Source organism: Ictidomys tridecemlineatus, chromosome 15, assembly GCF_052094955.1.
Source record: "Ictidomys tridecemlineatus isolate mIctTri1 chromosome 15, mIctTri1.hap1, whole genome shotgun sequence".
In the NCBI taxonomy this organism is placed as follows: Eukaryota; Metazoa; Chordata; class Mammalia; order Rodentia; family Sciuridae; genus Ictidomys; species Ictidomys tridecemlineatus.
This window is the reverse complement of record NC_135491.1, coordinates 3334644-3406732: the sequence shown is the minus strand read 5'-3', so window position 1 is coordinate 3406732 and position 72089 is coordinate 3334644. Positions and strand designations below refer to the sequence as shown.

General features: G+C 37.1%; 2 protein-coding genes across 2 annotated transcripts; both read left to right on the top strand.

Moving 5' to 3' along the window:
* Window positions 1-11881: 11881 nt before the first annotated feature.
* LOC101974365 (uncharacterized) lies at window positions 11882-22682 on the top strand. Its single transcript, XM_078033302.1, has 4 exons — window positions 11882-12023; window positions 20374-21800; window positions 21879-22183; window positions 22268-22682. Exons 1-4 carry the CDS (start codon window positions 11882-11884, stop codon window positions 22680-22682), a joined length of 2289 nt encoding a protein of 762 aa, XP_077889428.1.
* A 15010-nt stretch (window positions 22683-37692) lies between these two features.
* LOC144371092 (uncharacterized) lies at window positions 37693-64428 on the top strand. Its single transcript, XM_078033301.1, has 5 exons — window positions 37693-37756; window positions 43399-43421; window positions 43519-43662; window positions 48025-48165; window positions 63244-64428. Exons 1-5 carry the CDS (start codon window positions 37693-37695, stop codon window positions 64426-64428), a joined length of 1557 nt encoding a protein of 518 aa, XP_077889427.1.
* The last annotated feature ends 7661 nt before the right edge of the window (window positions 64429-72089 follow it).

Genomic DNA, 72089 nt, shown 5'->3' with positions numbered 1-72089 from the left:
CCTGTTGGATGAGATTTCTGCTAGCTGAGCAGTAATTTCCACCTGGTTTTAGAGAAACTCAAGAAGGACATTACTGAAGTAACAAAGCCTTTCTCACCTCCAACCAAAACACTGTCTCTCTTGGGGACTTCAGGACAAGGTCTTCCATTTATGACCCAGTTGTCATGGTTTCTTAGTCCTTTAGCTATTGCAAGAACAAAATAGTTGTGTGTAGGTAATTCATAAGCTATTTGACTTATGCGTTGTCTGGCTGGAGGGTCCCAATAGCATGGTATTGTGGTCCCAGTGTGGACTCCTCCCTTCTCCTCCTCCTTCTCTTCTGGCCCCCTCTGCTCTTCCTGTTTCCCCTTCTCTCTTCCTCTGCCTCACCATGCCTGCTCTGCTTTCTTTCCCCGGGTCCTTTACCCAGTTCTGCCCTTCCCTGCCATCTTACTTTTGTTGATGTACCTTCATTACAGCACCTTTGCATGCCTTGATGAAGGTACTATCATGGAAGGCCCTGTCTAGGGAGGGGCTGCTTCATTAGGTGAAATTCCTGAAAGTTCCTGAAAGATCAGGAACATCAGTTTTTAAGTGATAATATGGTATAAATTTGAGAGCACTGTGAATGCCAGACTGTACAGGTAAAACTGTCATCTGAGTCATCATGATTAATGCAGTCAGGGCAGTTTTATCCAGATTTGTTGGTATCAGAGATGAGCACTGGATTATTCCAAAGGACTGCTGTACCCCCTTGCCCGAGAGTCAGGACAAGCAGGTGTAACTCAGGGAGACACATTTTCATGGGAGGAGACTGATAGGTCACTGAGGACTGCTTGTGAGGTACAAACAGCAGCAGAGATATCTGTCACCTCTCATCTTAAAAGAAACTGCCATTATATGCCAAAGATAAACAGGAAAATTTATTTTTGGAAACCGAGGACAACAACCATGAAATGAACTGATCAAGTACTAGCCAAGAGTGTGTATATGTAGGATTTACATTTTACCAACTGAAGTGGCATCTTGTGTTTAGAATGTATCAGATTTCACCTTAACTAAAAATGAGTTGTGTTTTCACGACCCTCAATGAATTGTGCTCCTCCTATCTAGGCAAGCCTCTCTGACTCCTTTGTTGAATGGTATCTGTATAGCTTCAGGTGGACAGCACTGCAGCCATATTGGGTCAAAACCGCCATGACTGCTCCCTAGTGGTCCTATTTGACTTAACCAGTAACAAGGAACATATAGACTCAATGTGAAGGCTTTGAAAGTCTTTATTCCTTTTCTGGAACATCTGTAGTCAATCACACTTTTTGTATGTAGAAATAGGAGGGGACCCATCAGAAACTAGGCTTAGACATTGGGTCTGATGGTGGCACACAGGTCCCCATGTGGGAATCCATGCCGCAGTGCCTTCCCTTTCCTCTTCCTCCCCTGGCTCCACTTATTTACAATTCTATTTTTATCATGTTTCTATTATTTTAATTGGTGCATTTGACTTTATGTGAATCATGGGGTGTTTGTAAATGATTCATTGGGTTGGTCCATGGGCATGGCACCACTTGGTAGATGTGCTTTCCCAGGACTTGAGTGGATTATAAAATACATATACAAAAATTAGTATCACTTCTGGTTTGTTTTTCATTTCTTTTTTTGGTTGATGGCCATTTCTGTCTAGGCAAGTCCTCTTATAAATTGTTTTATTTTCACCCTATGTCTATTAAAGTGTTTATATTCTCTTCTATCAGAGAAACTCTGTGATTTGCAGATATCATCTGAAATTTTTGTAATTCCATATCTCCTTTCAATATTTAAAATTTTACTTATGAATAAAACCACATAACAGAATATTTGCTATCTTAATTTTATTTTTATTGTCATTTCACTATGTAATTGATTAATCTATATTTGTATGTCTGAGAAAATATGTGATTTGAGGGTCTCCTTAAAACGTTTCATTATAATATGTCTCATAAGCATTTTTGAATTTTAACTGTGGCCAAAACCATATTCATACAATTTGTCATTTTAATTATCACACATCTTTTTTCAATAATGTCAAATACATTCAAATTCTTACCCAGCATATCTCTAAGTTTCTTATTCTCAAAATCAAAACAGAATACCCATGGAAACAAAACTGCTTAACTTTCTGTTCTGCTGTTACCTGACAAACACCCTTACTATTCTGTTCCACTGGGTTTCATTGCTTAAGATAGCCCACGTATGTGGACTCATTAGTACTTATTTTTGTGACAGACTCATTTTTCTTGGCATAATGATCTCAAGATATATCTCTATTGCAGATGTTACAAGATTCCTTGAATTGTTACAATTGAGTAGTCTTTATTGTTTGTGTATTGCAAATTGCCTTCAATTAGTGTTCAAGGAACTTTTGGGTTGTTTTCACCTATTGGCTTTTAAGAATATTGCTTTATTGAATGTGCATACACAAACATCATTTTTTCACTATGTCACTCTCTTTATATTTGTCTGCCTTTCTGACAGTATTAAATGGGTTTGGTTCCTGTAGTGTTAATATTTTGAAACTGGAATTGTGATGCCTCAAACTTTGATCCTTTTTTGAAAACTGTTGACCTCTTTGTGCTCCCTTGAGATACCACATGATTTTTTTTTATTGTTGGTCGTTCAAAACATTACACAGTTCTTAATACATCATATTTCACAGTTTGATTCAAGCGGGTTATGAACTCCCAACTTTACCCCATATACAGATTGCTGTATCACATCAGTTACCCTTCCATTGATTGATATATTGCCTTTCTAGTGTCTGATGTATTCTGCTGTCCGTCCTATTCTCTACTATCCCCCCTCCCCTCCCCTCCCCTCCCCTTTTCTCTCTCTACCCCTTCTACTGTAAATCATTTCTTCCATTTGTATTATCTTGTCTTACCCCTCCTTTCCTCTTATATATCATTTTGTATAACCCTGAGGATCGCCTTCCATTTTCATGTGATTTCCCTTCTCACTCCCTTTCCCTCTCACCTCTCATCCCTGTTTAATGTAAATCTTCTTCTCAAGCTCTTCGTCCCTACCCTGTCCTTGTTTACTCCCCTTATATCAAAGGGGTCATTTGGTATTTGTTTTTTAACGATTGACTAGCTTCACTTATCATAATCTGCTCTAATGCCATCCATTTCCCTCCAAATTCTATGATTTTGTCATTTTTTAATGCAGAGTAATACCACATTGTGTATAAATGCCACATTTTTTTTATCCATTCATCTATTGAAGGGCATCTAGGCTGATTCCACCATCTTGCTATCGTGAATTGGAGATACCACATGATTTTTATGTCACTTTTTCTATTTCTTCAATAATTGACATTTGGTAATTTTAAGTTGAAGGCAAGGATCATTTACTGTGTTACCCAAGTTACTTTGCCTGTTTATAACATGATTTTACTAATTATTTGTAAGCCCATAGTTGAGGCGTTCATCTCAGAAAAAAATATCCTTTTACAAGTATTACTGCTCCTTGACATTAAACCTGTTGTCCCATGGGCTGTGACGGAAGTGTGTCATGAGGTAGATGTTGTTTTCATACCTACAGACACATAAATTTTGCATCATGTATCAAAAAGCAATGATGAGTTTTAAGCCTTCTTATTTAAAAACTGCATTTTATAAAACCCTGGGTATCCTAGATAGTGAATCCTCTGGTAGAAGTGGACAAGGAAAATTGGAATGCATTTACCACTCTAGATGCCAGGAAGATGTTCTGTAAATTATGGGAGGTCAAAACATCAGCATTCACACGAGTGATAAAAGTTATAACCTTCAAAGTGGACTTTAGATACATACATACACAAACATACACATTTAAGGGCTTTTTATGAAATCACTAAGAAGAAAATCCTGTCATTTCTGCCACCATGGGTTAACTTGGAACACAAAATGTTTACTAGAACAGGCTAAGTACAAACAAACGTCACAAGACCTCATTTTTTATGTTGAAAAAAACAACACAGCCTTATAGAAGTAGACTGCAATGGTAGCTACCAGGAGCTGAAGGTTTGGGGAGAATTTTGGACAAAAGATTCAATGCCATCTTGAAGTAGGAATAAGTGAACCAGAAGTATTGTACTGTAGTTAACAATATGTTTTCTTTTCTTAACCTGCACAGAGGTTGCACGTTAAGTATTGGCACCAAGAAAATTCTAACCTTATGATGAAGTATGGATGTTAATTACATAGACTACTCACCCCCTGGAATAGTTGTGCTTTAAAACATTAATTTTTACCCTCAGTCAAAATATAAGTCACGAAGAGTCACTATTTTTAGAGCCATAATCTAAGGCCCTGCTTCATCTAGACAAGACAGGCATCAAACACCATGATGGATAATTTTTTTGCCTCTTAAACTTGTTTTCAGGATGTCATGCTAGAGTTTTGTTTGTTTGTCCACTTGAAAATTATTGCTATAATTTTTCTTAAGGTTGCATAAACTTCCCCACTGCATCAGTCTCTGTTACTGTAAGAATCAGTTTCCTTCAGTTTTAGGACCTGTCATTCAAATATACCACTCTTCCCTTAAGCACACCATGTTAGGGCAAGAATCTTCAGGGAACCTTCCAGAAAGCTCCACGTGCACACATGTTCCAATGTTCTGTGTCTCCTGAAGAACAGGGAATGAGTGGAAATGTTCTCCTAATTGTGCCATGCAGATCTTAGGAGGAGGAGGCTCTACTGTGGAAATGTCACGCTCTCCTTCCCTGTTCTACATGGCTTTTATTGATGCTGTTATCCACTGAAAACCTGTAATATCAGCTGTCCCTTTGAGTTTTCAAAAAGGAAATAATGCATATGTCCTTTTTTCTCCACATCTTCCATAGCATTTGGTAAATTTTCACTTATGTAGTAGTCATTCTACCATGTTAAATAGGGATACCAATTTAGTTGTGAGTTGAGTTTGAAATCCATTCTCTTGGCAGTTTGCAAGAAGGAAATGTACTGTTATAGTACAATATCTCTGTTGAACTTGTTCTTAGTTTCAAGGTGACATTGTGTATCCTTTTCCCAAAGATGTTGAGCTCTTTTTTTCCATAAATTTATTTGTAGCTTACTTCCTTTCATTTAAAAAAATGTCTATTCATACAATGGGATCATTTTAAACTAAATCTGAAGAGCTTTTTGTTCTTTATATATTTGGAAAATTAGTTCTGTATCACAAGAATAGCTAGCAATGACTTTTTTCTCTGTGTTTTCATCATTCCATGGATTTTTTCCTTTGCTGTGTAGACGCTCTCTGACTGCAATGGTTATAACTTTGGACAAATTTTGCTTTTGTGCCAGGGATGTTCTTGTAATATCTAGAAATAATCCCTGTGTGAGTAGTTTCATCACTTTCCTCCATGATTTCTTCTATTGCATTCAAATATTCTTGTCTTCCCTCCAGGTCTTGGACGTGCTTTGTCTCTATTTCTTTCTTTCATTTATTTATTGCAGCACTTGGGATTGGACCCAGGACTTGGAGCACACCAGACAAGCAGGCTCCTCAGAGCTCCCTCCCAGTTCTCTGATTCATTTGCAGTTGACTTTTGTACAGAATGAGGGACGAGCACCTTGTTTCCTGTCTCTAGATGGGATTATCCAGTGAACCAGTTGATAGAAAGTTTTTCTGTGCTTCAAAGATTGTTTTTGGAATCCTAGTGAGAAATCAACTGCCTGAAGACGTGTGGGTTTATTTTTGGATTATCTGTCACACTGGGCTATGATTTGTTTTTTGGCAATATTATGCTGAGTTTCAGGACTATTTTTTGTAATTTTGTGAAGTGTGATGTGAGTCTTTTTACTGGAAATTGTATTCAATCTAGATTGCTTTGTTTAGCGTGGCCAGTTCAACAGTGTTTTAAATCCATGAAGACAGGTTGCCTTTTGACATTTTAAACACTTTTTCAGTTTCTTTCTTCAGTGTTTTCTAATTTTCACTGTAGAGGTCTTTCAAAAAGGGAAGTATCATTTTTCCCTTTATTTTTCATAATCAAAGATTTTAGTATTTCCCTGTTGTTGAAAGATTAATATAAAATACTTGCAAATTATACAGAAAATCTAAACCTCATTATCACTAAACTTCATGCAATTGACACACAGAGAATTCTCAAAAAACACCTGCAGAATATTCCTTCCTTGGAAGTGTCAATGCACAAAGAACTAACCAAAAACATGAACAAATATTATAGTCTCTATTCTTACAGAATGTGATTTCTGACCAAAGTAAAATTGCTTTACAAAATAAGAATGAGATCTAAAAATAAAATGAAATTAAAAAATAATTTATACACTTCTAATTAACACAAAAAATTAGAGAAAAATTTGAAATTCAAAGTAAATAATGCAAAATATATTAAAATTTGGGAGACACAGATAAAGTATTTCTTTTTCTTTATTATTAATGCACTGTCATTAGACATAATAGTTGGGTTCATTTTGATATTATCATACATGGCTCTTGAGATGCTTATGAATGTAATATTTTTCTGATTTCATTTTTGTGTATATGAAAGCTATATCTTTTCATGTTAATTTTTATGTATTACTTTATTGAATTTAAAATTTCTAATAGACTTCTATCCAATTTCAGCATGAAATTTTATATATATATATATATATATATATATATACACACACTAGATAAATAGAGAGTATTTTCTCATGTGGAAGCTAAAGAGAAAAAAAGAAATGAGAAATCTCAAAATAAAATGAGGAACAGTAGAGAATAGACAGGGAATCAAGGCATAGGAAATAAGGGTGGGAAGAGGAAGCACAGGGAAAAATTGAAAAACAATCATGCTGTGTGTGTCTGTGAGCATACCGTAATGAAAGTGTATATTGCAGCAGAACTGTGGAGGACAGGGACCATGGGAAGGGGGTTCAACAGGGAAAGGAAGTGGTGGGGAAGATATTGAGACCCATTATGCCAGGCAGATACATGAATATGTCTGAAGAAGCCCCACTAGTACATATAATGATAATGCACCTAGCAAGACATACTAAATGAAGAAATGATAAGATTTAAGGAGACAGACATGCAAATTCCCTCGATATTGCTAACAAATGTGTATGCAAATCAAACATCAGACACTGCACCTCAGAAATTTGTACAACTATTGTGCCAAACAGAAAAATTTTGAAGTTAACAATTTTCACCTTTATTACTGTATCTTTTTATATTCAAGTTTAATTTTTGTTCAATATATTTTACAAATATCAATAATAGCATAATAAGAATCATAAGAATTACAGGAGAATTAGTACCCATATCTAAGTGTATTGTACTGATTAAATCAGAACATTTAGATTTCAGTAGAGTGCACTGAAACATCCTGTGTTCACACAGTTTCTGCTCAGAAAACATTGCATTCATGAATGTATATGTGATGCTTTCCCCCAAAAAAAACTTCCTCTGACAAAACTGCCATCTCCAGCATTTTGTGAACTTTTCATCCAAACAAAAAAATGAGGTATTTAGGATGGTGACTAGAGGTCTCCAACAGGAAACAGCAATGCATGTCTTTTACTTCAGAGGATATGTCTGGGGGAGATGGACGAGGTGGGCTGTGCCTGTTTCATCTAGCTTCCTGCTATTGACAATAAATCTAGTGGGTGCTAGAGCATCACTAACGTGGAACTTGTTATGAATACAGTTCACAGGCTTCATTCCAACCTGCAGAACCACAGTGTGGGAGAGAGGGCTGTGGGCATCACATGACTGACAGCACATGGAAGCCCTAGAGGCATGGCTTTCCTAAAGAGTCTCAACCAGGGCTCCCATCAAGATCCCTTGTCAGTGGCAGGAAATGCATTCAGCTGTCCCAGGACCACAGATTAGTCTACGATTCTGGGTAGAATCTTCAATATTGAGATAACTGTCAGGTAAAGGCAGAGAGAGGACAGGCAAAACCAGGAGGGAATCTGGCTACATTTGGGTGACGTGAGTCTAGCCTTCTTATGAAGAACAGTAAGAGGATGTGCTGTGCTTGGCTGTTTTGGGGGCAGGTCTGAACAGTGCAGAGCTCCAGTGTTACAGCAGATATTTTTTCTTTTGCAGGTAATAGAGTTCAGCTGAAGGCAGTAAGAAAAAACTCACTTTAGTTCACTAGAGGGGAACTCACAGGTGTGAGAACGGAGATGAGAGCAAAGCCTTTTCTGCTCAGTAATACCGTTTTAGGGTGGTGTGGTGGGAGCAGGTGTAGGTGGTTTGCAGATGCCTTTAAAAGATTCTAAAGAGGAAGGTGTGGTTTGACAAAGTAATCTTGCTAGAGGAGGAAACCCAGAGCAGGAGGAGGAAGAGGAAGAAATGTCAGCATCTCAGGTTAGTTGGTCCCAGGTCGGGGCCCTTTTTCAATTGTCCTGCTGTGCTGTTACATATATCCAGCTTTCTTAGCTGCTTCTGATATCCCTGCCTACTATCTGCTTCCAGTTACTTGTTTTTGACTTTCTTTTCATTGTAGTCAAGGTTACCTCTTCATTTATGCATTCATTTATTGCTCATCTTGCAGTGTTGTGGATTCAGCCCAGGGCCTCACATGTGTTAGCCTAGCTTTCTACCACTGAGGAGATCCCATGCCCCAAGTTCACTGTTGAAACACATCTCCTCTACACAGCAGAGCCTGCTCTCAGTCTCTCTTGACATTGCACAGCTTCTTTCTTTCAGGAGAAAGTCTCACCATGAATTTATCAAGTGTGATATGGCAATTGCTTCTGGTAGGGCAGATGCAAATGGAAATATATTGAGACTCAGCTCCTAGTGTAAACACAGCTGAGTCCTCAGAGGTCAGTGATGAATGCACACCTAGGATGTAGGACCATGTGGATGTGCCAGGGGTTTAGTCTGCAAGCCTTAGAAAAATTTATGCTAAAAAGGGATGGAATTTATTGCCTAGAAGAACTCATAAATTTATGTGAAATTGGGCAATTAAGGGACTTGCTCTCTCAGGTCTCAGAAGAGAACAAATATTGAAAGTTGGTGAACACTTGTCCTAAACTTTGCATAAAATGATGTTTTAATAGTTGATATGGATTATGGTTTACTCTTTTAATATCAATTTGCCCACCAATACATTGGCATGGGTGCTTGCCCTCTGTGTCCATCACCCTTGACTGCATGTTGTTTGACTCTATGTGGACTTTACCCTGTTAAGGGGCTATCTGCCACATATATGGTCATCTTGAAAAGTGCAATAATTGTTATTAGTCCCAGGGCTGCTCTACCATTGAGCTCCATCTCCAGCCCTTTTTAATGTTCATTTTTGACCAGGGTGTGCTGAATTGCTGAAATTGGCCTTGAACTTGCACTTCACCCGCATCAGCCTCCTGATTTGCTAGGATCACAGGCATGTGTAATCACATCCAGCTAAGGATCTTTTAAAATATAACACACTTAATTATGCAGGATTCATGGGTTACATTTTTTTTTAGAATTTTATGTCTGTATTTTATGGGAGGGGGATGATTTCCTCACGTGAGAGATTGTAAGTTTTCTCTTTATCCTTAGGAAGGATAAGGTGGAAATGGAAAACTGACCTGCTAGCCTCACCTGAAAGCTTCTTAGCAATGTGAAGACTAGGCACAACCATCCATCTCCTTGAAGTGTGGTCAAATTTCAACATATCTAACGTGGAATATATGCACATCAATATTGGAGAACAATGCTTTTTAATATTTACTTTTACTTCTTCTTTTTAGTTAAACCTGACAGTAGAGTCAATTTGGACATATTATACAAACATGGAATTTATCTTATTCAAGCTAGGATCCCAGTCTTCTGGATGTAGCATGCTGTGGAGATTCCCTGTGGTGTATTCATGCATGTACATAGAACGTTTATGTCAGATTCAATCCACTGTGTTTCCTACTTCTCTACCCCCTGCCTTCCACCATTTCCTTTTGTCTTACCCACAGAACATACATCCTTTCCTCCTCTCCCCTTTTATTATAGCTTAGCATCCACACATCAGAAAGAGTATTTGCTTTTGGGGATTTGGGGAATTTGGTCATTTCCCTTAGGCCAATGGTCTCCACATCCATCCATTTATGAGCAAATGTACATGAAGTCATTATTTTTTTGGATAAGTAATAATCCATTGTGTACATATACCAAACGTTCTTTATCAATTTTTCTGTTGAAGGGCACCTAGATTGGATCCATATGGGAGCTATTGCAAATTCAGCCACTTTAAACATTGATATGGCTGTGTCACAAATAATTTTAACTTATTTGGATATATTCCAAGGACTGGTAAAAACAGTGTTTCCATTTCTCGAGTTTTGAGGAATCTCCACACATCATTCTCGAGTGTTTGCACTAATTCTTAGTCTCATCAACAGTCTTTGAGTGTTCCATTTCATAATATCTTCACCAATATTTTTTTAACTTGTATTCTTGATAAATCCAGTCTGACTGGAGTGAGGTGAAAGCTCAGTGTGGTTTTAATGTACATTTTCTAATTTCCAGAGATGTTGAACATGTTTTATGCACTGGTTGACTTCATATTTCTTCTTTTGAGAAATGTCTGTTTAGTTCCTTTGTCTATTTATTAATTGGGTTATTTGTAATTTTGGTCTTAAGCTTTGGGGTTTTTTCATATTTTCTGGAAATTAATTCATTATCTGAGATGTGGGTGGCAAAAATTTTTTCCCATTGTGTAGGTCCCCTGTTCACATTCCTGGTTGTATCCTTTGCTATGAAGAAGCTTTTGATTTTGATGCCATCCCATTTATTGGGTATTTTTTCAAATTTACTCCATGTACTTTACAAGGCTTTTTGAGGAATTTTGTTTCTAAGCTGAAGATTTTGGTCTTCTAAATCAAGAATCATGTCATCAACACGCAGAGATATTTGAAGCTATTCTGTAATTACTGGTATATCTATGATTTTTTCTTTATTTTTCTAATTGCTCTGGCTAGAATTTCTAGGTCTATTTTGAATGGAAGTGGTGAAACGTGTATCTCTGCATTATTCTAGTTTTTAGAGGGAATGATTTCTGTTTTTCCCCATTAGAATGATGGTAGCCTAGGGTTTAATTTACATACCTTTTACAATGTTGAGGTAAGATCCTACTATTCCTAGTTCTTCTAGTGTTTTGAACATGAAAGATGGTTGGAGCACTCTTCAAATTGACCATTACTTTTCTGCTTTCACAACTGATCCTGTATGACATAAAAATGTCTTTCAAAATTATATTCCTGTGTTGATGTCTTGGTTTTATATTTAATATTTCATAAGAGCATAGGATTAAAGCTGATTTTGAAGAAATGACACCATCTGCATTTTATGTCTTTATGTAGTGTGTTAGTGAATCTTATTACATTTAAGATTTATTTTCTAAGTTGGGTGGTGTGCTTTCCATTGCCATAACAAAATTCCTGTGACACATCAACTCAAAGGAAGGTAGAATTATTTGACAAGATTCATGGTCTCAGTGCATGTTCAGCTCCATTGTGTGGATGCCTTGCGGAGGCGAACATCATGGAAGGGAGCCACAGTAGAACAGAGCAGCTCATCTCATGGACTCTGGACAGACAAACAGTGGGGAGAGTAAGGAAGGGCAAGGAATAAATACACCATTCAAAGAATCAATTCAGGTACATTTTTCTAACTAGACCCAAACTCTTAAGTTTCCATCACCTCCATATAGCCCATTAATTATGAATCCATCAATTTACCTGTTCCATGCTAGAGCCCCAATGATCCAGTCACCTCACCAAAACCCACTTGTGAACACTGCTGCCTTGGGTACTACACTTGATACACTGTAGCTGAGAAAGCTTGTCACATCAAAGTCACAACATGGATCCTACATAGAAACCAGTTCCTTCATCTTCTCGTCTCATGTTGGGGTGGTAATGAACTCTGCTGCAGGACACATGACCAAAGTATGATTTCTTCTCAGGGTGTGCTGACATTCAGGGATGTGGTCATAAGATTCTCCGAGGAAGAGTGGAAGTGCCTAAACCCTGCTCAGCAGGCTTTGTACAAGGATGTGATGCTGGAGAACTTCAGGAACCTTGTCTTTGTGGGTGAGAACACCTCTGTTTCACAATGCTTCACTGACACAGCCTCAGGGCAACTTCCTGGTTTTGCCAAACATTTTAGAGGAGAGAATACTCTGTATGAAGGATTTCGGATATCGGATATCCAACTAAAACTGGAAATTCCTTAATTTGAATACACTTTGACTTATTTTATCTTAATTTATCTTACTCACTTTTGGTCATGGTCTGCAGATTTTATTCTATGTTTCTGGAAAGTGGAGCAACTTAGCATATAACACTATGGCACATGTCCTGAATTTGCATTTCTACATTTATTTTGAACATGTTTTGAATACTGCATAATAGCTGCACATGAATAGGATTCATTTTTATCTGATCCTAACTGCATGGACTTTAATTTTCTCTCATTTAATCTCCAGTAGTTCCTCTTAACCTCCCCTCCTCTCTAGCCCCATTCCATTTTCTCTACCTTGCTCTCCTTCCCTCTGTCTTTCTATTGTTCACTAGTTGGGATTTATAGATGTACTGAAATGTGAGCTTTACTGGGCTCTATGCCTCCCTTTTCCATTTTCTCATCCATTCCCTCAATCAACTTTTTCTACTCTGCTGACCTCCCTGGTATTTTATGAGGTCCCTCTATTTTTTTACTTATTTTACTCTTTATTTCATCTATAAGACTGAATATATTATTTTTGAGTTTGCATATGTCACTTCGCTTGCTTCTCTTCATTTCATACATGAATGCAAAATGCAATGATTTTCTTTTTTAATGACTGTTAACTCCACTGTGTGTGTGGGTGTGTGTGTGTGAGTGTCTGTGTAAACCACATATTTGTCCATTCATGGACTTATAGGCATGTGGTGTGGTTACATAAACTGCTGTCATGATTTTTGTTGTTATACTGGTGTCATAATAATTGTAGGTTTGGGGTGAATATGAAGGAGTAGTCACATGGTGAGTCCATTTCTTGTCTTTTCAGGATTCTACATGCTTCCTTCCAGAGTGGTCATACTTCCTTGCAATAGCCTTACTCTTCTATTCTCAGTCACATCTATTATTTATCTGAATTCTTAATGATTGTCATTCTAACTGCAGTGAGTTGAAATCTCAATGTTGTTTTGGTTTCTACTTCTCCAGTAGGTAGGGGTGATGATCATATTTCAGAGAATTTTTGGTTATTTGTATTTATTCTTTTGTGACACATCTCTTTGCACATTGACTCATTTATTGGTTGCGTAGTTTGATTTCTTGTGGAGGTTTTCTGTTCCTTTTACTCATTGTGTTTAATGATTTTGTCAGAATCATACTTGGCAAAACATTCTCCCATTCCCTGGTTCTCTCTTCCCACTCTTAATGATTTACTTTACTGTGCACAGAATTTTTCAATTTGATTCTCTCCTACTTGGTTTTATTTTTTGAACTTTTATGAGGCTTGCTAAGAAAGTTGGAGCCTGAAGAGATAAGTTAGAAAATTGAATCTGTGTTTTCTTTTAGCAGTTGCAGGATTTGGGTATAATTCCTAGATTGTTTATCAATATTGAGTTCAATTTTCTTTTGCAGTGAGAAACATAGGGATACTGTTTCACTTTTCACTTATGTACATCCATTTACCCTAGCCCTTAGTTTTTAAGAAGGCTACCTTTTTTCCCTTTGTTTTTCAAAACTTTGTAAAGTATCAGATGATTAAATTCATGTGGATTTGTGTCCATATGTTCGATTTTATTCTACTGATCTAACAGAAATGTTAGATGACATTTTGGTTTTATTTCTCTGAAAATTTTTATTAGTGTTTAGATATGGATTATGTCAAGTTTGTTTGAGATTTTTCGTAGTAATGTCCTCTTCAAACATCAATTCTACCCATTCAAGAACATGGGAGGTGTTTCTCACTTCACATCTTCTGTTTCTTCCTCCAGTTGCCTTTCACATTCCTTGTGGAGGTTTGCATCTTCCTTGTTAAATTTATTTCTATGAATTACATATTTTTGAGGTTATTGTGAATGGAATATTTTTCTTCCTTTTCCTGCAGATTCATCACTAGAGTATAGAAAAGTGTTTGTTTTAATATGTAGTATTGATTTTGTTCCTGCACGTTTGCTGAATGTTTTTCATGAATATTTACCAAGAATGAGTGCTAGATTTATTGAAATGCTTTTTCTGCATTGATTGAGATGATTCTGCTCTTCTTTTCCTTAATTCTGTTGGTGTGGCCCATTTATAGTTACTGATTTGTGCATGTTTAATCAAACATGCATCTCAGAAATATAATATATTTGATTTTGACCTCTTTCATATGTACTTGGATGCTGTTTTCAAATATTTTATTTAATTTTTTTCTATCTATGTTGATCAGGGATGCAGGCACTGAAGTTGTTTTTCCTTGATTTATATTTTGTTTTTGTATCTGGGTGAAATAGTGTACATAGATTCAGTTTGGTAGTGTGTCCTACATTTGTGTTTCATGGAAAATTTGAGGAGAACTTGTATTAATTCTTCTCTAAATTTATAGATAAATTTCACTGAAAATCCATTTGATCCTGATATTTTCTGTGTTGGAAAGCATTTAATAGCTGCTTTAATCTCATTTTTTATATTGGTCCATTTTATGTTTTCTATGTATCAAGGGCACATTTGGTTAGGTTTTATATGTATAAAAGTTTGTCAATATCATCTAGATTTTCCACTTTTTTGGAATGTACTTATTTTCAAAAAAGCATGTAAGAATCTTATAAATTTCAGAAGTGTTTTTCATAGTTCCTTTTTTTGCAATTTTGCTGATTTGGATCTTTTATCTCTTTTAGGTTGGTTTGTCTATGGGTTTTAAAATGATGTTCATCTTGACAAGTAATGAACCCTTTATTGCATTAGTCTTTCCTTTATATTTTTGTTCCCATTTTTATTAATTTTAGCTCTGAGTTTTATTATTATTTTTTCTTCTTATTTCAAAAGAGTTTATTGATATTCTTGGAAGGGCTTATGTTGTAAGAGTTGATTATCTCTTTGGGGTCTTTCTAAACTAGAGTTTGAGATGACACTGGATTTTTTGCCTCTTTTGGCAGGCAGGGCCTGTGCAACCCTGAGTCTTCTGCAGCCAAGAAAGACTTACATTGTTATCAGCTAGTCACAGTAGGAGAAGCCTGCAGGATCAACTCTTAGGGCTATGGCTGACAAAACCTGATTCTTCTCCACTACCCCTAAGTGGCATGTGTTAGGTCTCAGTTTTGTATGACTAAAGGGAGACTGTGCACTCCATCATATAGTAGACTCCAGTAGCTGAAATGTATTTGTCTGCAATTTTCTAGAATTTTATTGAGAATGTGTGCATCTATGTTGATCAGTTATATTTCTTTTAGGGTAGTTTCTCTCTTTGCTGGATTTCACTTTTATTTTTTACTTCTTCTTCATGAAATATAATATTGAGTCTGCTTTGTACTTCAGGCTTTCTAGTGGTGAATTCTTTTCACTTTGGTTTATTGTGGAATAATTTTAATTTATCTTTGATTCTGAATCTTAATTTTGCTGGTCATAGTGTTCTTTGTGGCATCTATTTTCTTTCAGATATTGGGTCTATTGAGTGGTGGGTACTAGGTTTTGTACCCAGGGGTGCCTAAACAGTGAACCTGATCCCCAGCACTATTTTGTATTTTATTGAGAGACAGGGCCTCAATGAGTTTCTTAGGGCCTTACTTTTGTTGAGGTTGCTTTGAACTCATGATCTTCCTGCTTCAGACTCCTGATCCACTAGGATTGCAAGGATGTGCCCCTGCACTCTTCTAGATATTGGTATATATAATTGCAAGATCTCCTAGCATTGAGGGTCTATGTTGAGATATCAGATGGGGTTCCCTCTAAATGGTATGTATTGCTTTTGTCAGGGAGCCTTGAAAATATTATTGTTAGTCTGCATGTTAATCATTTTTATGACATTGTGCTTATTTGTGGGTCTTTTGAAATTTTGTATATTTGGGGTCCTAGAAGCCTGCTATATATGATTTTCCATTTAATTCTCTTGGCTTAAAAAACTACTGGGTTTATTTCTGTTTCTTTGGGTGTTGAGGTATTGATCATACCAGGTCAAGTCTGATATAAATCTTGGAAGGTCAGTCTAATCGTTGGTGTGTTCAGATATCTTCTATGTTTCTGCTGGTTCAGGGAAAATGGTCCCTGATTATCTGTGAGTTAGCAGTCAGATTACTTCCTGTTATGGGGTGCTGTTTTGTGTGTCCTCCCGAAGTAAAGTTCTTATCTGTCAAAGATACTGTGGGCTCCCTGGTGTGTATTTGGTAATGTGTGGGTTGTATCACTCTAGATTATATGCATAAGTATCCTTAAGCATCCCATTTCAGTTGCAAATAATTTCCCATTTCTTCCATCCTCCATTTCCTGATCCCTATCTGCTTCTTTTGTGGTCTTTCCTTAATTAAGTGACCTATTCGTTTATTTATTTATGCATTATAGTTGTATATATAAATGAAATACAGTGTTATATGTTCGAGGATGTGGATAGCTTATTTTGTGAAACACTATTTCATTATTTTTTTATTCTAGTTTGAATGAATCGATTTTTTGGATTATAATATAGTTTCATTCTGTATTGAAGAATTCCTCAACTTTTATTTCTAGTTGCATTCTTCAGCATGAAAATTAATCTATTTTTGTATTTTTTTTAGTTGATAGCTTGATTTTATATTTCATTTTTTATTTTTTCCTTGTTTGGCTCTATGAGTATCACTAAGATGTTTATTTTGCATTCTTCACATATCTCAACAATCACCATTTCCTTAGAATTTAAGTCAGGAAATTTATTTAGTTGCCTCCATTTGGCCATATTTGCCATATTCTTTGAATGTTTTTGTTATCTATTTAGAACTTTAGGCATTTGAAAAATCTGTTGGGCTACCAGCACGCTAGCTTCATACTAGAGGTTCCAAACATACAAGTTAACTGGTAAGATCAAAATTAAGACACATAAACTCAATTTACCTTTTTCTTGCCCAGCTCAGAGAGGGCCCTTCCCGGCTCCTGCCTCAAGCCACTTGGCAGTAGGGAGGTTTACACAAGAGACCAGCAAGAAAGAGGAAGGAGCATGCCAGACAGTGGGCTTTTATTGGGAAACAAAAAATTCAGGGGAAAATTCCAACCAATGAAGGTCAAGGGAGACAACATTCCAAAGTCAGGGTCAGTGATTGATTTCCAGGTCAATGGTGAGCCACACCCCCACACAGACAACCCCTTGTACACAGAAAGGGTGGAGAAAGCTCTGACTCAGCTGGTCTGAGCGCTTTACACGCAGTCAGTGAGGTATCTCAGTCACGTTCGAGAACAGCTTCCCACAGAAAAACATATCTGGAGATTTTTTTTATATTAACAGTAGAACAGTTCTTTGAAAATGAACAGCACATCTACTGTAGTGCTGAATAAGCCAGAACTGAATTTACCAACTAGGAATGAATTCAGAATGTAGAAGAGATATCTGCACTCCCATGCTTGTTGAAGGATTATTCACATTGTGAAATATGAAAAATTTATTTGTAAGTATGTATGGATAAATAGGAAATGTACACACACACACACACATACACACACACACACACACTGAAGCACATAGAATTAAATGCTATGCTGTCATAAAAAATGAATTTTATCATTTATGGTAACTTGGAAAGACTAAAAGTGTATAATGCTTAGAGAATAGAAAAGGCAGAAATCAGAAAATATCTCATGATCTCAAATTTATGTGGAGAATAAAAATAGTACTGTCATGTCATTTTAGAATACATTAGTGGCAACACTATTGGGTTTGATGGTTTGGGAGTTTCACAGAAAGAATATAAAATGGTAGCATGAAAGTAGGAATAAGATGAAGACAGTTGTTTTCTCAGAACCAACAATGTTTTCAACTTGAAAAATAATAACATAATGAATCTGAAACATTCTATCAAAAAATTCAATGCAAATATTGTAATAGGATATATATAATAATTAAATAGATTCATCACTGAACAAGTTACTTTTGCTTTTGAAAAATCAATCTACACCTGGAAAGTAAATACAGTCTTATTTGCCAATTGGAAAACAATTAGTTAACCAAAAGTACACTAGTAATAATCTAGAAAATTTCTTCATCCACAGAACAATGACACCAATCAAAACTAGTAGGGACTTTGGAACTTTATATCCTGATCTCAAGATGTCTCATTAAAATATTTGTGTCTGTAGTTTTTCATTTTCAAAGGAGTATATCCCTATTGTAAAAGAGTTTGGATGTCAAATGGGTTCTTTTTCTTGTAAATTTGAAGAATAAAAGCCATAGTCACAAGGGTGAGAGCATAGTAATAGGACTTATTTAGTGAAAAAAAGAAATAAGAAAATGTAAGAAGAAAATTTAAAAAGAGAATAAAAGCTCACAAAGTGGGAGCATTCCCAGGAGATGATTTTAAAAGGTGTCTTTTATCTATAGGTTTTGTAAGCTTGATCTTTCCCTATAGAAGATTGATTAGATATGGGATTCAGAAAGTGGAACATCACTTCTAATTTGCCTTCTTCCACAAGTCTATAGAAAAGTGATTTCTAAATTACAATGACAAAAGGTTCAAAGAGAGGGTCTATTGGCCCAAGAGAATGTACATTGTAGGGTTGGTCATTTCTAGGAACTGGTAAGGGGGCTGTCATTGTGGTGAGAAACAGCTGGGTTTAGGAGCTCCATTTCTCAATCCTGTTTCTTCATTTCTTCTCTGAGAACCTTTTCTTGGATGCCTATTGCTGATCTACATTTAATTCTCATTTTGTCTGAATCAAATTCTCCCAGTGGAATTCTTTCTGTTCCTTTACAATCATTTTCTCAGGTCTGATCTAACTCAGAAAATCTTCAAAATAAACCCATTTCCTTTAGGCACATTATGTCAGGGACAGAGTTTTCAAAAAGCACCCAAGTAGGCAAGAAATTAGATCCATTTTTTTGGAACTCTCTCTTCATTGTATTCTGCTAATTTTTAGGGTAAGTATCTGTAGTGGAGAAATGGAAACAACTTTTCTTCTTTCTTTTTGTAGCTTGTTAGAACTGTTGTACCTGCAGCCTTGAAAATACAATGTCTATAGTATTCAGTAAGGCAATATGTTCAATGCATACATTTTAAGATTATATATTTATGGAGGAAGGATGCAGTTGTTGCAGTAATTCACTTGCAGGTCAGCATGGGAAAACAAAGAAGAAGAAGAAGCAGAGCAAGCAAAGCAGCAGCAGAAAAAAAAGTCCTTTATTGTGTACAAGCAATCTTTTTATAGTATTGTGAACAAAGAAGGCAGCCTTCCAACTTCAATAAATCAGGTCTTTCAGCTAATTAAACATAGCACACAGAAGTTTTACTTTCTAATCAGAAGTGACCCGCTTCTCATGGCTAATCTACTCTCGGCCTGGAGTATGCTGAGCTCTGCTCTTTGTTTAGAACAGATAAAAAATTTTTCTCAGCACCCTCCTAGCCCACTTTTCAGAACATCCCGTTTGCAGGCAAGTTCTCCCAAGGTCAGCAGACACCTCATTTTCAAGCATGTTTGTTGTTACCTATCTAAACCTTGAAGAAGCCTCTCATTTGCGAGCAGGCCCTCCCAAGGACAGCAGACACCTTGTTTGCAAGCATGTCCGCTGTTACTTATCTATACCTTGACAGAATATCCTGTTTGCAGGCAGACTCCATCAAGAACAGTAATAGTAACGCAGTTACATTTGATTCTCTACATGCAGTCAAGGTTTTTATTTTTTCATTTTCCTGGTATTCTCAGGTTGATAGAATTTTACACATTGCATTGGGATTTTCAGGTGAATCCAGTAAGAAGGATAAATTCTAACTTTTGTTTCTTTCTCTATGTCTTCCCTGTAAACTCTGGGATGGTTACCAGAGGAGAATATGCAAGGTTCATTCCAACAAGTGAGAAATAGAAGATATCAAAATAAGAATCTTGAGAATATGCAATTCAATGAACATGAAATTAAGAGAAAGTGTAAAGGGAAGCCAGAATGTCCCAGACCTTATCACTGTGCACTGGCATCCTCTGAAAAGACTGGGAGAGAAGATGAACATCAAGAATCTGCCCAAACTAATGACTTTGTGTCAGGAATTCAGTTGGATTCATTTGCTTCTTGGAGTAAGTGTGTAGATCCACTTATGGAACATTACTTTACTGTGAATAACAATATAGAAAATCAGCAAGGAAATGCAGACCATGATACAAAACATCATTTGAAACATTCTGAATTTGGCTTGAGTTCTCATTCAAATATTGCTGTAGACAAGAGATTCCAAAATATGAGAAAAAAATCTCAATGGGATTTGTGTGATAATTCATTTATCAAAAGTTCACTATTTCTGCATCAAGACTTCCTTCAGTTCTGTTCAAATGTCTGCAGTTTGGATAAAATTCAGAGGGCCAATGTCAACACAGTGATGATTGAGAAAAGAGAACAAACTGGTAAGTATGAGAAAATTTGCATCAATGATGAAACTGGGGTGGCATTTGCTGTTCGATGTAACCTAAGTAAATTGGAGGGCACTTCTGTTGCACAGGAGAGCCATGAACACAAGGAAACATGGGAATACACTAACAAAAGATCAGATCCACCTAACACACAGAGATCTCCTTTGACACATAACCATGAAAAGTGGGGGAAATGTGTAAAAGTCATCAATGAATGGCCAAAAGCTCTTACCCATTCTAATGTCCAGATGAAAGACAGATCTTATGAATGTAAGAAATACAGTGAACTATTTAATCAGTTCTCAGTGTGTACAGACCATGAGAAAATCAATACCATGGAAATGTCCAATACACATACAGGTGAAAAATACAGGGAAAGCCCTGATGAGTCATCAAACCAAATTGGATCTAATACAATATGCACCCAAGAAGATCCATGGACAATCAAGGAATGTGATGAATCATTTACACCATGTTTAAATCTTGTACAACAGCAGAACATCAGGAATGAAGAGAAACTTCATAAAATAGAAGATTGTAAAACTTTCATTAATAATTCCTCACATCATGAGGTACATAAGAGTATCCATGCAGGAGAGAAACCCTACAAGAATAAAGAATGTGGCAAAAACTATATTTCTTCCTCAGAACTGCTTTCTCATCAGAGAATCCACACGGTAGAGAAACATTACAATTCTGAAGAGAGTGGGAAAGTATATATGTGTTCCACACAACTTGTTCATCCTAAGCTACTCCATACTGGAGAGAAACCATACACATGTAAGCATTGTGCAAAGACTTTTAAATGTACCTCAAGCCTTGTTATTCATCAGAGAATCCACACGGGAGAAAAACCATACAAATGTAAAGATTGTGGCAAAGCCTACATTTGTTCCTCACAGTTAAATATTCATAAGAGAACGCATACAGGAGAGAAACCCTACAAATGTGAAAGTTGTGAAAAGGCTTTTGCTCATTCCTCATCTCTTGCTGTGCATCAGAGAATCCATACTGGAGAGAAACCATACACATGTAAGCATTGTGCAAAGACTTTTAAATGTACCTCAAGCCTTGTTATTCATCAGAGAATCCATACGGGAGAAAAACCATACAAATGTAAAGATTGTGGCAAAGCCTACATTTGTTCCTCACAGTTAAATATTCATAAGAGAACGCATACAGGAGAGAAGCCCTACAAATGTGAAAGTTGTGAAAAGGCTTTTGCTCATTCCTCATCTCTTGCTGTGCATCAGAGAATCCATACTGGAGAGAAACCTCACAAATGTAATGAGTGTGGCAAAACTTTCATTCGTTCCTCAGCCTTAAATGTGCATAAGAGAATCCACACTAGAGAGAAACATTACAAATGCCAAGTATGTGAAAAGGCTTTTATTCATGCATCACAGTTTGCTATTCATAAGAGAACTCACACTGGAGAGAAACCTTACAAATGTAATGAGTGTGGCAAATCCTTCAAATGTTCCTCACACTTAAATGTGCATAAGAGAATACATACAGGAGAGAAATCATACAAATGTGAAAGTTGTGGAAAGGCTTTTGCTCGTTCATCATATCTTGCTGTGCATCAGAGAATCCATACTGGAGAGAAACCTCACAAATGTAGTGAGTGTGGCAAACGTTTCATTCGTTCCTCAACCTTAAATGTGCATCAGAGAATCCATACTGGTGAGAAACCTCACAAATGTAATGAGTGTGGCAAAGCTTTTATTTGTTCCTCCATCTTGAATGTGCATAAGAGAATACATACAGGGGTGAAATCCTACAAATGTGAAAGTTGTGGAAAGGCTTTTTCTAGTTCATCATATCTTGCTGTGCATCAGAGAATCCATACTGGAGATAAACCCTATCATTGTAAAGATTGTGGGAAAACCTTCATTGTTTCCTCAGAACTTCAAAGGCATCAGAGAATCCACACTGGAGAGAAATATTACAAATGTCAAGAATGTGGAAAAGCTTTTAATTATTCTTCACAGTTTGCTATTCATAAGAGAACTCATACTGGAGAGAAACCTCACAAATGTAATGGCTGTGGCAAAGCTTTCGTTTCTTCCTATAACTTAAGTGTGCATAAGAGAATACATACAGGAGAGAAATCCTACAAATGTGAAAGTTGTGGAAAGGCTTTTGCTCATTCCTCATCTCTTGCTGTGCATCAGAGAATCCACACTAGAGAGAAACATTACAAATGATAAGACTGTGGAAAAGCTTTTATTCAATCTTCACAGCTGGGTATTCATCAGCGAATACATACTGGAGAAAAACCCTAGAATTGTAAAGATTATGGCAAAACGTTCATTTCTTACTCAGGATTTCATAGGCATCAGAGTATCCACACTTTGTAGAAACTCTACAAATAAGAACATTGTGCAAAGGGGTTTACTCATTCCTTATTTTCTGTTGTACATCAGAGGATCTGTACTGGAAAAAAAAACACCCTAGTTGAAGAATGTGGCAAAACATTTCACCACAGGTCTCACTTGAGTAATCATCAAAGAATATATACTGGAAACACATGAATATGATTGCAAAGAATGTGAAAAATTGTTTAACATGTGCTCAAATTTCATTTTATATAGGACAATTCCTACTGATGAGAAAGATTGTAATCGTAAAATATGTAATCGTAAAATATGTGAAAAAATTTAAATACAGAATCAACTTTATACAAATCACAGAAATTGTACTACTTTTATTCATTCAATACATGCAGGTTGAAAGACTTTGGCAAAATACCCACAATAGAGATCGCAAGAAGATACATAGTGAAAATAACATTTTTACATAGAATAAATCTGTGGATCTATTTCAACAAGCAGAAAACTACAATAGCAATACAAATTTTCATGCAAGAAATGGCTAAGGCACTGGCAACTTCATGCCATATTCTAATCTACAGTATTATAGATAAGAATGCAAAGTCAACAATTGCATGATTTTGTGTGTTTCAAAGGACCAAAGACAATATCTTTTGTCTATATGTTTATATCAAATAGATCCATTTTTCTCTGGACAATTCTGCTATTTCAAATTGTACATAATAGAGATCAATTTCATCCTCAAATCAGTTTTGACTACATCTTATTTCCTCATAATTACATAAAATCTCAAGGTCAATTTGCTGCATTTTAAAGAGAACTTTGTATGAAACAGAGGCACCATTAATATTCATTTTACATAATGATTAAGGTGGTAAAGTGTAACGTACATCTAGAACATCCCTAGTTGGGCATGCTTTGTGTTTGAATTGCAACTGAATGGGTGCCAATCTGCAGTTGGAATTCAGAGCACCATTCTTCAGCATAAAATTGAGAAAAGAAATTCAGAATTAGTAAAATGAAACATATTATGAATCAAGACTTAAGAAGGAAGCAACTCGCCAGTGCATGAAAATATTGGTAAATAAACATAGTGAGGTATGATTCAAGTCTGCCATATTATTGGGTGTAAGAAGGATTTTAAATATCTTTAACTGTCACCATGGAAATTTGAAAGTACTGGATGGAAAAGTTTTTAAGTATATATCATCTTGATATTTTATAGCAAGGTGGCCATTTTTTAATTGACAATGAAGAAGCACAACATCACTATAGCAGAACAAATTTGATGCTTCCTCATTGCTGGTGAGGTGATATTTCATGAGGCATCATGTGATGGACTTTACACTCATTTATTTAGAATCAAACTATAACTTTTAATTAATAAAGTGTAATGTGTTTTTAATTTTAACATGAATTAATGAACTCTTATTTTGCACCAACATTAAACTTTCCCAAATTATTTCAATCTGTTGGAAACAAAAGTGATTTTAGAGGCTGTACCCTCATTACAGGACAATACCATGGAATCATTTCTCTCATATTAAAATTGTTTCTCTCATTTAAAACTCAAATAAGAAGGAAAAATTTCTTCAAATCACTTGTACAAAGATGAATTTCAGGAGTGTGAGAAGTATAAATGAGTAAGTTTGTGTGTGAGTGTCCTTCTGTGTGCATAAGTTTACTGTTGAAAGAAATAATAATACTGAAAAACATAAGTATTTTGGAAGAGTAGAGATTTTCTAGCTGATTAGTCACCTCCCAGGTGATCAAGTTAAAGAGTTCCACTAGTATATAAGAGACTACTTTCTCCCAAACTCTGTGTCTCAGGTTCAGACCCTCTACACACAAATCCTGTCCTTGTCTATTAGGAGGTAACTGAGTAAGAAGTAATATGTGATTTAACATTCCAAAGTTCATGACATGTTGTTTAGGTGGACAGCTTGGGGTTTGAGTCATTGAGATAGGAGGCTGAACAATTTTTTTGCTTTGATGTCTGTGTCTGGCTTTGGAATCAGGGTGATATTGGTGTCATTGAATGACTTTGGAAGTCTTCTATCTTTTTCTATATCATGAAATAATTTGAGGAATATTGGTATTAGTTCTTCTTTAAATGTCTTGTCGACCTCAAGACATTTGTGTGTCCCCATCGAGTCCTGGAATTTTCTTGGTTGGTAGGCTTCTGATGCCATCTTCTATTTCATTGCTTGAAATTGATATGTTTAAGTCATATATTTCATCCTGGTTCAGTCTGAGCAAATCATATGACTCTAGAAATTTGTCAGTGCCTTTAATGATTTTATTTATTTTTATTTTTTTTATTATTTTAAAGAGAGAGTGAGAGAGATAGAGATAGAGAGAAAGAATTTTAATATTTTATATTTTAGTTATCGGCGGACACAACATCTTTGTATGTGGTGCTGAGGATTGAACCCGGGCTGCATGCATGCCAGGCGAGCGCGCTACCGCTTGAGCCACATCCCCAGCCCTGGTTTTATTTAATTGGAGTAAAAATTCTGAAAATAATTTCTAATCATTTAGTATCTGTCATGATATTTTCTTATCACAGATGTTAGTAATTTGAGTTTTCTCTATCCTTATTCTTCATTAGCATGGCTAAGTGTTTATGAGTTTTATTTATATTTTCAAAGAACCGACTTATTGTTTTGTTAATTTTTTTCAATTTTGTTTCATTTTCATTATTTTTAGATTTAATTTTAATTGTTTTTTAATCTTTTACTGCTTTAGGTGTTAATTTTGCTTCTTTTTCTACAGCTGTGAGATATAATGTTACATCATTAATTTGTTGAATTTTTTTCTTTTAAGTAATGAACTCTAGGGAACAGGCTTTCCTCTTGGGACTGCCTTCATAGTGTCCTAGAGATCTTGATATGTTGTATCGGTATGATCATTTACATCTATGATTTTTTTAAGTCTCTTTGATGTCTTTTGCAACTCATTGTTCATTAAATAATCTATTATTTAGTCTCTGAATGTTTCAGTAGTTTTTTATTAGTTTATTAATTTTTGTTTTTATTTTTTATATAATCATTTTAAATGAAGAAAAAATTGAAGGCATTCCCTCTAAACTCTGGAGCAAGACACAGATGCCCTGTTTCACCACTTCTATTTAACATAGTTTTTGAAACACTGGCTAGAGCAATTAGATGAAAGAAATTAGAGGGATATACATAGGAAAAGAAGAACTCAAATTGGTACTATTTGCTAATGATATGATCCCCTACCTAGAATACCCAAAAAGATTCACCAGAAAAATTCTAGAATTAATGAATTATTTTACCAAACAAGCAGGATATAAAATCAGTACCCATAAGTGAAAGACATTTCTGTATATTAGTGACAAATCCTCAGAAAGGGAAAGAGGAAAAATACCCCATTTACAATAGACCCCAAAAAATACTGGAGGATCAACTTATTGAATGAGGTGAACAATATATATAATGAAAATTACAGAGCCCTAAAGGAAGAAGTTAAAGAAGATCTTAGAAGATGGAAAGATGTACCTTGCTCTTAGGTAGGCAGAATTAATATTATCAAAATGACTATAATACCAAAATCAATATACAGATTTAGTGCAATTTTCATCAAAATCCTAAGGACATTCTTCATAGAAATAGAAAAAGAATTCATGAAATTCACCTAGAAAAATAAGAGACCCAGAATAGTTAAAGCGATTCTTAGCAGGAAGACTGAAACTGGTGGCATCACTATAGCAGCACTTAAACTATACTACAGAGAAAGAGTAACAAAACCAGCATGGTATTGGCACCAAAACAGACTGGTAGACCAATGGTACAGAATAGAGGACACAGAGACTAGGCCACAAAACTACAATTATCCTATGTTAGACAAAGGTGCCAAAATCATGCCTTGAATAAAAGATAAACATAGGCTCTTCAACAATGGTGCTGGGGAAATTAGAAACCCATATGCAACAACATGAAATTAAACCCCTATCTCTCACATGCACAAAATTCCACTCAAAGTGGATCAAGGACCTAGGAATAAAACCATAGACCCTGTGTATAATAGAAGAAAAATTAGGCCCTGATCTCCATCATGTCAAATTAGGATCCAATTTCCTTAATAAGACTCTCTTGGCACACGAATTGAAATCAACAATCAATAAATAGATGGATGCTAAGTTAAAAAATTACTTTTAAGAGTATCATTGATTTCTAATTTTATTTTATTATGATCTCATAGAATACAAAGTAGTATCTCAATTTTTTGTATTTGCTAAGATTTGCTTTGTGGCATAATATATGCTCTATTTTAGAAATGAATTCATGTGCTGCTGAGAAGAACATGTGTTTACTTGTTGATGGATGAAATATTGTATATATATGTCAAGTCCAAGTTATTGATTGTATTATTGAGTTATAAATTTTTTTGTTCAGCTTTCTAGGGGGAGATCAAATAAGTTTAAAGAGGTGTGCTAAAGTCACCCAGAATTATTGTGTTGTGTTCTATTTGGCTCTTGAACTTGAGAAGAGTTTCTTTGGTGAATGTAGATGTTCCATTCTTTGGGGCATATATATTCATCATCATTTTGTCTTGTTGATGTGTGGTTGCCTTGAGCAATAAAAAATGCCCTTCTTTATCTCTTTTGATTAAGTTTTACTTGTAGTGAGCTTTATTTGATATGAGGTTGGAGACCCCTGCTTGTATCTACAGTACACATGAGTGGTGTGGGTTTTTTTCTCCAAACTTTCACTTTCAGTCTGTGGATATCTTTTCCTATGAGATGAGTCTCATGGATACACCATATTTTTGAATGTTTTTGTTGTTGTTGTTTGTTTGTTTCTTAAACCAATCTGCCAGTCTATGTCTTTTGATTGGTGAGTTTAAGACAATAACATTCAGGGTTATTATTGAAACATAATTTGTATTTCCAAACTTTTAAAAAAATTGTTATTTAATTTGATTTAGATTCTCTTTGGATTAGCTTTTGCTTTAGTGTAATACCTCCCTCTGATGATTTTCAGTATTATTTTTTATTTCCTCCTAATGGAATATTTTTCTGAGGATGTTCTCTAGGGGGTATTTCTACCTATAACATCTTTAATTTTTTTTCATCAAGGAAGCTGTTTATTTCATCATCAAATCTAAAGCTTAATTTTCCTGGATATAAAATTTTTGGTTGAAATTCATTTCCTTTACAGCTTGGTATATATTGTTCCAGGATCTTCTAGCTTTCAGGGTCTGTGTTGAAAAATCTGCAGGTATTCTAATTGGTTTACTCCTGTATATAATCTGAATTATTTCTCTCATGGCCTTAAATATTCTCTTTATTCTAGACATTTCTCTACAACGTGTCTTGGTGTGGATCAGTTGTGATTTTGTACTTTTGGCCTCCTATAAGCCTCTTGTATTTGGTTTTCCAGTTCCATCTTCATGTTTGGAAAACTTTTTGAGATTCTTTTATTGAATAGATTCCTTTGGTTTGGAACTCTGTGCCTTCCTCCATCCCAATAATTCTTAAATTTTGTCTTTTTATGTTATACCAAGATTCTTGAATGTTCTCATAGTTTCTTCCCATCTTCACTGTGTGATCTATTCTTTTCAAGGTTGTAAATTTTCTCTGGATTGTCTGAAGTCCTGTCTTCCAAGTGGACTAATCTGTTATCAGTGCTTTCTATGGAGCTTTTACTTTGGTTTATTTATTTTATTACAGGTACTTTTTTCAGAACCTCTGTTTTCTTATTGAAGTAATCCTTTGATTCCTGTATTTGTTTGTGTAGCTCTTTATCAAAATATCCTGTACTGCCTTATTTGCTCACTTATCACCCTTTAATTCAGAGAACATTTTAATTTTATAAATCCTTCTCTGTGTTTTCTTCTGTTATGCTTGCCATGGATTCTAACAATGCAGTGTCTGGATTTGTTTGGAGCACTTTCTTCCCCACTGTTTTTTCATATTGTTTTTGTGTCCTCCCTTCTCGCATGTGGGTCAAGTCAAGTGTTGCCGTTTTTACCCTACAGGGTTACAGTTCCACTCAGGGTTCCAGTACCTCTCTTCTGAGGGAAAGATAATATTAACTTATCCAAATAGAAACAATATATAACCTTAAACCAAATAATTGGTGTTCAGATGTTTACAATCTTGTCACAACATAGAGAAATAGTGAGTTCAATCATTATCTACAATATAAACAGTAGGTTTGTAAAAGTGTTTACAGTTCCTGATGGGGGAGAAAGAACAGGGAGTGAGGTTAAGGATGAAAAGTTGAGGGACTTGGAGTTTAGAATATAGAGTTCTTAGACCTTAGGAAGTGTGAAAGAGGAATCTAAACAAGACGTTTATAGCAGGGGAAGAAAGAGGAAGTGTTCTTGGGAAGACAATAAGTGGGAAGACAGTAGAGGACATGCAACAAACTCACATAAATGCTAGGAAAAATAAAAAGTGTAAATTTAGGAGATAATAGGATATAAAACACAACTGTTCCATACTATTCAGGTATCCCAGACATCAGTATGTTAATTCATAAAAAGTTCTTGGTTTCACAAATGTTTGGCTGTGAGGGTGAGAGAATAGAGAGGGAGGAAAAATGAATCTAGAAAGAAGAAGCAATGATTGTTTTCAGTAGAGATCGCTGTCTTTCCTTCTTTTCTGCTTATTCAATAAGTGGGGTCGTCATTCATTTGCTAGTATGTCCATTTTCAGGATGATGAAGGTTACAGGGTGGGAGGGTTGGTCTTGTGTGCAGGGGATCTGGAAATGGGGAATGGCACCAGCAGTCCCCAGTGGAAGACTGCTGTCCAAGGATCTCCTTTGGTGCCTGCTTCTGTGGATATGGGTGCCTGGTCTTATCTCCTTACATCACCTGTACCTCATACATTCTGGCCTCTCATCTCTAAACTCTGTCTCACTCACCCTCTCCTTTTCTACTTCCTAAACATAGACCTTTCTCTCTAGAGGTCTTGTGGGGTGCACTCTGGGGGCTATGCAGCTGTTTTGGGGAGTTATTTTGTATTGGGCAGTACTTTGCTAGGTTAGTGGCTGCTGTAGAGAGGGGGCTGTTGGGGACTATTATTACCTGCCCAGCTGGGGGTTCCAAGCTGGGAGTTGCCCCAACTAGACATGGCTACAAAAGTGTCTCGAGATGGAAGAGGCTTCTTTAAGCAATAGAATGGCAGGCAATGGTGTTGGGTGATGTGTTTAGAGATGAAACTCTATGACATATAGACTTATGACAGTCTCTGGACTCAATGCAGACACTGTGGGTGTCACCAGGGCTGACATAGTCCAGCCTGTGCTCCACAAGTGTGGGCAGTGCTGTCCGGGGCCTGCCTGGCACATTTTAAAATTGTTTATAGTATCCACTGATCTAGGAATTTTTAGGTTATGGAGATTGGACAGGATCACACAGTAGCCTTCTGTGATAGTTTTCAGTAACACTGAGTTATTAGACCTTAAGAAGTGTGCCTTAGTGTAATACCTCCCTCTGATGATTTCATTGTTGTATTTTATTTCCTCCTCATAGAATATTTCTCTGAGTATGTTCCATAGTACAAGCTTTCTAGCTATAAATTCGTTCAAATTTTGTTCATCAAGGAAGCTGTATATTTCATCATCAAATCTGAAGCTTAGTTTTTCTGGGTATACAATTTTTGGTTGGGCTGGGGATGTGGCTCAAGTGGTAGCACGCTCACCTGGCATGCGTGGTCAGTGGAGTTTGTGAGTGTTACACAATTTGAGATAAATTTTTAAAACTTATCTGTTTACCATGTTCAGGAATTCAAAATGAAAAATATTTGTCTTTGCAGGATCTACAAGTGGTCATGGTTAGTGGTACTCTCTTCAGTAAAGACAGAGTTTCTCACAGCCCCACAACCTAATGGCCATCACATAGGTGGCATCTCCCTGATGCTGTTGCAGGATCCTCCTCATGTGACCAGTGCTACACTAGCCCACAGTGCTCCACATTCCAACCCAGGTTGTAACCTTGAGAGTCCAACAGCACAAGGTGACTGGAGAATGCTAGCCCTGGTTCTCTACTCCCTAAGAGACATGATGTCCACATAGGCTACCATCAGGGCTATAGACTTACTTCTGAACTGCTCCAAAACTCAGACAGATCTATAGGCAAAGACACCATAGGTCCTCACTAGGACCTCTCCCTGACACCAGCTTCTGCAGAAATAAAAAAAAAAATCGGTGTGTTTTTTTTTTTTTGAGGCCCATATCAGGGATCTCTCTACATCAATGGAGTGGATCTCTGAACATGGGAAGACGAAGAAGCAAGACTATGGTGAGGGATGGGCTAGGTCCCTTTTGTGACTTGTGTCTCTGACTTAACAGTATAGGCCTAAATAGATTCAAATCTGTGTTTTTAGAAAGAGGAGCACCTCAGATTCATTCAAGAAGCAGAACAGGTAATCAGTGCTGCAGAGTCTATCTAGCTCAAGTCCAGCCATGGGTGCTGTTTCCTCAGGAAAAAGGAATGCTTTCCATCAGGTGAAGCAACTGCCAAGCTTCATTCAGCCTGGCAGAGCCTATGCACTCATCACTAGAGTCCTACAATCACATGACACAGGAACAAATTGTCCCATAGGACTGTGAAGGGCTATGTGACAACCAAAAGGATATGAACCTAGAGTTCTAGTTTAGCATCATATTTAATTGATACCATCACGACGCACACCAATATGAATCTTTCACACTTCCTTGGGTCTCACAAGGGTTGATTCAGAAAGTTAAAGGTTATTAATGCTCTTCCTTTCCCCAAATCTCTTGGATTTGAATTGTTCACTTTTAGCTTTTGGATTGTTTCTTGTCCTCTACTTTCATAGCATCTCTGTGTCTCATTAAAAACTATGATTTTACATACATTTGTGTGTTGTTCTGGAAACAATATCTAAATAAATATTTATTTAGATATTGTTTCCAGAAGAGCCAGGTAAGATGAGAAACAACACTTAATAAAAGAGCTAATGTTGAGTCCCACCAACTGTCTGTTGCCTGGGTTGCCACTCAGGTCAGCGAGATGTTCTTAGGGAAAAGAAAGACATGTGGCAGAGAAATTGGCAGATTGAGTTCTCCAATTTGGTATATAGTTTATATAAATTCCCACCAGTTCTCCTTTTCCTAGAATGGGTCAAAATGAGATAATCTTTTATGAGTTAGCATTCAAATTCTCAAGAGCCTAGTAACAAAATAGTAAATGATATTCACTTCAGTATAACTACTATTGTCCCAGGAAGCTAGGTGTCTAAAGCACATCACAAGGGGCATTTGAGTTGGAGATTGCTGCATTTGCTAGAGGATGCCATTGAAGAACTCAAGTTTTCCATGGACACTAAGAGAATTTAGCTTAAGTATCATTCAAATCAGAGTGTTCCATTAACGTTCAAAAACAGGATTCTCTATCATGTTCCATTTCATCAGCTTTCTCCTCTCAGGAGACTGTGATTACATCTAACACATGAAGATTGAGCCTAGCTTTCTGGCTTTAAAACAAAAAGAGCACAAAATACCTACCAGATGTTGGAGAGGAGAGGTAGGAGGAATGCAGGATAAAGAGTTAAACCCCCTTAGGAGAGCATGCCAGTGGAATTCCTCACTAAAGATTCTATCTGCTCCTCTCCCAGACCAATACTCTCTCCATGCTTGCTCTTACTGTCATCTGAATGCAGGCAACTATTTCAGATGGGGATGTGGGCCCTGGTGTGCAACAACAGTATAAATAATGGAGTTTCACCCACACCCCCAACATCTCCAAGCAGATTCAACATTTTTTATGGATATATAGATATGTATGTATGTGGAGAGAGGGGTTAGGGTGCAGATGGAGTGAACAACTTCCTGCTCCCAAGAACAGCAGCAACAAGCCACATCACCTTTTACTTTTCAGCAGCCTGTTTACTACTCTGATTGCATGCACATAATGATGAAGTGCTTCTGACTAACTCAAGGTATCACATCAGCTCTGAGTTATTTTATTACTTTGCTTTGCTTTCCATGAGAGAAAGATTCATATTGTAATGCACATTCATGTTGCTCATTTTAGTCCTCCCTGTCACACAATGAATTCATTAACACATCCAAGATGTGAGAGGTCTTGCTCTTACTTTATACGTGGGTGAGATAATTGGCTACTTATCTCATGGATCCTGCTTATAACCACAACAATGTATGTAAGTAATATGTCTTTTACAGGAAGCTTCAATTCTCTCAGCATCCATCATAAGCAACTTAGAAACAAAACATCGTAAGTCTTAAGATTTGCCCTTTTTAAAAGTCAACAAAGTATCTTGTTAGTTGTATGTGTACTGGAGGAAGGCATGAGATGAATGACTATGTGAGGAAATCGCTCACTGTTCATTGCAAAGATGAAAGTAAGGGCTTTGGACTTGGATGTTTGCTCATGTTCACCTGAAGTGACAAAGAGAAGATGTGAAGAGGAGCAAATCACAGTTTTATCCACAAACAATTGCATTATCATTAAGGAATCAAAAGTTTAAGAACTATCAGTTGGGCACTGCTGCGAACTACTCAGCTGAACCCTCAAAAGGGGAGAGAGTTGATGGGGGATTAAGAAACACACACAAACATTTAGAAAACTCTGGGATCTGGTGGGACAATTACCACTGATGGTGGAAGGGTGACCTCAAACTAGCACTGCACATTTGATATGTAGGATTTCATATCCAGGAAGTTAAAACTATAGGTGCATTTTTCTTTGTGCACTAAAAAGTTACAGAGATAGAAACATTTTTATAACTATTCTACTGTTGCAATAATAGAATTATTATTGCACTGCAGTGCTGTTATTATTCTACTCTGGAAGCCAATTGTCCAGAGTTTCTGCAAACCAGGCAAGCTTGGAGGTTGTAGTCCTTGATAGATATTGTGGTGATATTGCTATGCTAAAAATTCTCTATTCATGGCAGCTGGTGTCTGAGCTCAAGGTCAATACTGATATTGTTTGGTATGTTAACACAGAACTTTCGCATATAGGGCATTACCTACCACAGCTCCTGGGCAATCTTGTCCTTCACCTTTGCACAGAAAGGTCCTGTAGCAAAGCACAGTCACAGTTCTGAGATAATCAAAAAACACTATCCAAGTCATGGCTCTCCACATCTCCACCTTTTATAATTTTTATATGTAAATGATCTGGTATTATTTGGAACTTTTGGATTTCTCCTCAGAAAATGCAGCATCCTGAAAGCTCAATAAACCAAGATTAGCTTTACACATGGTGGCTGGAGATTAATACCTCCTGGTGGTGAACCATGTGCTCAACCTCATGTATCAAGTTCTTTAGTTGTTTCCTTGTTGGTAGTTTGACATTGTGGGTCGCTGAGTTTCCCCTGTATTTCGCGTCCTCAGCATCTTGCGTCCAGTGGTGATTGGATCAGTATCTCAGTTGTGGGCTTCAGTCATTTGAACTGCAGCTTGAGATCCTCCCTGGTGATTATGAAGAGCAAACTCAGGTACCCAGATTGTAGGTTCATCTCCTTATGGAACGACATGAGGATGGCCTCTACCCACATTATCATGGGATCTGGTCCATTCTGTTGTCCTGTTTGTAATTTTCTCTAACAAACAGACCTGCCTGGCCTATGGTATTGAGAGTCATGTATCATTCACCTGCAGAAAAACCATAGGCACTACAATTAAACAAAAATAAAAACAAAGAGCAGGATTCAAACAAATTTGTGGGGTTCTATAATTCCCACGTTTTGTTTGCACTTAACTGACAATTGAAACTGCTATACAATTGCCTGGCCTTGAGAGTTATAAAGAGTATCCTTTTGGTGATGAATATGATATTGATCAAATATGTTTCAAAAAAGAGAAACTGTATAAGCTGAACCATTCTCATTTTTAATATTTAGAGGACATCTCAACATTGCAAAAGTAATAAAACATTGGAAATGACTTCATGTGTAATTTCTCCCATTAGAGCTGAGGTAAAAATGAAGCAAGAACAAGGGTTTATATTAACATGCATGGAACACTGTTTGCCAAATTTAGTGGTGTGATAATCCATCTGCCACAGCTGGTTTGGTGGATAACCATGAGGGTTAACATCAGTAGGTCAAACTGGAGTATGTCCTACACAATGAGAAACATGGCAAAGAGTTTCCTGAGCATGTTCCCAGGTAATGTGGAATTCTGTGCATAGACTGAAAGCTCTCAGATGATGCTTGAGATGCTTGGGCACAGTCATAACAGGACAGCTGCTGACAGCCTGCAGCAAGATGATCAGCTACAGTGTTGCCTGTTATCACAGGGACTGGAAGTTTGGTGTGAACTCAGATGTGTCCAATAAATCAGGGATACTGAAGCTCATGAATTGTTTTCTATAGGTAGGGATTAAGTGACATAACCCTTCTGTATGTGCATATCCAGTGGTGGCTTTTTATGTGCATAGCAACGCCTACCTCATAGGCACTATCACTGTAGGTATTAACCAATTCATCAGCAAAATGCAATAAAGCACAAACAAAGTCTTGAAGTTTTGGCATCAAGCAGAGGCATAGGAGGTTTGTATCACATTAGTAGGAGCAAGGCTATAGTAAGCAGGGTTACCTGAGCTACAGCCATCAGTAAGTGCATACATTGTGAGAGAAGATAAAGACTATGGTAGCAAAGTGGATAAGCTTATTAGGAGAATAGTGATTTCCAACATGTCCAGGAAAATTAGCAATACTCACCTACCAAGCATGTGAGGATTGCGAGAGTCAGCACTGTTGTTGAACTGAAAAGGGAACTACAATGACTCACCTCCCACCAATTGTATGACTCGACTTCTGCCTTTAATAAGAAGCTCAGCAACGAGATCATGAGAGAGGGTCAAAGATTTTGAAGAACAGTAAGCAAGATGGAGCCATTTGATACCTCCTAAAGACGGTCACATGGTTACCGGGGTATGAGTAGAAGGAATTGTCTGCCAGTGTATCGGCTCCTGTCAATTAAATGTAGTAAGTTTTGCAGTCTTGAGGCCAATTTCAATCCTTACTAATGCAGCCCTTCCTACTAGTGAGCTGTCAATGGGCCAGACAGGGATCTTCACATAAGATGTCAAATAAGAGGTTGAGCTAGAGTGAATAATTGTAAAGTGGAGCATAACCAGTAATTATCTCCAAGTAACTTCTGAAAATCATTGCGGGAATGTAAGACATCCATTCAAATTTGCATGTTTTGTGGATGAATCCTGCATCCTTCGATTCAGCTGCCCCAATGCTGAAAAGGAGAAGCTATTTCAATCAATATAGAGCTATACACAAGAATATTGTGAGAAGAAGGGTTTCCAAGTGTGCAAAAAGTTTTTATAAAATGTCTGAATTATAAATGGGACAAAAGTATGTCATTGATATCATGAATTATATGTGCACAAGGATGTGCCTTCTGCATGGCAGGAATTACTCAAGCTACAAAAGACTGACATATAGAACTATTGGACATTTCTTGTGGTAAAATCTTCAACCATATCCTGTAACTGGCTCCTTGAAACTAATGACTGGAACACCAAGTGCAAAGTGCTAACAACCAGCTAGATGTAAGGATATAGTGCAACCACATCCTTTATGTCAGTTATTTTTAAATGATAATGAAAGGGAATAGCTGTAGGAGATGAAAGCCCAGGCTACAGACCAATTTCATTGTCCAATTAGTTACTCAGAAATCCTGGAACATCCTCAAATTGCCAGATTTTTCTTAATTACAAAAGTGGGGTAATTCCAAGGAGTACAAGTATAAGAGCATGTTCAGTATAACCAGTTTGATGTTGTCCTTGGACAATCAAATGATCCACCTGAAGCTTTTCAGCAGTGAGGAGCCATTGATTAAGCCAGACATGGTCATCTGATAGTCACTTACTGTTTTCTACTGCCTTCTATGTGGGAGAAGAGACTGAGGCCCATACTGAAAAGGTTGATGAGGTGTATACACTGATACATTCCTTTCTCCTTGGCTTCTTCCAAATGTGTTTGTGAGAACCAATCCTTTATTAAGCATCTGGTAAGTAAACACTGAATGAGGACTCATCAACAAGACCCCCATATTGCTTAGTACATAATGGCCCTGTTTATTTATTGGCAAACTCTTAAGAAAATAAGGTTTGAAATGTCACTTATTACCTTCTAAGCTTTGCAATTGAAAATATTGAACACTCTGTGGCACCTTAGAAATATGACCTACACGTTTCAAGTCAGTGGAAGTCCCTGTGTAAGGACCAACCTTTAGGCCAATGTATTACAGACATAGCAAACACATCTTCCCCAGTGTGTATAACACGTTTAAAAATCTTTCCATTTATAAAAGTTCCAATTGAAGATGTTCTTCTCTAGTTAACTGAGCCCAGTGTGCCCTAACTGATGTTCCAATACTTTCATCAACTCTGGGTTCATTTGACAAAAGATTTCCTGTTGATCGAACAAGAAGGCATGAACAGGATTTAAGCTGTGTTATTTTTGTTGAGTATTTGAAGAAGGGAATTGGTGGTCTGAGCCACATATTTTATTTCCCCTGTAATATCTGTATCACTTTCAGCACTACTTGAAATCTGTTCATGGTGGGATTACCGTACTCCAGTACAATTTCCACTGTACCAGAGGGCAAAGAGCAATACACCAGGACTTACAGCCTGGGGCCCCATTTCTGTCAATATAGATCTGTCAGTGGGATGGAGACAATCCTGCACCTCCTGTCCTGTCCATTTTAAAGTCCCGGATATAGGATACAGGGATTGGTTGGATTGTATGACAGTCCTGGACAGAGTGGCAGTCCCCACAGTGTTTAGTGGGGATGGAGCAGGCACCAATGCCAGTTTCCCTCGGGAGGAGGGAGAGGATTGTCCATCCACATCTGATCTGCACTCATTATCCCAGTGTCTACCATGATGGCAACATGGACACAGCCCTCATCTTGAAAGTGGTGCCCATGAAGATTGGTCCTTTTCTTGGCTATGATGGTACTGACAGTCCCTGACCAAATTTTCAGGCTTATTAAAGTTGAAGGACCCCCATTTGGAATTTTAATTCATCTAGGCAGGCTGAGACCTTCAAGGCTGAGACCATGGTTATTCCTGGACATAGGTACTACCTATGTCAGCACAGACATGAATAGTCAGTGTTTCCTTCTTCTTCTAAGGATAGATGACCTCCTGACATATCTCACTGACATTTTCAAAAGCGTATTATTTAGGAAGTAAATTACTAGCTTCTGAGTCCCCGATCACTCAACTGACAGTTTGAAAAAACCTTGCAACCAATTTGCATAAGGCTCATGGGGACCCTGACTAATTTTGCTGACATCCAGTTTATTCTCCAAGGTCGACAACTCTCTCCAGGTCTCTTGGCACTTATGTTCACTTGTCAATAAGTTTGTAGATCTAAACTTGACTGATAGCCTAGATCAGCATATTGTCCAGTTACAGTCAGCTCTTCCAGGGTGATATGAACTCCATGAGCCCAATTCCTGTCAGCCTGTTATGCACTAAGCTCCTTCCAATTGGATTTCCACATCACATGTCACCCCCTGATAAAAAGGCTTTGGCCAATATAAGCCAATCCCTGGGCAGTAAGGCTTCAGTGGTAAGAGTTTGATAGTTTTTGTACAATTTGAGCTGTGGGAACACATAGAACATGCAGATTTAAGGTTCTTGTGGATTTTAAAAGGAATGGTAATGTGATCAAATTGACAGACACGATTCATGGGGCCAGCTTGTTCAAAATCAGGATACATTCAAAATCCCCAGATGTCCTCCCCAGCTGCCTTTGCTGCCCAGAGACCCTAATGCAATGGTGACAACATGGTTGACACAGGTTTACATATCTCTAATTTAGTCCTGGGCATGGACCAGGACATGGGAGCAGAAAAGGGAACTCACATCTGGAAGTGAGAAAACACTTCAGAACATACATTTTTGTCTCAACTATATAACTTCAAACTCATTCCTATAAAATTACTTTTGCAAGTGACAATGAGACCTAGAATTCAAAGGATAAGGATACAGCTTATAGTCAATGTGCTCACCAGGCTACCTTAGAGAAGTCATAGCTAGCACTCAGGATAAGTGGTGTCTGCCCAGTACACCTCCATGCTTCTAATAAGACTCAGAAAAATCCCCAGAAATCATGACAGACACAAAGAGTTTGGACACAGTTCAGCTGTTCATCATCAAAGACCAGAAGAATCCTGCAGGCAGCATTGTTGTCTCTCCCTGATGTGTGGGTGGGGGGCTACTTCTCTGGTCTGGCAGCTCCCTGGGGCTCATCCTGTGCAGGCACTAGCAGGGAATGGAGCACATTCATTAGACCAATGCCCCAGGTCCTCCCTAGAGTCCAGAGCCACCAAAACCATCGTCCTGCTGGTGAGCACCTTTGTCTCTTTTCACACCCTCTCTTCCAGGTACATGAATCTTTTGGTTGTCATAATTATCATAACTGACCCTGGTGAACACAGACGCAATAATGTAGAGGTGTTTCCCAGCTGCAGGCCCCTTTCTGACATCCGTGAGCTGCTGTGCCTGCACTGGGAATAGGAAAACCCTGAATCAGGTTAGGAACCTGTACCTTGCATACTTTTACACAATCTTTAGGTGTTTAGTGAGTCACTCCCTGAGAACAGCCTGAGCACTGTTATGCACAACCCCATTCCCAAAATGGTGGACAAGGAGGCTGCATCTGCTGCCATGGTGTACTCCCACTACCAGCAGCCATGAGGAATGAAGTATCATGTCCTGAATGTGAAAAAGAACCTCCTCTTTAATGTGAAGCTCAAAATTCCAACACACTGTACTACTATCTTTTCCTTTCCTACATAAATGTTGCTGTCCTGTTTAAGAAATATTTTCCTATTTGAGGAGCACAGACATTTGCTAAGTTTCTTGAAAAAAAACTTTATTTTTTTAATCTTTAAATTTTGAAGCACTGTTAACTGTCATAGTTAAGGTGCAGTGTGCTAGGGTTTATCCAGATTCTGGATGCTGTATGATGTAATAGAAAAAATCATATTCACAATAATTTGAGAGCTATTGAAGCTGAGTGGTGGAGAAATGAGGTTCTTTATATTCTCTGTTTTGCAGGCTTCCAGAATTTATGAGAAAAGTAAAATAAAAAATTATTAAATGTGAAAAAAGAACCCTAAAATCAGGTTGTTGCTACACTTAAGAAGTCTTGAGTTCTTATGTGGTATGGTTTAGGGTAGGCATGCTTTTCTCCAATACAGCTAAAACATTTTATTCTGAAAGTGTTTGGACATCTCTTCTTTTTTCCCCTCTTATCTCTCCTTGCTTTTACCTAGTGAAGAAATCCAGTAACACTCTTGCCCTCTTCCTCTCTCAGTGTTTAGCAGTCCCCTGGCACAGCACACCCAGGGTCCTATCTTATTTTGAAACTCTTATAGGCACTGCATTTCTTATTTGAGTGTTACATCCTCCAAGTCAGTGTGCTTATTCCACATTCCCGGAATACCTTCTGTCTTTGAATCAGAGGGGAAATTTCTATTACTGCCTAGCAGCAAGCTATAATTGGATCCAGGTGTACATCATGCTGCAGCACCAACAATTTGCTCCTCTGTGATCTCACAGATGGCCACAAGGTGGCCTCACATGCCTTGAAGTACAGCTCCTGTGTTGCTAACTGAGTGGTCTCTCACAGAGTACTGAGCCATGGGGGCCTTAGGACTCTCCTTGTGAAGGATCCTGGCATTCCTCTGTGGTGACTGCCCAAGGCATGAGATCTCTGCCCTCACTCTAACAATGGGGCAGCTCTGGTCTTTCCAGACTTGGGTGTTACCTGTTAAGCTGGGACAGCCCACCTCCTACCTTATTTGGCAAAAGAACATTCCTTCAAAATATTTTGGAGCACACACAGATTCTCTGGCTCTCTTTCCAGTGTGTAAGTTCTAACATTAAAGTGCTGTCCCAGCCCTGATTTACAAAATCATTTCTGTGTCTTTCCATCATCTACTTTTTCCTTAGCCTGACTTTGCTGCCTGCCTACCCCACGCAGATGAACCTCATTTCTACCACTAGCGTGGGACATGGGCAGGAGGCGTTGGGGTAAACTCCACTTGTCCTATCTAGAAATCATCTCTCTCTGAATAGTTTTAACACTTTCCTCCATGATTCCTTCTATTGCATTCAAATATTCTTGTCTTCCCTCCAGGTCTTGGACCTGCTTTTTCTCTTTCTTTCACTTATTTATTGCAGCACTTGGGATTGGACCCAGGGCTTCAGGCACACCAGACAAGCAGGCTCCCCAGACCTCCCTCCCAGTTCTGTGATTCATTTGCAGTTGACTTTTGCACAGAATGAGGGACGAGGACCTTGTTTCATGCTTCTAGAACAGATTATCCTGTGTTCCTAGAACCAGTTGATAGAAAGCTTTTCTGTGCTTCAAACTTTGTTTTTGGAATCCTTGTCAGAAATCAACTGCCTGAAGACGTGTGGGTTTATTTTTGGATTTTCTGTCACATTGGGCTATGGTTTGTTTTTTGCCAATATTATGCTGAGTTTCAGGGCTGTTTTTTGTAGTTCTGTGAAGTGTGATGTGAGTCTTTTTAATGGAAATTTTATTGACTTTAGATTGTTTTGTTTCGTGTGACCATTTCAACAGTGTTTTCCAATCCATGAAGACAGGTGCCTTTGACCTTTTAAACACTTTTTTTCAATTTCTTTCTTCAATATTTCCTAATTTTGACTCTAGAGGTCATTCAAAAAGTGAAGTATCATTTTTCCTTTTATTTTTCTTGATTAAAAATTTAAGTATTTCCCTGTCATTGAGAGATTAATATAAAATACTTGTAAATTATATAGAAATTCTAAACCTCATTATCAGTAAACTTCATGTAGTAAACACACAGAGAATTCTCCAAAACACACTTGCAGAATATTCCTTCCTTGGAAGTGTCAATGCACAAAGAATGAGCTAAAACAAAATGAACAAACTTTATAGTCTTTATTCTAACAAAATGTGATTTCTGACCAAAATGAAATCACTTTACAAAATAGGACTGGGAATCTAAAAAAAAAATTATATTAAAAATTAATTTATATATTTCTAATTAACAAAAAAATTACAGAAAAATTTGAAAGTCAAACTAAATAATGCAAAATATATTAAAATTTGTGAGACACAGATAAAGTGTTTCTTTTTTTATTAATGCATTGTAATTAGACATAATATTTGGGTTCATTTTGATATAATCTTACATGGCTCTTATGATGCTTATGAATGTGATTTTTTTCTGACTACATTTTTGGTGTATATGAAAGCTACATCTTTTAATATGTTAATTTTATCTATTACTTTATTAAATTTAAAATTTTTACAAGACTTCTATCAAATTTGAGCATGAAATTATATATATACTAAATAAAGAGAGAGTATTTTTTCAAGTGGAAGTGAAAGAGAAAAAAAATAAAAAGAGAAATCTCAAAAAATTGAGGAACTGTGGAGAATAGATAGGAAATCAAGGCCAATGAAATAAGGGTGGGAAGGGTAAGCACATGTAAAATTGAAAATCAATCATGCAAGACACAATAAATGAAGAAATGGTAAGATTTAAGGAGACAGACATGCAAATCCCCTTGATATTGCTAACAAATGTATATTCAAATCAAACACCAGACACTGCACCTCAGAAATTTGTACAACTATTGTGCCAAACAAGAAAAAATGTTGAAGTCACTGAATATCACCTTTATTACTGCATCTTCATGTTCATATTTACTTTTTGTTCAATATATTTTATAAATTCAATGATAACATATTAAGTGTCATAAGAATAGCAGGAGAATTAGTACCCATGTTTAAGTGTATTGTACTGATTAAATCAGAACATTTAGATTTCAGTAGAGTGCACTGAAACATCCTGCGTTCACACAGTTTCTGCTCAGAAAACATTGCATTAATGAATGTATATGTGATGCTTTCCCCAAAAAAAAACTTCCTGTGACAAAACTGCCATCTCCATCATTTGGTGAAGCTTTTATCCCAACAACAACAACAAAAACTGTGGTATTTAGGATGGTGACTAGACGTCTTCAATGAGAAACAGCAATGCATGTCTTTTCCTTCAGAGGATATGTCTGGGGGAGATGGACAATGTGGGCTGTGCCTGCTTCATCTAGCTTCCTGCTGTTGACAATAAATCCAGTGGGAGCTAGAGCATCACTAACATGGAACTTGTTATGAATACAGTTCACAGGCTTCCTTCCAAACCTGCAGAACCACAGTGTGGGAGAGAGGGCTGTGGGCATCACATGACTGACAGCACATGGAAGCCCTAGAGGCATGGCTTTCCTAAAGAGTCTCAGCCAGGGCTCCCATCAAGATCCCTTGTCAGTGGCAGGAAATGCGTTCAGCTGTTCCACGACCACAGATTAGTCTATGATTCTGGGTAGAATCTTCAATATTGAGATAACTGTCAGGTGAAGGCAGAGAGAGGACAGGCAAAACCAGGAGGGATTCTGGCTACATTTAGGAGACGTGAGTCTAGCCGTCCTTTTGAAGAACAGTAAGAGGATGTGCTATACTTGGCTATTTTGGGTGCAGGTCGGAACAGTGCAGAGCTCCAGTGTTACAGCAGATATTTTTTCTTTTGCAGGTAATAGAGTTCAGCTGAAGGCAGTAAGAAGAAACTCACTTTAGTTCACTAGAGGGGAACTCACTGGTGTGAGAACGGAGATGAAAGCAAAGCCTTTTCTGCTGAGTAATACCCTTTTAGGGTGGTGTGGTGGGAGCAGGTGTAGGTGGTTTCCAGTTGCCTTTAAAAGATTCTAAAGAGGAAGGTGGAGTTAGTCCAAGTAATCTTGCTAGAGAAGGAAACCCAGAGCAGGAGGAGGAAGAGGAAGAAATGTCAGCTTCTCAGGTTAGTTGGTCCCAGGTCGGGGCTCTTTTTCAATGGTCCTGCTGTGCTGTTACATATATACAGCTTTCTTAGCTGCTTCTGATATCCCTGCCTACTATCTGCTTCCAGTTACTTGTTTTTGACTTTCTTTTCATTGTAGTCAAGGTTACCTCTTCATTTATGCATTCATTTATTGCTCATCTTGCAGTGTTGGGGATTCAGCCCAGGGCCTCACATGCGTTAGCCTAGCTTTCTACCACTGAGGAGATCCCATGCCCCAATTTCACTGTTGAAACACTTCTCCCCTACACAGCAGAGCCTGCTCTCAGTCTCTCTTGACATTGCACAGCTTCTTTCTTTCAGGAGAAAGTCTCACCATGAATTTATCAAGTGTGATATGGCAACTGCTTCTGGTAGGACAGACGCAAATGGAAATATATTGAGACTCAGCTCCTAGTGCAAACACAGCTGAGTCCTCAGAGGTCAGTGATGAATGCACACCTAGCATGTAGAACCATGTGGATGTGCCAGGGGTTTTGGTCTGCAAGCCTTAGAAAAATTTATGCTGAAAAGGGATGGAATTTATTGCCTAGAAGAACTCATAAATTTATGTGAAATTGGGCAATTAAGGGACTTGCTTTCTCAGGTCTCAGAAGAGAACAAATATTGAAAGTTGGTGAACACTTGTCCTAAACTTTGCATAAAATGATGTTTTAATAGTTGATATGGATTATGGTTTACTCTTTTAATATCAATTTTCCCACTGATACCTTGGCTGGGATGCTTGCCCTCTGTATCCATCACTCTTGACTGCATGTTGTTTGCGTCTATGTGGACTTCACCCTGTTAAGGGGCTATCTGCCACATATATGGCCATCTTGAAAAGTGCAATAATTGTCATGAGTCACAGGGCTGCTCTACCATTGAGCTCCATCTCCAGCCCTTTTTAATGTTCATTTTTGACCAGGGTGTGCTGGATTGCTGAGATTGGCCTTGAACTTGCATTTTGCCTGCATCAGCCTCCTGATTTGGTAGGATCACAGGCATGCGTAATCACATCCAGCTAAGGATATTTTAAAATATAACACATTTAATTATGCAGGATTCATGGGTTAAATTTTCCTCTTATAGAATTTTATATTTGTATTTTATGGGAGGAGGATGATTTCCTCACATGAGAGATTGTAAGTTTTCTCTTTATCCTTAGGAATGATAAGGTGGAAATCGAAAACTGACCTGCTAGCCTCACCTGGAAGTGTGTTAGCAATGTGAAGACTAGGCACAACCATCCATCTCCTTGAAGTGTGGTCAAATTTCAAAATATCTAAAGTGGCATCTGTGCACATCAATATTGGATAACAATAATTTTTAATATTTACTTTTACCTGTTCTTCTTAGTGAAACATGACAGTAGAGTTAATTTGGACATATTTATTCAAACATGAAATTTATCTTATTCTAGCTAGGATCCCAGTCTTCTGGATGTAGCATGCTGTGGAGATTCCCTGTGGTGTATTCATGCATGTACATAGAAAGTTTATGTCAGATTCAATCCACTGTGTTTTCTATTTCTCTACCCCCTGCCTTCCACCATTTCCTTTTGTCTACTCCACAGAACATACATCCTTTCCTCCTCTTACCTTTTGTTATAGCTTAGCATCCACACATCTGAAAGAATATTTAGTTTGGGGGATTTGGGGAATTTGGTCATTTCCTTAGCCCAATGGTGTCCACAACCATCCATTTATGAGCAAATGTACATAAAGTCATTTTTTATGGATAAGTAATAATCCATTGTGCACATATACCACATGTTCTTTATCAATTTTTCTTTTAAAGGGCACCTAAATTGGATTTATATGGGAGCTATTACAAACTCAGCCACTGTAAACACTGATATGTCTGTGTCACACTGTAATATTCAAATTTTAACTATTTGGATATATTCCAAGGACTGGAAAATACAGGTCAAATGGCATTTCCATTCCTCGATTGTTGAGGAATCTCCACACAGCATTCTAGAGTGTTTGCACTAATTCTTAGTCTCATCAACAGTCTTTGAGTGTTCCATTTCTTAACATCCTCACCAATATTTTTTTAACTTGTATTCTTGATAATTCCAGTCTGACTGGAGTAAGGTGAAAGCTCAGTGTGGTTTTATTGTACATTTTCTAATTTCCAGAGATGTTGAACATGTTTTATGCACTTGTTGACTTCATATTTCTTCTTTTGAGAAGTGTCTATTTAGTTCCTTTGTCTATTTATTGATTGGGTTATTTGTATTTTCGCTCTTAAGCTTTTGGGGTTCTTTATATTTTCTGCAAATTAATGACTTATCTGAGATGTGGGTGGCAAAGATATTTTTCCAATTGTATAGGTGCCCTTTTCACAATCCTGGTTGTATCCTTTGCTGTGAAGAAGCTTTTGATTTTGATGCCATCCCATTTATTGTTTTTTTTTTCAAATTAACTCCATGCACTTTACAAGGCTTGTTGAGGAATTTTGTTCCTAAGCTGACATGTTGAGTGATGGTCTGCATTTTCTTCTAGTAGGTGCAGGTGTTCTAGTCTAATGCTTGTGTGTTTGATGCACTTTGAGTTGAGTTTTGTGGAGGGTGAGTGATAGGGGGTAAATTTCATGCTGCTACATATGGATTTCCAGTTGTCCCAACACCATTGTTTGAGGAGGCTTTTTAAATCTCCAACGTATGTGATTTGCACACTTGTCTAGTGAGAGATACTTGAGTTTATGTGGGTTTGTCTCTGTGTCTTCTATTCTGTTTCAATGGTCTTCATCTGTTCTGGTGGTTACATCATGGTGCCTTTGTCACGATAGGTGTGTAGTCTAAGGTCAGGTTTTATGATTTTTCCTGCTTAATTTTCTCTCTGAAGATTGGTTTGGTTATTCTGGGGCTGTTACTCTTCCAAATGAATCTCATGACTGCTGTTTCTAATTCTATAAAGAATGCCATTAGGATTTGAATAGGAATTAAAATTTTGAGTAGCATTCAAAATTAAAAATTTTGGTAGTATTTAAAAATTAAATTTTTTGTTCATATGGAAATTTATACTATATTAATTCTGCTTATTCAAATCATAAAAGATGTTTTCATATTCTTAGGTCTTCAATTCCTTTCTTTATCATTCTGTAGTTTCATTGTAGAGTCTTTCACTTCTTTTGTTAGATTGAGGCTATTTAAATGGAACAGTTTTTCTAATTTGTTTTTCAGTTGATTCATGATTGTAGTATAGCAATGCAATTGATTTATGGGTGTTATTTTAATATCCTGCCAATTTGCTGTTTTTGTTTATGGGTTCTAGAAGTCTCCTGGTGAAGATTTGGGTCTTCTAAATCAAGAATCATGTCAACACAGAGATATGTGAAGCTTTTCTGTACTTACTGGTATCTCTATAATTTTTTTCTTTATTTTCCTAATTGCTCTGGCTAGAATTTCTAGGTCTATTTTGAATGGAAGTGGTGAAAGAGTGTATCTCTGCCTTATTCCAGTTGTTAGAGGGAATGACTTCTGTTTTTCTCCATTTAGAATGATGGTGGCCTAGGGTTTAATTACATGCCTTTTACAATGTTGAGGTAAGATCCTACTATTCCTAGTTCTTCTAGTGTTTTGAATATGAAAGGTTGTTGGAGCACACTTTAAATTCACCATTACTTTTCTGCTTTCACAGCTGATCCTCAATGATATAAAAATATATTTCAAGAAATATATTCCTGTGTTGATGTCTTGGTTTTATATTTGATATTTCATAAGAGCATAGGATTAAAGCTGATTTTGAAGAAATGATACCATCTGCATTTATGTCTTTATGTAGTGTGTTAGTGAATCTTATTACATTTAAGATTTATTTTCTAAGTTAGGTGGTGTGCTTTCCATTGCCATAACAAAATTCCTGTGACACATCAACTCAAAGGAAGGTAGATTTATCTGACAAGATTCATGGTCTCAGTGCATGTTCAGCTCCATAGCGTGGATGCCTTTGTGGAGGCTGAACATCACAGAAGGGAGCCACAGTAGAACAGAGCAGCTCATCTCATGAACTCTGGACAGACAAACAGTGGGGAGAGTAAGGAAGGGCAAGGAATAAATACACCATTCAAAGAATCAATTCAGGTACATTTTTCTATCTAGTCCCAAACTCGTAAGTTTCCATCACCTCCATATAGCCCATTAATTATGAATCCATCAATTTACCTGTTCCATGCTAGAGCCCCAATGATCCAGTCACCTCATCAAAACCCACTTGTGCACACTGCTGCCTTGGGTACTACAGTTGATACACTGTAGCTGATACACGTGTCATCTCATGTTGGGGTGGTAATGAACTCTGCTGCAGGACACATGACCAAAGTATGATTTCTTCTCAGGGTGTGCTGACATTCAGGGATGTGGTCATAAGATTCTCTGAGGAGGAGTGGAAGTGCCTAAACCCTGCTCAGCGGGCTTTGTACAAGGAAGTGATGCTGGAGAACTTCAGGAACCTTGTCTTTGTGGGTGAGAACACCTCTGTTTCACAATGCTTCACTGACACATCCTCAGGGCAACTGCCTGGCTTTGCCAAACATTTCAGAGGAGAGAACACTCTGTATGGACAATCTCAGATATCAGATATCCAACTAAAATTGGAAATTCCTTAATTTGAAAACACTTTGGACTTATTTTATCTTACTTTATCTTACTCACTTTTAGTCATGGTCTGCAGATTTTATTCTATGTTTCTGGAAACTGGAGTAACTTAGCATATAACACTATGGCACACGTCCTGAATTGCATTTCTACATTTATTTTGAACATGTTTTGAATACAGCATAATAATGGCACATGAATAGGATTCATTTTTATTTGATTCTAACTGCATGGACTTTAATTTTCTCTCATTTAATCTCCAGTAGTTCCTCTTAACCTCCCCTCCTCTCTAGCCCTATTCCATTTTCTCTACCTTGCTCTCCTTCCCTCTTTCTTTCTATTGTTCACTAGTTGGGATTTATAGATGTACTGAAATGTGAGCTTTACTGGGCTCTATGCCTCCCTTTTCCATTTTCTCATTCATTCCCTCAATCCACTTTTTCTACTCTGCTGACCTCCCTGATATTTTATGTGGACCCTCCATTTTTTCACTTATTTTACTCTTTATTTCATCTACAAGACTGAATATTTTACTTTTGAGTTTGCATATGTCACTTTGCTTGCTTCTCTTCATTTCATACATGAATGCAAAATGCAATCATTTTCTTTTTAATGACTGTTAACTCCACTGTGTGTGTGTGAGTGTGTGTGTGTGAGTGTCTGTGTAAACCACATTTTTTGTCCATTCACGGACTCATAGGTATGTAGTGTGGTTACATAAACTGCTGTCATGATTTTTGTTGCTATACTGAAGTGTCGGTGTCATGATAATTGTAGGTTTGAGGTATATATGAAGGAGAAGTCACATGGTGAGTCCATTCCTTGTCTTTTCAGGATTCTACATGCTTCCTTCCAGAGTGGACATACTTTCTTGCAATACTCTTACTCTTCTATTCTCAGTCACATCCATTATTTATCTGAATTCTTGATGATTGTCATTCTAACTGCAGTGAATTGAAATCTCAATGTTGTTTCGTTTTCTAATTCTCCAGTAGGTAGGGGTGATGATCATATTTCAGAGAATTTTTGGTTATTTGTATTTATTCTTTTGTGACACATCTCTTTGCACATTGACTCATTTATTGATTGAGTAGTTTGATTTCTTGTTGAGGTTTTCTGTTCTTTTTACTCATTGTGTTTAATGATTTTGTCAGAATCATACTTGGCAAAACATTCTCCCATTCCCTGGTTCTCTCTTCCCACTCTTAATGATTTACTTTACTGTGCACAGAATTTTTCAATTTTTCAATTTGATTCTCTCCTACTTGGTTTTATTTTTTGAACTTTTATGAGGGTTTCTAAGAAAGTTGGAGCCTGAAGAAATAAGTTAGAATGTTGAATCTGTGTTTTCTTTTAGCAGTTGTGGGATTTTGGTATAATTCCTAGATTGTTTATCAACATTGTGTTCAATTTTCTTTTGCAGTGGGAAATATAGGGATATTGTTTCACTTTTCACTTGGATATCCATTTACCGTAGCCCTTAGTTTATAAGAAGGTTACCTTTTCTCCCTTTGTTTTTCAAAACTTTGTAAAGTATCAGATGATAAAATTTATGTGGATTTGTGTCCATATCTTCTATTTTATTCTACTGATCTAACAGAAATGTTAGATGACATTTTGGTTTTATTTCTCTGAAAATTTTTATTAGTGTTTAGATATGGATTATGTCAAGTTTGTTTGAGATTTTTGGTAGTAATGCCCTCTTCAAACATCCATTCTGCCCATTCAAGAACATGGGAGGTGTTTCTCACTTCACATCTTCTGTTTCTTTCTTCAGTTGCCTTTCACATACCTTGTGGAGGTTTGCATCTTCCTTGTTAAATTTATTTCTATAAATTATATATATTTTGAGTTTATTGTGAATGGAATATTTTTCTTCCTTTTCCTGCAGATTCATTATTAGAGTATAGAAAAGTGTTTGATTAAATATGTAGTATTGATTTTGTTCCTGCACATTTGCTGAATGATTTTCATGAATTTTACCAGGAATGAGTACTAGATTTATTGAAATGCTTTTCCTGCATTGATTGAGATGATTCTTCTTTTCTTTTCCTTAAGTCTGTTGGTGTGGTCCATTTATAGTCACGATTTGTGTATGTTCAATCAAACACACATCTCAGAAATAAAATATATTTGATTTTGACCTCATTCATGTGTACTTGGATGCTGTTTTCAAATATTTTATTAAATTTTTTTCTATCTATGTTGATCTGGGATGCAGGCACTGAAGTTGTTTTTCCTTGATTTATATTTGGTTTTGGTATCTGGGTGAAATAGTGTACATAGATTCAGTTTGGTAGTGTGTCCTACATTTCTGTTTCATGGAAAATTTGAGGACAACTTGTATTAATTCTTCTCTAAATTTATACATAAATTTCACTGAGAATCCATTTGATCCTGATATTTTCTGTGTTGGAAAGAATTTAATAGCTGCTTCAATCTCATTTTTTGATATTGGTTCTTTTATATTTTCTGTGTATAAAGGTCACATTTGGGTAGGTTTTTTATGTATAAAAGTTTGTCAATATCATCTAGATTATCCACTTTTTTGGAATGTACATATTTTTAAAAAACTGTATAAGAATCTTATGAATTTCAGAAGTGTTTTTCATAATTCCCTTTTTTTGCAATTTTGCTGATTAGGATCTTTTATCTCTTTTAGGTTGGATTGTCTATGGGTTTAAAATGATGTTCATCTTTACAACAAATAAACCCTTTATTGCATTAATCTTTCCATTTATATGTTTATTCCCATTTTTATTAATTTTAGCTCTGAGTTTTATTATTATTTTTTCTTCTTATTTTGAAAGAATATTTTCATATTCTTGGAAGGGCTTATGTTGTAAGAGTTGATTATCTCTTTGGGGTCTTTCTAAAAATAGAGTTTGAGATGAAACTGGATTTTTTGCTTCTGTGGGCAGGCAGGGCCTGTGCAACCCTGAGTTTTCTGCACCCAGGAAAGACTTACATTGTTAGCAGCTCATCACAGTAGGAGAATCCTGCAGGATCAACTCTTAGGGCTGTGGCTGACAAAACCTGATTCTTCTCCACTACCCCTAAGTGGCATGTGTCAGGTCTTGGTTTTGTATCATTAAATGGGGACAGTGCCCTCCATCATACAGTAGACTCCAGTAGCTGACCATCAAATTCTCTCTAGCTTCTTGCCTTTAAAATTTGAATAATAAGATGCATGAGAAAAAAAAGAAAGCTAGAGTGAAAGCAATAGGTTGTATTTGAGTGTGAGGAACAGGAGTGGACTCTTACAGGGGCCAGAGAGGATCCCAGCAGTGGTTGACCTGATTGCACTTGCCTAGGGTTTTCTTAGCTCTTGGGTCATAGTTGTTGGTACAAATTGATGCGGATCAGAGTTTGTAAAGCTCCTATGGCTCTTGGTTCACATATACGCTAATGAGGGTTTGGAAGAATATTAATACCATGGGTTTTTCTTGCAATCTCATTCAGGTCTAGCCCACTTTTGTTTTCCCACTGCTCATTGGGAAGCAGGAGGTCAACATCCTCAGTTCGTGGATACTCGGTGTTGTACCTGTGGTGTTGAGTGGAGCAGGCTTCCACAGCAGATCCAGGCCAGGCTTCCTCAGTGGGACACTCTGGTGTTGCCTGGATTGCCTCCCCCTGGTGTGTTGGTCCTCAGGCCCATGGTGGCATGACCTGCCATGGCTCCTGCTCCAACCATGGGGTCCACTGCTCTGCTGCTCTGGGATGACTTCATTCTTCACTTCTTAGGAAGTGCCCCAAGCTACCTTTAGGGAGAGGGGTAATGACCGTTCTGGCTACTTCAGGCTTAAAAGGGACCTCAAAAGAGCGATGGCAGTCAGGCTCTTCCTATGAAGACCTGTTTATAGGTCATCAGTAGTAGGAGAGCTTGGGTTTGGAATTTGTTAGGCCATTTCTTGCTTGGGTATCTTGCATATTATGGCAGGTCAGAGGTTCATGTTGACGATTGGCAATGAACTGGATGCAGCATAATTGAGGCAGGCATCAGGTTAAGGCAACAATAAACGTGGCAGTAATGCCTTTTATGTACAACACTTACACAACAGGCATCTACTATCTAGTCCCTGCAAACCATCAATATAGGTAACTAATTAGAGCTTAATAGGACATAGCATACCAGTGGTTTGTGAGTGGAGACTATTTAAGACTTTGGAAGCATTAACGGAGTTGTTAGAAACACACACACACACACACACACACACACACAATTTAGTTTTTCTGTGGACATTGAAGCCTATGGAAACATTATCAGAGTTATTGTTGTGTGTATATGTATATGTCTATATACAAATATTATACATAAATGAATATTATATATTATGTATAAATGATATGTTTTATATATTGTTATTTATGTTATAATTTATACAATATATACATATATATACACATATATATTTATATATATATGTTATACAGATAAAATATTCTTAAATATACATAACTTAGTTTTCATGGTTTCTTACACATACTCCTTAGCTATATTTATTATATCAAATAATGTCTGATTTTTTAAATAGCTTTCTAAATTTCTGTTACCTGTTTGATACAGTTATTCCATTTAGCTGTGTTATATCTGGCTCTCTTGGAAAAGTTGACCAGGAATTATACATATCCTATTATGTCTTTTGTGAATTCTTTTTAGTTATATAAAACTTTACGATATATTTTTGACAGTATCACAAAGTTTGCAATATCATCTGTAAATTCAGTTCCCAAAACCTCTGCCAACTCTCTCCATTCCTCCTCTCATCACTTTACCTTAATGATCTTTATGCAATTTTTATAGTTTCTTTTTTTTGAAATTAGTGTCTTGTGGACATGCTTGATGTTGGGATTCACTGTGATATATTTATGTATGATTATATGAAATTTCAGTCATTTTAATTCTACTTTTCTCACTTTTTCTTATTCTTTTTCCTCAATGTCTTTCATTTTTTTCTAGATGATTATTTGCACTAAATAATCAATAATCATATCAGTGAGAAATATTGGGTTTACTTATGTAGCCATTTAGGAAATTTGTAGATCTCAAATTGTCTCAGAACAAACTTGGGATTCTGGCATAGCCACTCATGATAGTTATCAGGCAATGTTGTATAATAACCTTCCCTTTATTACCTCCCTGTTTCCTCACTTTTGAGATCTGAGACAGTGTATGTTTCCAGTTACAGGATACATTCCAAGGCAGGGACCAAAATATGAATGTTTTTTCCTTATCTCTTTGAGTCCTTTGATATAGGCCTCCAAGTTTCAGTTTTCAACATTGAGCAGAACAGTTTAACCAGCCTTGAAATAGGGGTACTGGGTTTGAACTTCAATCTATATAACTTTATAGTTGCCCCTTGTTTAATTAGAGTCAGTAGCCATACTGGAAGTTGGCATTATTTTCATCTGTCCCTCAGATGATGATTTATTTTCATAATTCACGTTGTTTTCCTAGAAGTAGTAGAACTGCTAAACATTAACAAGTTAGACGGTTATTTCAAGCCAGCAGATATAAGTCAGGTTTAAGAATGTTGAATGTATAAAAGACAGCACTGCTTACACAAGAGATTTGATAAATAAGCCCTAGTTATATCTGTTAACAGACATTCATGAAGAAATGTTTAGTTTAGAACTTTAGGTTACCCTTGAGAACCAAGATATCAGACAAGGTTAGATCTCATTTTAACTCAGTTATTTCTGCCAAAGAAACTGCTTTAAACAATGAACATTGCACTTTCTGTTTTTTGGTATGAGGAATTAAAGCCAGAGGCAATTAACCACTCATCAACATACTCAGCACTTTTAATTTTTATTTTGAGACCGAGTTTGCTAAGTTGCTTAGGGCCTCACTAAGTTGCTGAGGCTGGCTTGGAACTTGCAATCCTCTTGCCTCAGCCTCCTGAGATTCTGCAATAACAAGTGTGCCCAGCCACACCTGGCAAATTTAAACACTGAATATAGAAACTAACTTGGCATTACTGGCTGCCTACCTTGAAAAACAGGTAAGTTAGGAATGTCAAAGTCATCTTTGCTTTAACCAATTTAAATTGTCATTGTTATTGACATTTTCCTTAAGTCACCTGAACTGAAAGTCCTTTGTATCCATTTTTTAAATGTGTGAGCCAATTTTGCACCATATAAGTGATATGTGGACTCGACCATATATGTAGACATGACATTCAATAGGAAAGTGTGCACAGATTTACCCAAAACAGACAGGAAACAAAGATTTGCTAGCTTTTTACCAGGTATTTTATTTCCACTGATAATGGAGAAATTATACACTGTCTATCAAAAGTCTTTAGAAATTCAAATATTTAGCCACAGATTTTTGTAGTAGGACCAAAAATGCCTTTTCAGTCTGAGATGGACACTTATCCTCCATGGTGATAGGCTCACTTCCCTAATCACCAGTGTTCAAGAAAAGAAAAGAAATAAACCAAAAAGCTATATTTGCTATCATACTCATAATGAGGGTCCCTAAAGTTGTGTTCTATTTGTTGTATAAAGGAAGAGCCAGGGTTGAGGCTTAGGCTCGGGAATAGAGCTCTTGAATAGAAGGAAAAAGGCACTGGGTTTCATCCCCAGAACCACATGAAAAAAAAACAAAATTTTTCAAAAAAGACACCATGTCAGTCTGCAAATAAAATTTTAAAAAGGAAGACCCAGGGATGTAACAGGCTCCAAGTTTCAGTCCCAGAGGAGAGAAGTAGGTGATGGTCTCTCTATCCATATTTAACCTAGTGGGTATGGAGGCAGTGGACAAAATGTCTTGGAGCCATTACAGTCATGAGATGCAGGTTGTTTTCTTTCCTAGTGAAATTGGCAGGAATGGAAATGCAGGAAATTGGATCCTCTTCGTGATTGGGAGCACTCTAGGAACAAGAATAGGGTTTGAGTACTAAAAAACACTCAGGGACTTGTAAATTCCCAATAATATTGTTTGCATGTCCTAGTAAAATAATTGGGGTGGTGGGGGGCATAGAAACTTGGGTCTACAATGGTTGAGTGGTGCAGCTGAGAGGTAGAGTGGAGAGAGATAGAAACTGCTTCACTCAGACTCTGGGGATTAGTGGTTTCAGGTTTTCCAAGGACCTCAGTCAGACTAAGGCTTTGTCTCAGGATCCAAGGTACCAGCACATGAGGGCACCCTCCACTCAGGCCAAGTGAGTCAGAAAGTGAAAGAAAGGAGCAGATGCTTGAAGTGAACTGTCAAACTCTTTCATGTTTCACAGAGAGAAGCTGAAGCAGAGCTTGGCAATCATTCCTCCATCAGGGAGAAAGGGGACTTTATATGACTTTCCTTATAAGCATGTCACAGATGCCTCTAGACCAGGGGTCCCAATAGGCCCTTTTCATTGGTGGACAGGTGTCTGCTATTTTAGGTAGAAACAGAGATTTTTCTAAAACATTTTGAGAACTGTAGAAAAGAAGGAGACAGTTCTCTTGGTCCTTTTCACTAACCCTTTTGAGGAGGTCAGTGCTCGGCTCCATAAAATGAAACCAGAGTTGGAGGTGAAACTCAATTTTCTTCAGTTTGTGGGTGGGTCCTGTGCAAGCTACATGTCTCTGCAGCCAAGAAAGTCCCTTTTAGAGTTTGCAGCTAATCACAGATGACATGCCTGCTGTCATCTGTTCTGAAGGTAACAGGCAGAGAAGCCCAATCCTTCTCCACTCCATGAGAGGCATTTTGTAGTTCTCAGTAGTGCCGTTCTAAATGGGGCTGGGCCCTCCAGTGTTGCACTAGACTCCAGCAGCTCTCTGGCAACTTTGTTCCAGGTCCTTGTCTCCCACATTCAAAGAATGAGTTTCACTGCAGAAGGGAAGGCAATAGTGAAATGAGAAGGTTTATTGAAGTGTGAAGAATAGAAACAACAATGGCAAAGGCAAGAGGGGTCTCCAATAGGGCTTTCCCCATGAGTGTGATAGTCTGAGGTTTATGTAGCTCTTGGGTCATGGTATTGGTTCCACTTAATGCTCATCAGAGTTAGAAAAATTACCTATGCTATTGATCCAATTTTATGACAAATTGTGTTTGGAAAAGTACTTACACTATTGCTCCAAATTGGTGCTAATCAGAGTTTGCAAATATACTAAGACCATTGGTTGGTCCTGCTATCCAATTCAGATTTGTCCCACTTGTACTTTCCTACTGATCACAGGGACATGGAAGGTTAATGTCCTTCCATCATGGATGATCTGGGTCACAGCTGCTGCCCTGTGTGGAGGGGGCACCCCACTGGGTCCATGCCTGGTTGCCTCAATTGGTCAGATCAGAGGGCTGTGGCTGGCCTAGCCCCTGGCTTGCCACACTTCAATCCTGAACTGGCACGGCAGGCTCCTTGCAGTGCAGGCACACTCCAGCCCACTGGGTTGCAGCTCTGTGGCTCTGGGTGGGTTTATTTCTGTTCTGTCAATGTCGGTATTCAGTGCTATGAAGTATCCTCTTAGAACTCTCTTAATATTGTCCCAGAGATCTTGACACCTTGAATCTCTCTTCTCATTTGTTTCTGGGACTTCTTTTGTGATTTTACAATAATTTCTTCTCTGACCTATTCCTCATTCCTCTCCAAGTGATAGAATGATTCCTCTTTTCTGTCTTGTTAATTTCTAATTTCTAATTTCTATTGTAATATGATCATGTGGCAGATATTTTCCTCATTTTTCTATATGTGCTAAACTTGATTCATGTCCTCCTACATATGACCTATTTTAGAGATGGTTTCATCTGTAAAAGGACAAAAGGACAGTGAATTTGGGTTCTTAAGGATATAGTATTATACAGATATCTGTTAGCTTCATTTCATTCATCATATTTTTTAGTTCTGAAGGGACTATATTTAGCTTATGTCCTGCTGACCTATCTAGTAGTGGGAGAGGTCTGTTGATATCACCCAATAGCACTCCATGGGGTCCACTTGACTTATTATATTCAGTAGAAGTTTTATTTATTTTTATTTTTTAGGTAGAATACCGCTATTGAACTCAGTGGCACTCGACCACTGAGCCTCGTACCCAGCACTATTTGTATTTTATTTAGTTACAGTGTCTCACTGAATTGCTTAGCGTTTTCCTTTTATTGGGGCTGGTTTGAGCTCATGATGCTCCTGTCTTAGCCTCCAGAGCCACTGGGATTAGAGGTGTGTGCCACAGCATGGGGCAGAGTTTTTATTTTTTATGTAGTTGGTACACCAATCTCTAGGGATAACAATTTATCCTCATTGTCTTGTTAAGGGTGATTCCCGGAATCAGTATGAAGTGCCTTCTTTGACTCCTATGATAATTTTCACCCACAGTCTATTTTCTCTCATATGGGAAGAGCTACCCCTGATTCCCTTCAGTCCCCATTTCCATGGTGTATGGTCTCCGTCTTTCTCTTGAAGCCTGTGAGTGGCTTTGCCTGTAGAGTGAGTTTCTTGTCAACAACCTATAAGTGTGTCTTGTTTTTAATGCTGTCAACCTGTGTCTTGGGAGAGCGTATATTATTACTTGAAGCCTACTGAGATGATTTTTATTTCCTGCCATTTGATTTGAATCTAATTTTTATTCTAGACATGATTCTCCTCTTCTTAATTATTCTTCTTGTGAAATTCTTCCCTATATTGGCTTTTTAATTTTTTATTTTTACCCATTTCAGTATGAAACATTTCATCAAGTGTGTTTGGCTGTGTACACTTGTTGACTATGATTTCCTTGTTATTTCTTCTTATCATGGAAGGTTTTTCCTCTAAATTTCTGAAGGATAATTTTAATTGACACAGTAATCATGGTGAGCATCACCTTCCCTTAAGGGCTTGATATATATTATTCCAATCCCTCCTGACTTATAGGGTCTGGACTCAAAAAGATGTTTAAATCCTAATTTGCTTACATCTAAATGTGGCTTTAAAAATTGTATCTTTTTTCCATAGATTAGGCATGTGTAGGGAGAGGGTCTTTTTGATGTTGTGAATTTAAGGGTGTTAAGTGTCTTATTCCTAAGGCTCTCAAAATTTTCTGATATTAATTCATTGAAGACAATGCACACCTGCTTAGTTAGAATTTGGCACCATCTTCTACACCACTAATTCTTAGATTTGGTCTCTTAATGATAGAACATATTTTTTAAAAAAAAAATTCTGTGTCACTTTCTCTTAACATGTTTATTGTTGGCTATATTTTCAAGATTATTATTTTGTGTTTATATTTTGAGACTCTGTCTTCTCTTTTACCTAATCTATTGATGATGCTGTCAATAGATTTTTTATTGGATTTATTGAGTTTTCATCTCCCATATTTCTATTTAATTCTATTTCAGAATATCTGTGTTTTCATTGAAATGACTTTTCATTTTTTGCATTTTCTTCACTTCTACATTTCTTATTTCTGGTTTTACCTCATTAAGCTATTCAATTGTGATCTCTCTAAGTGCCTTTTAAAATGTATGCTTAGTTTTTAAGATAATGCTGAGGGAATAAATGTAAGCACTAAATAAAATTGTTAAGTAGTAACAAAAATTATGCTTTCTGAGAATTTTTCTTTCTTATATGCTATATAATCTTTGTTATAGTTGTTAGGTACACACAACAGTCGATTGTATTTTGATATGGAATACATAGTTGGGGTGCAGCCAATTACAATTTTCATCCCATTTTTTTGGTGGAACTTGATGTGGAGTTTTACTGGTCAAGTATTCACATATTAGAATAGGAAAGTTGTCTATTTCATTCTACGATCTTTCCTATTTCCAACTCAAAATCCCTTTCCTTCATTCCCGACTGTCTATACCAATAAACTTCTACACATACCACCCATCCTCTGTTGTTTTGTGATAGCAACCACATAGCATAAAGCACACTTGATCTTTCATTTTGTGGGACTGGCTTAATATCACTTAGCATGATATTCTTCAGTTCCATCCATTTACCAGCAAAAGTCATAATGTCATTCTTCTGTAAGGCTGAGAATTATTACATTGTGTGGATGTGTATAGTTATCTATATCTATATAGATACACAGAGATATATATCTCTAGATATATAGATATCTATCTACAATAGATAGATAGTAAGATATATAGCATATATATCGATATCTACATGTAGATATTTAGGTATATAGATATATCCACAAGTTGTTTATCCATTTTGTATTGAAGGGCACCTAGGTTTGTTCCAAACCTTGGCTATTGTGAATTGTGCTGACTTTACATTCATTCAGCTACATCACTGAAGCATGCTGATATTAATCCCTTAGTCTATAAAATGAGGAGTGGATTAACTGGGTCAAATGTGGTTCCATTCCAAGTTTCTAAGAAATTTTCATACTCCTGTCTACAGTGGTTACACTAATTGGAAGTCCCTTCACCGATGTATGAGTGTGCCTTCTCCCCTCATGTTCTTGCTAACAGTTATTGTTCCTTGCATTCTTGATAATTCCCATTGACTAGAGTGAGATGGAACCTCAGTGTGGATTTAATTTGCATTTTCTAAGTGGTAGAGATATCAACCTATCAGTAAATACATTTTTTATGTATTTACTGATAGATTATATTTTTCCTGTGCAAAGTGTCTGTTCTGTTCCTTATCCCATTTATTGATTGGGTTTTTTTGTGGTTAGTATTTTTGTGTTCCTTATATCTCCTTGAGATTAATACTCCTACTGAAGTGTATGTAATTAAGATTTTCACCCTGCTTTAGAATCTTTCTTCATACTATTGAATGTTTTCCTTGCTGAGAAAAAGCTTTTTAGTTGGATTCTATCCCATTTACTGATCTTGATTTTACTTCTGGCTCTTTAGGAGTATTGTAAGGGACGTGAGTTTCTAAGCTCACATGGTAGGGATTTGGGTACACTTTCACTTCTATTACGTGTAGGGTCTCTGTGCTAGTGCCAAGTTCTTGATCCACTTTCAGTTGATTTATGTGCAGCATGAGAGAGAGGGGTGTTTAATAACATTTTGCTACACATGGATTCCCAGTTTTCCAGCACCATGTGTTGAAGAAGCTATTTTTTTCCAATGTGTATTCTTGGCTAAAAATTGTTTTGGCTATTTTGGGTCTCTTATTTTTCTAAATAAATTTCATTATTGCTTGTTCTAATTCTATAAAGAATGTCATTAGGATTTAAATAGGAATTGCATTAAATCTGTATGAAAATTTTGGTACTGTAGGCATTTTGATAATGTTAATTCTGCCTCTCCAAAAGGATGAGAGATCTTTCCATCTTATAAGATCTGCTTGAATTTCTTTTTAAACTTCTGTAGTTTTCTTTATACAGGGCTTTCATCTATTCTGTTAGTTTGATTTCCAAACATTTCTTTTTTTGAGGATATTGTGGATAGGGAGGTTTCTCAAGTTTCTTTTTCAGTGGATTCATCACTGATTTATCAGAATGCATTTGATGTATGTGTTAATTTTGTCTCCTGTAACTTTGCTCAGTTCATCTACTAGTCCCAGAAATTTTTTGACGGAATCTTCTGGACCTTCTAAACAGTTAAGCATGTCATCTGTAAATAGTGATACTTTGAGTTCTTTTTATTCCTATTCATATTCCTTTAATTTTTTCCTTCTGTCTAATTGCTCTGGCTCAAGTTACAAGGATGACATTAAACAAATGTGGTAAATGAGGGTTTTCTGTCTTGTTTCAGTTTCTAGAGGAAATGCTTTTAATATTTCTTCATTTACAATGAACCAGGCCTTGGGTTTAGCTTATATGACTTTACAATATTGGATTATTTTACTATTCTCCCCAGTTTTTCTAGGTTTTTCAACATGAAGATGTGCTGTATTTGTCAAATGCTTCCTCCACATCTATGGAGATGGTCATGTGATTCTTGTATTTAAGAATATTTATTGGATGAATTGCATTGATTGATTTTGACATGTTGATACAACTAACCCTAACCCTAACCCTTAATGAAGGGACCTATTTGTTTATTTATTTATTTATTAACTTTATTAATTTATTTATGCATTATACTGGTATATAAAAATGAAATACAGTGCTATATTTTCAAGAATGTGGATAGCTTAATTTGTGAACCATGATTTCATTATTTTTATTCTAGTTTGAATGAATTGATTTCTTGGATTATAATATAGTTTCATTCTGTATTTACAAATTTCTCAACTTTATTTCTAGTTGCATTCTTCAGCATGAAAATTACTCTATTTTTGTATTTTTTTAGTTGATAGTTGATTTCATATTTTTTTCTTTGTTTGGCTCTATGTGGATCACTTAGATATTTATTTTGCATTATTCACATATCTCACCAATCACCATTTCTTTAGAATTTAAGTCAGGAAATTTATTTAGTTGGCTCCATTTGGCAATTTTCACCAATTATTCCACAATAAACCTATTTTCTTTTGGCACATTATGTCAGGGACAGATTTTTCCGAAAGCACCCTAGGAGGAAAGAAATTAGATCCATGTTTTTGGAATTCTCTCTTCATTGTATTCTGCTAATTTTTAGGGTAAGTATCTGTGGTAGAGAAATAGACACAACTCTCCTTCCCTCTTTTTGTGTCTTGTTTGAACTGTTGTCACACGCAGCCTTGAAAATACAATGTCTAGAGTATTAAGTAAGGCAACATGTTCAATGCATACATTTTAAGATTATATATTTATGGAGGAAGGATGCAGTCAAGGATTTTATTTTTTGATCTTCCTTGTATTCTCAGGTTGATAGAATTTTACACATTGCATTTCTATGTTCAGGTGAATCCAGTAAGAAGGATAAATTCTAACTTTCGTTTCTTTCATTTATATCTCCCCTCCAAACTACTGGATGGTTACCAGAGGAGAATACACAAGGTTCATTGCAACAAGTGAGAAGTACAAGATATGAAATTAAGGATCTTGAGAATATACAATTCATTAAACAAGAAATTGGGAGAAAGTGTAAAGGGGAGCCAGAATCTCATGGACCTTATCCCTGTGCAGTGGCTCCATCTGAGAGGACTGGGAGAGAAGATGCACATCAAGAATCTGCCCAAACTAATGACTTTGTGTCAGGAATTTGTGTGGATTCAGTTGCTTCTTGGAGTAAATGTGTAGATTTACTTATGAAACATTCCTTCACTGAAAAAAACAACTTAGAAAATCAGCAAGGAAATGTAGCTCATGATGCAAAACATTATTTGAAACATTGTGAATTTGGCTTGAATTGTCATTCAAATATTGCTGGAGACAAGAGATTCCAAAATATGAAAAAAATATCTCAATGGGATTTGAGTGATAATTCGTTCATCAAAAGTTCACTATTTCTGCATCAAGACTTCCTTCAGTTCTGTTCCAATTTCTACAGTTTGGATAAAATTCAGATGGCCAATGTCAACGCAGTGATGACTGAGAAAAGAGAACACACTGGTAAGTATGAGAAAATTTGCATCAATGATGACACTGGCATGGTATTTGCTGATGGATGTAACCTAAGTAAATTGGAGGGAGGTTCTGTGGGACAGGAGAGCCATGAGCACAAGGAATCATGGGAAGTCCCTAACCAGGGATCAGATCCACCTAACACACAGAGATGTCCTTTTACACAGAACCATGACAAGTGGGAGAAATGTGCAAAAATCATCAATGAGTGGCCAAAAGCTCTTACCCATCCTAATGTCCAGAGGAAAGACAGATCTTTTGAATGTAAGAAATACGGTGAACTATTCAATCAGTTCTCAGTGTGTACAGAGCATGAGAAAATCAATACCATGGAAATGTCCAATACATATACAGGTGAAAAATACAGGGAAAGCCCTGATGAGTCACCAAACCAAATTGGACCTAATACAATATGCACCCAAGAAGATCCATGGAGAATCACGGAATGTGATGAATCACTTCCACCAAGTTTAAGTCTTGAACAACAGCAGAACATGCAGAATGAAGAGAAACTTCATGAAATAGAAGATTGTAAAACTTTCTTTAGTAGTTCCTCACATCAAGGGATGCATAAGAGTATCGATGGGGGAGAGAAAACCTACAATTGTAAAGAATGTGGCAAAACCTACATTTCTTCCTCAGAACTGCTTTGTCATCAGAGAATGCACACTGGAGGAAAACATTACAATTCTGAAGAAAGTGGGAAAGCATATATGTTTTCCACACAACTCGTTCCTCCTCAGCTACTTCATACTGGAGAGAAACCATACAAATGTAAACATTGTGCAAAGACCTTTAAATGTACCTCAAGCCTTTGTATTCATCAGAGAATCCATACTGGAGAAAAACCTCACAAATGTAATGAGTGTGGCAAACCTTTTATTAGTTCCTCACATTTAAATGTGCATAAGAGAACACATACAGGAGAGAAATCCTACAAATGTGAATGTTGTGGAAAGGCTTTTGCTCATTCCTCATCTCTTGCTGTGCATCAGAGAATCCACACTGGAGAGAAACCTTACAAATGTAATGAGTGTGGCAAAGCTTTCATTTGTTCCTCATATTTAAATGTGCATTGGAGAACACATACAGGAGACAAATCCTACAAATGTGAATGTTGTGGAAAGGCTTTTTCTAGCTCATCATATCTTGCTGTGCATCAGAGAATCCATACTGGTGAGAAACCCTATAATTGTAAAGACTGTGGGAAAACCTTCATTTCTTCCTCAAGTATTAAAAAGCATCAGAGGATCCACACTGGAGACAAACATTGCAAATGCCAAGAGTGTGGAAAAACTTTTCTTCATTCTTCACACCTTACTATTCATAAGAGAATCCATACTGGAGAGAAACCTCACAAATGTAATGAGTGTGGCAAAGCTTTCATTCGTTCCTCACATTTAAATGTGCATAAGAGAATACATACAGGAGAGAAATCCTACAAATGTGAAAGTTGTGGAAAGGCTTTTGCTCATTCCTCATCTCTTGCTGTGCATCAGAGAATCCACACTGGAGAGAAACCTTACAAATGTAATGAGTGTGGCAAAGCTTTCATTCGTTCCTCACATTTAAATGTGCATAAGAGAACACATACAGGAGAGAAATCCTACAAGTGTGAAAGTTGTGGAAAGGCTTTTGCTCGTTCCTCACATCTTGCTGTGCATCAGAGAATCCATACTGGAGAGAAACCTTACAAATGGCAAGAGTGTGGAAAATTTTTTATTCAATCTTCACAGCTAGGTATTCATCAAAGAATCCATACTGGAGAGAAACCCTAGAATTATCAAGATTGTCACAAAACCTTCATTTCTGACTCAGGATTTCATAGGAATCAGAATATCTACACTGTGTAGAAACTCTACAAATGTGAACATTCTGCAAAGGCATTTACTCGTTCCTTACTTTCTGTTGTACATCAGAGGATCCATACTGAAATTTTTTTTAAAAAAGAAAAAACCCTAGTTGAAGAATGTGGCAAAACACTTCACCACAGGTCTAACTTGAGTGACCATCAAAGAATATAAACTGGAAACACATTCTTTATATCAAAAAATGTGAAAATTCTTTAATAAATGATCACATTTTATATTATATCAGACAATTCCTACTGATAAGAAAGATTGTAAACATAAAATATGTGAAAAAATTTTAAATACATTTTCCAACTTATACAAATTACAGAAAATATACCACCTATTTTCATAGAGGAAATGCAGGAGGAAAGGCTTTACCAAAATATCCACAGTAGAGATCACAAGAAGATACACAGGGAAAATAACGTTTTTACATAGAATAAATCTGTAGAACTATTTCAACAAGCAGAAAACTACAATAGCAATGCAAATTTTCATGCTAGAGATGACTAAGGCACTGTCAACTTCATGCCATATTCTAATCTAGAGTATTATACAGATGAATGCAAAGTCAACAGTTGCATGATTTTTGTGGGTTTCAAAGGAACAAAGACATAATCTTTTTCTCTATGTTTATATCAAATTGATCCATTTTTCTCTGGACAATTCTTCTACTTAAAAGTATTAGTAATAGACATTAATTTCACCTTCAAATCAGTTCTGACTACAATTTATTTCCTCATAATAACATAAAATCTCAGGGTCAATTTGCTGCATTTTAAAGAGAACTTTGCATATTACAGAGACACCATTAATATTCATTTTCACTTCTGATTAAGGGAAAGTGTAACGTACATCTAGAACATCCCTAGGTAAGCATGCTTTGTGTTTGAATTGCAGCTGAATGTATGCCAAAATGCAGTTGGAATTCAGAGCATCATTCTTCAGCATAAAACTGAGAAAAGAATATCAGAATTAGTGAAATGAAACATATCATCAATCAAGCCTTAAGGAAAAGACAACTCACCAGTGCATGAAAATATTGGTAAATATTCATAGTGAGGTATGATTCAAGTCTGCCATATTATTGGGTGTAAGGAGAGTTTTCAATATCTTTACCAGTAAACATGGAAATGTGAAAGTAATGGAGGTAAATGGTTTCAAGTATATTTAATCTTAATATTTCATACCATGGCGGCCTTTTTTAAGGGACAATGAAGAAGTGCAACATCACTATGGCAGAAGAAAATTGATGCTTCCTCATTGCTGGTGAGGTGATATTTCATGAGGCATCATATGATGAACTTTACAAACCTTTATTTAAAATCAAACTATAACTTTTTTGATTAATAAAGTGTAATGTGTTTTTAATTTTAACATGAATTTCAATTAATGAACTCTTATTTTGCACCAATATTAAACATTGCCAAATTGTTTCAGTCTTTTGGAAACCAAAGTGATTCTAGAAACTGTACCTCATTACAGGACAATACAGTGGAATCTTTTCTCTCATATTAAAATGCTTTCTGCCACGTAAAACTCAAATAAGAGGAAAAGATTTCTTCAAATCACTTATACAAAGATGAAGCTGTTTATTTCATCATCAAATCTGAAGCTTAGTTTTTCTGGGTATACAATTTTTGGTTGGGCTGGGGATGTGGCTCAAGTGGTAGCACGCTCACCTGGCATGTGTGGTCAGTGGAGTTTGTGAGTGTTACGCAATTTGAGATAAATTTTAAAAACTTATCTGTTTACCATATTCAGGAATTCAAAATGAAAAATATTTGTCTTTGCAGGATCTACAAGTGGTCATGGTTAGTGGTACTCTCTTCAGTAAAGACAGTTTCTCACAGCCCCGCAACCTAATGGCCATCACATAGGTGGCATCTCCCTGATGCTGTGGCAGGATCCTCCTCATGTGACCAGTACTACACTAGCCCAGGGTGTTCCACGTTGCAACCCAGGTTGTAACCTTGAGAGTCCAACAGCACAAGGTGACTGGAGAATGCTAGCCCTGGTTCTCTAGTCCCTAAGAGACATGATGTCCACGTAGGCTACCATCAGGGCTATAGACTTACTTCTGAACTGCTCCAACACTCAGACAGATCTATAGGCAAAGACACCATAGGTCCTCACTAGGACCTCTCCCTGACACCAGCTTCTGCAGAAGTGAAAAAAATGCTGTGGGTTTTCTTTTTGAAGCCCATTTCAGGGATCTCTCTGCATCAATGGAATGGATCTCTGAACATGGGAAGATGAAGAACCAAGACTATGGTGGGGGATGGGCTATGTCCCTTTTGTGACTTGTGTCTCTGACTTAACAATATGGGCATTAATAGATTCAAATCTGTGTTTTTAGAAAGAGGAGCACCTCAGATTCCTTCAAGAAGCAGAACATGTAATCAGTGCTTCAGAGTCTATCCAGCTCAAGCCCAGCCGTGGGTGCTGTTTCCTCAGGAAAAAGGAATGCTTTGCATCAGGTGAAGCAACTGCCAAGCTTCATTCAGCCTGGCAGAGCCTATGCGCTCATCACTAGAGTCCTACAATCACATGACACAGGAACAAATTGTTCCATAGGATTGTGAAGGGCTATGTGACAACCAAAAGGATATGAACCTAGAGTTCTAGTTTAGCATCATATTTAATTGATACCATCACGACGCACACCAATATGAATCTTTCACACTTCCTTGGGTCTCACAAGGGTTGATTCAGAAAGTTAAAGGTTATTAATGCTCTTTCTTTCCCCAAATCTCTTCTATTTAAATTGTTCACTTTTAGCTTTTGGATTGTTTCTTGTCCTCTACTTTCATAGCATTCCTTTGTCTCATTCAAAAACTATGATTTTACCTACATTTTTGTGTTACCATGAATTTATTTAGATATTTTTTTCCCAGAAGAGCCAGGTAAAAGATGGGAAAGAGCACTTAATAAAGGAGCTAATTTTGAGTCCCACCAACTGCCTGTTACCTGGGCTGAACATGGGAAGATGACTCAGGTCAGCGAGGTGTTCTTGGGGAAAAGAAAGACATGTGGCAGAGAAATTGGCAGATTGAGTTCTCCAATTTGGGATATAGTTTATATAAATTCCCACCAGTTCTCCTTTTCCTAGAGTGGGTCAAAATGAGATAATCTTTTATGAGTCAGGGTTCAAATTGTCAAGAGCCTAGTAACAAAATAGTAAATGACATTCATTTCAGTATAACTACAGTTGTGCCATTAAGATAGGTATCCAAACCACATCACAAGGGGCGTTTGAGTTGGAGATTGCTGCATTTGCTAGAGGGTACCATTGAAGAACTCAAGTTTTCCATGGGCACTAAGAGAATTTAGCTGAAGTATCATTCAAATCAGAGTGTTCCATTAACCTTCACTTAAAAATGGGATTCTCTATCATGATCCATTTCATCAGCTTTCTCCTCTCAGGAGACTGTTGATTACATCTAACACATGAAGAGTGAGCCTGGCTTCTGGCTTTAAAGTAAGAAGAGCACAAAATACCTACCAGATGTTGGAGAGTAGAGGTAGGAGGAATGCGGGATCAAGAGTGAAAGCCCCCTCAGGAGAGCATGCCAGTGGAATTCCTCACTAAAGATTCTCTACCTGCTCCTCTCCCAGACCAATGCTCTCTCCATGCTTGCTTCTACTGTCATCTGAATGCAGGCAACTATTTCAGTTGGGGATGTGAGCCCTGGTGTGGAACAATAATATTAAAAATGTACTTTCGGGCTTGTGATGGGGCTCAAGCGGTAGCACGCTTGCCTGGCATGCGTGCGGCTTGGGTTCGATCCTCAACACCACATACAAACAAAAATGTTGTGTCCACCGAAAACTAAAAAATAAATATTAAAAAATTCTCTCTCTCTCTCTCTCTCTCTCTCTCTCAAAAAAAATAATAAAATGTACTTTCTCTCACACCCCAAACATCTCAAGCAGATTCAACTTTTTCTATGGAGCTGTAGATATGTATGTATGTGGAGAGAGGGATTAGGGTGCAGATGGAGTGAACAACTTCCTGCTACCAAGAACAGCAGCAACAAGCCACATCACCTTTTACTTTTCAGCAGCCTGTTTACTACTCTGATTGCATGCACATAATGATGAAGTGCTTCTGACTAACTCAAGGTATCATATCAGCTCTGAGTTATTTTATTCTTTTGCTTTGCTTTCCATGAGAGAAAGATTCATATTGTAATGCAGATTCATATTGCTCATTTTAGTCCTCCCTCTCACACAATGAATTAACACATCCAAGATGTGAGAGGTCTTGCTCTTATTTTAAACATGGGTGAGATAGTTGGCTACTTATCTCATGGATCCTACTTATAACCACAACAATGTATGTAAGTAATATGTCTTCTTACAGAAAGCTTCAATTCTCTTAGCATCTATCATAAGCAACAAAGAAATAAAATATAAGTCTTAAGATTTGCCCTTTCCAAAAGTCAACAAGGTAGCCTGTTAGTTGTATGTTTACAAGAGGAAGGCATGAGATGAATGAGTCTGTGAGGAAATAGCTCACTGTTCATTGCACACATGAAAGTAAAGGCTTTGGACTTGGATGTTTGCTCATGTTCACCTGAAGTGACAAAGAGAAGATGTGAAGAGGAGCAAATCAAAGTTTTATCCACAAACAATTGCATTATCATTGAGGAATTAAAAGTTTAAGAACTATCAGTTGGACACTGCTGCAACCTACACAGCTGAACCCACAAAATGGGAGAGAGGTGATGGGAGATTAAGAAACACACACAAACATTTAGAGAATGCTGGGAGCACATGGGACATGACCACTGATGGAGGAATGGTTACCTCAATGTAGCACTGCACATTTGATATGTAGGATTTCATATCCAGGAAGTTAACACTATAAGTGCATTTTTATTTGTGCACTAAAAAGGTACAGAGATAGAAACATTTTTATAGCTATTCTACTGTTGCAACGATAGAATTATTCTTGCTCTGCAGTGCTGTTATTATTCTGCTGTACCCCGGAAGCCAATTATTCAGAGTTTCTGAAAACCAGGCAAGTTTGGAGGTTGCAGTGCTTGATAGATATTGTGGTTATATTGCTAAGCTCAAAATTCTCTATTCATGGCAGCTGGTGTCTGAACTCATGGTCAATACTGATATTGTTTGGTACCTTAGCACAGAACTTCCTCATACAGGGCATTACCTACCACAACTCCTGGGCAATTTTTTCCTGCACCTTTGCACAAAAAAGATCCCATAGCAAAGCACAGCCACAGTTCTGAGACAAAAAAAGACCACTATCCAAGTCATGGCTCTGCACATTTACCCCTTTTATATTTTTTATGTGTGAATGGTCTGGTATTATTTGGAACTTTTGGGTTTCTCCTCAGAAAATGCAGCATCCTGACAGCTCAGTAAAGCAAGATTAGCCTTACACATGGTGGCTGGAGATCAATACCTCCTGGTAGTGAACCATGTGCTCAACCTCATGCATCAGGTTCTTCAGTTGTTTCCATGTTGGTAGTTTGACACTGTGGGTCTGCTGAGTTGTCCTCTATTTCATCCTCAGCATCTTGCTTCCAGTGGAGATTGAATCAGTATCTCAGTTGTGAGCTTCAGTCATTTGAACTGCAGCTTGAGATCCTCCATGGTGATTATGAAGAGTAAACTCAGGTACCCAGATTGTAGGTTCATCTCCTTATGGAATGACACAAGGATGGCCTCTACCACATTATCATGGGATCTGGTCCATTCTGTTGTCCTGTTTGTAAGTTTCTCTACCAAACCCAAACTGGCCTTTGGCATTGAGAGTCATGTGTCATTCTCCTGCAGAACAACCATAGGCACCACAATTGAACAAAAATAAAAACAAAGAGCAGGATTCAAACAAATTTGTGGGGTTCTATAATTCCCACATTTTCCTTTCACTTAACTGATGATTGAAACTGCTATACAATTGCCTGGCCTTGAGAGTTATAAAGAATATCCGTTTGGTGATGAATATGATATTGATCACAAATGTGTCAAAAAGAGGAACTTTATAAGCTGGACCATTCTCATTTTTAATATGTAGAGTACATCTCAACATTGCAAAAGTAACCAAACATTGGAAATGACTTCATGTGTATTTTCTCCCATTTGAGCTGTGGCAAAAATGAAGTGAGGACAAGTGTTGATATTATCATGGATGGAACACTGTTTGCCAAATTTAGGGGTGTGATAATCCATCTGCCACAGCTGGTTTGGTGGATAACCATGAGAATTAACACCAGTAGGTCAAACTGGAGTATGTCCTACACAATGAGGACCTTGGTGAAGAGTTTCCTGAGTGTGTTCCCAGGAATGTGGAATTCTGTGCATAGACTGAAAGCACTCAGATGATGCTTGAGATGCTTGGGCACAGTCATAACAGGACAGCTGCTGACAGCCTGCAGCAAGATGATTAGCTACAGTGTTGCCTGTTATCACAGGGACTGGAACTTTGGTGTGAACTCAGATGTGTCCAATAAATCAGGGATACTGAAGCACTTGAATTGTTTTCCATAGGTAGGGGATAAATGAAATAACCCTTCTGATTGTGCATACCCTGTGGTGGCTGTTTGATGTACATAGCAACACCTACCTTATAGGCACTATCACTATAGGTATTAACCAATTCATCAGCAAAGTGGGATAAAGCAGAAACAAAATCTTGAAGTTCTGCCCATCATGCAGAGGCTTAGGAGGTTTGTACCACATTAGTAGGAGCAAGGCTATAGTAACCAGCCTTACCTGAGCTGCAGATATCAGTAAAGGCATACATTATGGGGGAAGATAAAGACTATGGTAGCAAAGTGGATAAGCTTATTAGGAGAATAGTGATTTACAACTTGGCCAGGAAAATTAGCAATACTCACCCACCAAGCATGTGAGGATTTCCTGAGTCAGCACTGTTGTTGAACTGAAAGGGGAACCACAATGACAGAAGGCTCAGCTCCCACCAATTGTATGACTCAACTTTAATAAGAAGCTCAGCAAGGAGATCATGAAAGGGGGTCAAAGATTTGTAAGGGAAGTGAGCAACTTGGAGCCATTTGATACCTCCTGAAGACTGTCATGTGGTTGCTGTGGGGGTTGGGGGAGAAGGAATTATCTGCATGTTTATTGGCTCCTGAAAATTAAATGTAGTAAGTTGTGCAATTTTGAGGCCAATTCAGCCTTTACTAATGCAGCCCTTTCTACTAATGAGCTGTCAATGGGCCATAGAGGGATCTTCACATAAGATGTCCAATAAGGAGCTTAGCTAGAGTGATTAATCATAAGGTGGAGCATAACCAATAATTATCTCCAAGTAACTTCTGAAAATCATTGTGGGAATGTAAGACATACGTTCAGATTTGCATGTTTTCTAAATAAATCCTTCATCCTTAAATTCAGCTGCCCAAATGCTGAAAAGGAGAGGCTTTTTGAATTCATACACTGCTAATCACAAGCTCACTGTGATAAGAGGGGATTCCAAGTGGGCAAAAAGTATTTAAAATATTATGAATTATGAATGGGACAAAAGTATGTCACCAATGTCATGAATAATATGTGCATAAGGATATGGCTTCTGCATGGCAGGAATTGCTCAA

Coding starts and splice junctions, on each gene's coding strand:
- LOC101974365 (XM_078033302.1), top strand. CDS start 11,882: ATGATTTCTTCTCAGGGTGTGCTGACATTCAGGGATGTGGTCATAAGA. Junction 12,024..20,373: donor CAGGAACCTTGTCTTTGTGG/GTGAGAACACCT, acceptor TTCTGCATCAAG/ACTTCCTTCAGTTCTGTTCA. Junction 21,801..21,878: donor TTCGTTCCTCAGCCTTAAAT/GTGCATAAGAGA, acceptor CATGCATCACAG/TTTGCTATTCATAAGAGAAC.
- LOC144371092 (XM_078033301.1), top strand. CDS start 37,693: ATGGACACAGCCCTCATCTTGAAAGTGGTGCCCATGAAGATTGGTCCT. Junction 37,757..43,398: donor TCCTTTTCTTGGCTATGATG/GTACTGACAGTC, acceptor TTTCTTTTGCAG/GTAATAGAGTTCAGCTGAAG. Junction 48,166..63,243: donor TTGTGGGTGAGAACACCTCT/GTTTCACAATGC, acceptor GATGGGGGAGAG/AAAACCTACAATTGTAAAGA.